The sequence below is a fragment of the Herpailurus yagouaroundi genome, unplaced genomic scaffold, assembly GCF_014898765.1.
Source record: "Herpailurus yagouaroundi ecotype Mexico unplaced genomic scaffold, PumYag 67793, whole genome shotgun sequence".
Lineage (NCBI taxonomy): Eukaryota > Metazoa > Chordata > Mammalia > Carnivora > Felidae > Herpailurus > Herpailurus yagouaroundi.
The window spans coordinates 26,587,190-26,647,379 of NW_024420586.1; the positions used below are offsets into that span (position 1 = coordinate 26,587,190).

General features: G+C 40.4%; 2 protein-coding genes across 2 annotated transcripts in view; one reads left to right on the forward strand and one right to left on the reverse strand.

Annotated features, from left to right (window-relative positions):
* Positions 1-21,393: 21,393 nt before the first annotated feature.
* Positions 21,394-38,708, reverse strand: LOC121025919 (protein Shroom4-like). The gene is made up of 5 exons (XM_040468713.1): positions 37,883-38,708; positions 32,885-33,034; positions 31,832-32,012; positions 26,882-27,151; positions 21,394-25,588 (listed from the first exon to the last, which is right to left on the reverse strand). The coding sequence occupies exons 1-5, from the start codon at positions 38,677-38,679 to the stop codon at positions 25,319-25,321; spliced, it is 1,668 nt and encodes a 555-aa protein (XP_040324647.1). The 5' UTR covers positions 38,680-38,708; the 3' UTR covers positions 21,394-25,318.
* An 18,812-nt stretch (positions 38,709-57,520) lies between these two features.
* The window catches only part of LOC121025948 (protein Shroom4-like), a 16,530-nt gene continuing 13,860 nt past the window's right edge, over positions 57,521-60,190 (forward strand). The window contains exon 1 of the mRNA XM_040468762.1: positions 57,521-57,932. The gene's annotated coding sequence lies outside the window, so the exon portion shown is untranslated. The remainder of the gene's footprint in view (positions 57,933-60,190) is intronic.

Below are 60,190 nucleotides of genomic sequence, written 5' to 3' on the forward strand. Positions count from 1 at the left end.
AATCTAAGTGATCAGCAGGACGCGCGGTGAGCCCAGCGTCCTCCTACACCGCCATCTTCCTACTTCTCCTTTCAAAGAGTTTCAAGATGAAAACTTGATCATAGCAGCTGCCTATGGAATCGCAGCAAATGAGAGTGACCAGCATGTTCTGTGGTACCTGGTGCTCTTTTCTCCCCATTTTTCAAAAACATTGTGGTTGATACAGACTAGGAAAATATAAGACCTATATATGTATAAGTATGTACAAACACACATACACACATTATAATAAAATTTAAGAATATATCAAAGACTTATCAATGCTCCCAGATAGAAAAATAAGATTCTCAGGGCGCCTGGGTGACTCAGTCGGTTAAGCACCTGACTTTGGCTCAGGTCATGATTTCATGGTTTGTGAATTTGAGTCTTGTGTAAGGCTATGTGCTAATAGCTCAGAGCCTGGAGGCTGCTTTGGATTCTGTGTCTCCCTCTCTCTGCCCTTCCTCCGCCCATGCCTCTCTCTCAAAAATAAATAAACATTAAAAGAAAATAAAATTATCTAAAGGAAAGAATTAAATTGATAAGATTTCTTATCAGCAAATTTGAATATAAGATGGCAACTGAGTAATATTTTAAGGACCGGACCTATAATGTTTAGAAGAACTTTGAACTTATAATTTTATTTTCAGCCATTTTTCATTTAAATGTAATAAACTAATAAAAATATTCTGGAACATACGTTGTTTCAGGAAGTTTGGCATACCTTCCACCCACAAAGATCTTCATTGAAGACAAATTTGGAAGAGGTTTTCAAGTGAGAATAGAGAAAAGAGATGCTACAAGAGATATGGAAGTAACATTGATTAAATATCATGGTATAGTTTATTGCTGATATGAAACATTTAAAAATAGTGGACAGAAAAGAAGAAAAAACATACAATGGAATAATCCAGATCCAAATGTTTAAATATTATCAGAATGATAGGGAAGGTGTAATGGGACCTAAAGGACATAGAACATTTTCAAATAGTTATATTATTAACAGGAAAATATAGAAATTGATAAACTTACAGAGTTAAATAAACGTGGATGTTGAGGGAAATCACACTAAGAAAAAATAGAATGTGTAACTTTTTTTATTGTTTTAATTTCATTTTTTATTTTTGAAAATTTACATCCAAATTAGCATATAGTGAAACAATGATTTCAGTAGATTCCTTAATGCCCCTTACCCATTTAGCCCATTCCCCCTCCCACAACCCCTCCGGCAACCCTCAGTTTGTTCTCCATATTTATGAGTCTCTTTTGTCCCCCTCTCTGTTTTTATATTATTTTTGTTTCCCTTCCCTCATGTTCATCTGTTTTGTCTCTTAAAGTCTTCATATGAGTGAAGTCATATGATGTTTGTCTTTCTTTGACTGACTAATTTCACTTAGCATAATACCCTCCAGTTCCATCCATATAGTAGCAAATGGCAGGATTTCATTCTTTTTGATTGCCGAGTAATACTCCATTGTATATATATACCACATCTTCTTTATCCATTCATCCATCGAGGAACATTTGGGCTCTTTCCATACTGTGGCTATTGTTGATAGTGCTACTATAAACATGGGAGTGCATGTATCCCTTCAAAACAGCACACCTATATCCCATGGATAAATGCCTAGTAGTGCAATTGCTGGATCGTAGGGTTGTTCTACTTTTAGTTTTTTGAGGAACCTCCATAGTGTTTTCCAGAGTGGCTGAACCAGCTTGAATTCCCACCAACAATGCAAAAGAGATCCTCTTTCTCCGCATCCTCACCAACATCTGTTGTTGCCTGAGTTGTTAATGTTAGCCATTATGACAGGTGTAAGGTGGTATCTCATTGTGGTTTTGATTTGTATTTCCCTGATGATGAGTGATGTTGAGCATTTGTTCATGTGTCGGTTGGTCATCTGGATGTTTTCCTTGGAGAAGTGTCTATTCATGTCTTCCATTTCTTCACTGGATTATTTGTTTTTTGGGTGTTGAGTTTGATAAGTTCTTTATAGATTTTGGATACTAACCCTTTATCTGATATGTCATTTACCATGACCAAGTGGGATGTATACCTGGTATGCAGGGCTGGTTCAATATCCGCAAAACAACTAACATGATTCATCACATCAATCAAAGAAAGGACAGGAACCATATGATCCTCTTGATAGATACAGAGAAAACATTTGACAAAATACAGCAACGTTTCTTGATAAAAACCCTCAAGAAAGTAGGGATAGAAGGATCATACCTGGAGATCATAAAAGCCATATATGAAAGACCCAACGCTAATATCATCCTCAATGGGGAAAAACTGAGAGCTTTCCCCTAAGGTCAGGAATGAGACAGGGATGTCCACTCTCGCCACTGTTATTCAACATAGTATTGGAAGTCTTAGCCTCTGCAATCAGACAACACAAAGAAATAAAAGGCATCCAAATCAGCCAGGACGAGGTCAAACTTTCACTCTTTGCAGATGACATGATACTCTATATGGAAGAACCAAAAGATTCCACCAAAAAACTTCTAGAACTGATTCATGAATTCAGCAAAGTTGCAGGATATAAAATCAATGCACAGAAATAGGTTGCATTCCTATACACCAACAATGAAGCGACAGAAAGAGAAATCAAGGAATCGATCCCATTTACAGCTGCACAAAAAAACCATAAAATACCTAGGAATAAATCTAACCCAAGAGGTGAAAAATCTATACACTGAAAACTATAGAAAGCTTATGAAAGAAATTGAAGAAGACACAAAAAAATGGAAAAAGATTCCATGCTCCTTGATAGAAAGAACAAATATTGTTAAAATGTCGATACTACCCAAGGCAATCTACATATTCAATGCAATCCCTATCATAGTAACACCATCATTCTTCACAGAGCTAGAACAAACAATCCTAAAATTTGTATGGAACCAGAAAAGACCCTGAATAGCCAAAGCAATATTGAAAAAGAAAACCGAAGCAGGAGGCCTCACAATCCCAGACTTCAAGCTATACTACAAAGTTGTAATCATCAAGACAGTATGGTACTGACACAAGAATGCACACTCAGATCAATGGAACAGAATAGAGAACCCAGAAATGGACCCACAAACATATGACCAACTAATCTTTGACAAAGCAGGAAACAATATCCAATGGAATAAAGACAGTCTCTTCAGCAAGTGGTGCTGGGAAAACTGGACAGTGACATGCAGAAGAATGAACCTGGACCACTTTCTTACACCATACCCAAAAATAAACTCAAAATGGATGAAAGACCTCAATGTAAGACAGGAAGCCATCAAAATCCTCGAGGAGAAAGCAGGCAAAAACCTCTTTGATCTTGGCCAGAGCAACTTCTTACCCAACACGTCTCCAGAGACAAGGAAAACAAAAGCAAAAATGAACTACTGGGACCTCATCAAAAGAAAAAGCCTCTGCACAGCGAAGGAAACAATCAGCAAAACTAAAAGGCAACCGACAGAATTGAAGAAAATAGAATGTGTAACTTTTAAACCAAAGGAAGAAAATTCCATCTATCCTATAGAAAGCAGGAAAGAAGACAAGATAAATGGGTCGAAAAAGATTTCCAATGTGTACTTCCTCTAGGTGTTGAAAATATCCACTGTGTCTTCATGGGTAACAGTGGCTGGAGTGAAATAGAATTGGGACATTCAACAGAACTGAGAAGCTAAGGTGCTGATTCATGACATGTCTGCATGGATCCCACTGCCAGAGATGAGACATTTTATCTTCTCTTGAGACGTCTGTTTTTGGGTTTTCCCATCCTCCACACTCTTTGCCAATTCTTATAATTTATGGGTAATAAAAAAAAAAACAGATTTCCTAGAGGGAGAAGTAAGGAAAGGAGAGTCTTCAGGGGAATACCAGGTCTCTGTTAAGGAATGATCAATAAAGAGGAGCAACAACACTATTTCTATATATATCCATGGGCCGAGCTTGCTTTACTGTGCAATAAGGTTTCAGGGAGAACTGTAAAAAAGTTTTAAAATTGGAAATTCAATAATAGGAAGAGAATTTAATAAGGAATCATGATTAGAATTGGAGGGTAGGAAGAGGATAGGTGATGATGCAGGGAGGTGCTTGCCTTTGGGTGGTGTCTGGGGATTATAAGGGATTATCATAGATGAGATTGGTTGCCCATAAACTCTCCAACATTGGTGTACATTGTTTTGTACCCAGAATGAACTGAATTGTTATATGGTAAACTACCTGATACCAGTACCCCCAGAACCACTACTCCGACTCTCTTACCCTAGCTAACTTGCTATGTTCGAAGCAGCGATAAAGCCCCCTCCAGCCGTATTTCTCATTCCATCTCTTTTCTTCCTCTCCCATTTCCCACTTCTCTCTCACATCCCTATATCACATTACTACCTACTACTTCTTGCATTTAGGTCACTAGACCAGATATACTTATTGTAACCATTGCTCAACTCATAGGACTTAAGCAAAGGTTGCCACCTTGTGGTTGGAAACCAAAATAACCAAGATGGGTCTTGGGTAAAACAGATGTTATTTGAATTTGGGGTCTCATATTTGAGAGTGCGTCAGAATCACCTAGAGGGCTTTGTAAAACACAGTGTTGGACCCAATCCCCATTGATCCTGATTCAGTAAGTCTGGGTTGAAACTCAAAAACTTGCATTTCTAACATGTTCCCAGGGAATGCCGCTGTTGCTGCTTCAAGGAGTACAATTTGAAAACTGCTTTAGACAAACCTCATTCAGGATAGGCAGACCCCAATTTGGCCATCCAAGATTAGTAAAATTAGAGTTTGAACCTAGATATATTTAACTCCAAAATGCATTAAGTTTTTGCTACACTATTATTAGGAAATTCAGGTGGTACTGCTTGGTCAGCAGTCTGTTTTGTATTCTGTGTCTCTGGGAAGGGTAATTATGTAGTAGAGGAAGAAATGGTATCCATTATTCCTGCGTGGATTAGATTTACCATGGTATTATTAACAATTCCCCTACTGTTGGACATTTAGGTTGCTTCCAAATTTGCACAATTATTATTTAAAAATTGTAAAGTGAATTTCTTTGTTAATAAACCCTTCTCTTGCTATTTACTAATCACCTCTGATAGAATAATTTTGATACATTTTTTGGATGTTAACAGTCTCCCTTCTCATGAGGGATGAGGGTAAGTGGGTACAAGGGGAATGTGGGAACTAAGAGTACTATTCCACCGAATGTACTACTATGAGCAAAACTGGACATAGGCTCTTGCTCTTCTGAAGATTAGAGTCTAGCATAAGACTCAAACATTAATCAACTAGTCATACAAATAAATGTAAAATTGCAGCTGTAAAAGTGCTGTGAAGAAAAGGTCAATAGTGTGGTAGGCAGTGTGACAGTGCTTGGAAATTTTGTTCCCAGATTATAATGATAAACTTAAAAATTACTAACATTTTAATAATTTTATTATGATTAATATTTTGATATAATTTCCAATTTATTCTTGTATACCAGAATTTTAATATATAATGAAGATTTTTGGATTTGGCCTTAGCTTTGGCTGAATATTGATTTTGATACCTGTCAAAGCAGCATTTGGCCAAACTGTGGATTAGGTGAACCTCTATCACTGACCTGGCTTGACCATGTCTCTCTGTGATGGACAGATTTTGAGGTGGATCCTTACAATCCCCATCTCCTGGTATTCACACCTCTGTATAATCCCCTTCACTTGAATATGAGCAGGAGCTGTGGCTTGCTTCTAACCAATAGAAGATGACAAAGATGATGGGATGTCACTCCTGTGAATACATTATGTTACGTGAGACTCCATCTTGCTAGCCAACTTATTTTAGAGTCTCTCTCTCTTTTCATTTCTGGTCTGGAGGAAACAACCTGCCATGGTTCCTAAAGCCACAAGAAAAGGAACTCTGACAACTTGAGTGAGCGTGGAAATGGATTCTTCCCTAGTTGAGCCTTTAGATTAGAGCCCAGTTATGATTATGACCTTGATTGCAACCTTACAGAAAACTCACCCAAACTTTGCCTTGACTCTTGACACATAGAAACTGTGAGATAATAAATGAGTGTTGTTTTAACTATTAAGTTGTGGTAGCATTGTAAGCTAATTCACCTTCCTCGCAACACTTCAGTTCCTCTGATACGTATTCCACCTTCCCATTCTTTTATATGCCACTCCTTCTACCTGGGATCTTCCTCCACTTTCTTTACTCCACTTCTGCCTGGATAACTCCTTTGGGTCTTAGCTGAATCATCACTTCCCTTGGAAATCTTTCATTAACCTCCATTTTGTGTATTTTTCTCCGTGAAAAATTTGAGGTGGCAAAGTTGGCTTACAGGTTTTAAGCCATCGTCATGAGATGTGAAAAATTCCCACATAAGTTTTTTTTGAAAGAATAATGAAATTAATAACTAAAAGTTAAATATAGATTTAAAAGTTATTTTGTTTAGTGTTATAAATATTAATATCTCAAGTAAGTCTACAGTTTAGAATATGCTTGGATCTTTGTTTATGAAAATTAAAGACATACTGGCTCAAAATTGATATAGTATTCTTCCTAAAGTTATCTAGTGAGAATTTCTCTCAAAATTTATATTAGCTACCAATATACTTTCTTATTTAACTTTTTAAGGCTTTTAAGTTTCATGGAGATAAAATTAATAGTTCTTATAATACCATTAATTTTTGATGTGTTTTTATTTAGCAATACTAGATACACATTTATCCTTCAACTGATTGATAGAATTAAAACACATATAGCATATGATGATATTTTCTTTCCATGTTACCTCTAGAATGCTTATCTACATTTGATGTGAATACTAAGATATTAACAATAAATCCAAATGACTTCCTTTGTCCATATCATTGTCATTGCTATGCTAAGAATCAACTGGACCACTTTCTTACACCAAACAAAAATTAATTAAAAGTGGATTAAAGACATAAATGTTAGACCTGAAACCATAAAAATCCTAGAAGAGAACACAGGCTGTAACCTCTTTGACATTAATCATATCAAATGTGAGATGATAAATATGTGTTGTTGGAAGGCACTGTTTTTGGTAATTTGTTAGATAGCAATATATACCTAATATGGTAGACATAATATACCCCAACACCAAAGCAGAAGTTTTAAATGTCCTTTCACGGTTTGGTTCTGTATCCCTTGAGCTCTAACTTTCCAACAAGAAAAGAGTGTGCCCAAGAGAGTGGCAATTACTTTAGCTAGGGTCCTTAAATGAAAAGATTCATGAAGCCACCTGATCCCAACCAAGTTCAGCAAAGCTGTATGTAGCAATTAGCCCTCATATAAGATGAACAGGAAATGTTTGTTGTAACAAAATGAAATCTAGGAGTTATTTGTTGCTGCAACAAAAGCTAAGTAATTCAAAGTTGAAGAAGATATTTGGCTATTCAGCCTTTAAATATCAAAGCCACCCTCTTGCACTGTTGGTGGGAATGCAAACTGGTGCAGCCACTCTGGAAAACAGTGTGGACGTTCCTCAAAAAATTAAAAATAGATCTACCTTATGACCCAGCAATAGCACTGTTAGGAATTTACCCAAGGGATACAGGAGTGCTGATGCATAAGGGTACTTGTACCCTAATGTTTACAGCTGCACTTTCAACAATAGCCAAATTATGGAAAGAGCCTAAATGTCCATCAACTGATGAATGGATAAAGAAATTGTGGTATATGCACAATGGAATACTACTTGGCAATGAGAAAGAATGAAATATGACCTTTTGTAGCAAGTGGATGGAACTGGAGAGTGTGATGCTAAGTGAAATAAGCCATACAGAGAAAGACAGATACCATATGTTTTCATTCTTATGTGGATCCTGAGAAACTTAAGAGAAGACCATGGGGGAGGGTAAGGAAAAAAAAGTTAGAGAGGGAGGGAGCCAAACCATAAGAGACTCTAAAGGACTGAGAATAAACTGAAGGTTGATGGGGGATGGGAGGGAGGGGAAAGTGGGTGGTGGGCATTGAGGAGGGCACCTGTTGGGATGAGCACTGGGTGTTGTATGGAAACCAATTTGACAATAAATTTCATCTTAAAAAAATAAATATCAAAGCCAAAGCTGAGGAATGATGTCACTAAGACAATGAAGTAGGAGACTCCAGCCTCTGTCCTTCCACAAAGATCAATAAATTACCTAGCAGTCCATGAACAAAAACAGCTCTGAGAGACCACCTAAGTACACTTAAGAAACGTCAGCAACACAGTGGAACAAAAAACCTGAGAATAACCACACCAAAAGGGAAGAAAGAACGGCTTAATGAAGATACTTGAATTGCCTGACAAAGAATTCAAAAAAAATTTTCTAAGATTCTCAGAGAGCACAAGAGAACATAGGTAAACAATTCAATGAAATCAGGAAGCAATACAAGAACAAAATGTGAAGTACAACAATAAGAGAAAACATAAGGAAGAACCAAACAGAAAATTTGAAGCTGCTAATATAATGACTGAACTGAAGAATTTAATAGAGAGCTTCATCATCAGACTGGAACAATCAGAAGAAAGAATCAATGAGCTTGAAAGCAGATAATTTGAAATTATGCAGTCAGAGGAGCAAAAATAAGAAAGGATGAAAAGGAATGAAAAAAGCCTCTAGGACTTTTGGGACACCATTAAAGGAAATAATCTATGCATCACTGGAGTCTGAGAAGAAGAGAAGAAAAATGTTTATTTAAAGAAATAATTGCTGAGAATTTCCCAAACCCGAAGAAACATTTGGGCATCCAAGTTCATGAAGTTAATGGGTCACCCCATAATTTAAATCTAAATCAATCTTCCCTAAGACATATTATAATAAAATTATCTAAAATTAAATACAGAAAAGATTTTAAAATCAGCAAGAGAAAAAAATCTCATACAAGGGAACCCCCATAAGACTATCTCAGCAGAAACTTTCCAAGCCAGGAGAAAGTGATATGATCTATATAAAATTCTGAAAGAGTGGTGCCTGGGTGGCTCAGTCAGTTAAGAGTCCAACTCTTGATTTCAGTTCAGGTCATGATCTCACAGTTCATGAATTCAAGCCCTGCATTGGGCTCTGCTGACAGTGCAGAGCCTGCTTGGGATACTCCCTCTCCCTCTCTTTCTGCCAATTCTCCACTTGTTCTCTCTCTTTCTCTCTCAAAATAAATAAACATTTGCAAAAATTAAGTGCTGAAAGAAAAAACTGCCAACCAACAGTAATTTAGCCAGCAATGCTGTCCTTCAGAAATGAAGGCAAGATAGACTTTCTCAAAAAACAAAAGCTTACAGAGTTTGTCACCACTAGACAGGCCTTACAGGAAATGCTAAAACTTGAAGACATTGATGAAAGAAATTGAAGGGGATGCAAATAGATGGAATGACATTCCATATTCACAGATCAGTGTAGTTAATATTGTTAAAATATGCATACTATTCAAAGTGATCTATAGGTTCAGTGCAACCCCTATCAAAATTTCAATGGCATTTTTCACATAAAGAGAAAAAAAATCCTAGAATTCATATGGAGCCACAAAAGAGACCAAATAGCCAAAGCAGTCTTGAGAAAGAACAAAGCTAGAGGAGCCATCACACTTCCTAATTTCAAACTATATTACAAAGCGTACTGTATCAAAATAGTATGGTATTGGCATAAAAACAGACACATAGACTAATGAAAAAGAATCAAGAGACCAGAAATAATCCCATGGATATATGATCAACTAATATTTGACAAGGCAGCCCAGAATAATCAATAATCATAAACAGTGCTGGGAAAATTGGATATTCACATGCAGAAAAATTAAATTGGACCCTTATACCATTTACAAAAATCAACTTGAAGTGATTTAAGAACTAAAACATAAGGCCTAAAACCATAAAACTTGTAGAAGAAAACATAGGCAGTCAGCTCTTTGACATCAGTCTTGGCAGTGATATTTTTAGATTTGGCACCAAAACCAAAGGCAACAAAAGCAAAAAATAACAAAGGGGACTGTAGCAAACTAAAATCTTCTGCACAGCACAAGAAATAATCAATACAATGAAAAAGCAGCCTATGAAATGGGAGAGAAAATATTTGCAAACCATATATCTGATAATGGATTAATATTCAAAACATATAAGGAACTCATACCACTCAATAGCCCAAAAGCAAACAATCTGATTAAAAAATGGACAGAGGGCTTGAATATACAGTTCTCCAAAGATAACATACAAATGTCCAGCAAGTACATTTAAAGGTGCTCAACATCACTAATCATGAGGGAAATGCAAATCAAGACCACAGTGAGATATTATCTCACACCTGTTAGAGAGGCTATTATCCAAAAGACAGGAGATAACAAACGTTGGCAAGGATGTGGAGAAAAGGGAACTTTAGTGCATTGTTGGTGGGAATGTAAATTGATGCGGCCATTGTGAAAAGCAGTATGGAGAATCTTCAAAAAATTAAAAATAAAACTACCATATGATCCAGCAATCCTACTTCTAGGTATATATCCAAAGGAAATGAAAACACCATCTTGAAATGATATATGCACCCCCATGTTCACCACAGTATTATTTACAATAGCCAAGACATGGAAACAAACTAATGTCCATTGATGGATACTATGGATACAATGGATAAAGAAAATATGATAGAGTTATATCTGTAGATAAGATATGAATCTTATTAAGCCAAAAGAGAAGAAAAACATTGCCATTTGCAATATAATGGATGGATCTTGAGGATATTATGCTACATGAAGAAAGTCAGAGAAAGACAAATTCTGTACAATCCCACTTATATGTGGGTACAAACATTCTGTTGTAAAATGAATAAGTTACAGATATCCAAGGCAGAGCATGTTGATTTTAGTTGATAGTACTATTTTGTATACTTGAAAGTTACTATGAGAACAGAGCTTTACTGTTTTCAGCATAACAATAGCAACAACAAAATGGTAAATGTGTAAGGTGAAGAATGTGTTAACTTACTTTATTGTGGTAAGCATTTCACAATATATAAATGTATCAAATCATCACATTGTACACCTTAAGCTTACATAATGCTATATGTCCATTATATCTTGATAACTTGGTTGGGGGGGGGATGAAAGCCATAGCTGAACCTATAAAGCAGATTAGGCCAGATAATGAGGCTGACGCTGAAGCGATGCATCCTTAGACATAGGAGCATTAAGAGCCTCATAAGTATTGGAAAGGGTTTTGGAAATTATTAAAATTATTTAAGCATGAAGAGGAGTGACATAGTCATATTTAGGTTTTGGCAAGTTCACCCTGGCTACAGCATGAAGAATAGACACTAGAGGGCAAGAGATGATATAGGAAAAATAGTGAATGCTGTAGTTTAGAAGGTAATAATTGTGGAAAGAGAAGTCAATAGATTTAAGACATATTTAGGAAATAGAATTGATAGCACTTGGTGATGGATTCTATATGGGAGGAGTGTGAGAAAGGAGGATGTCTAGAATCACTCTAAGATGCCTGGCTTTCCTACCTGGCCAGGTAGAGGTATCATTCACTGAAATATAAAGAACACTGGAAGGAATTAGGTTCAGGAGGGAAAGATCACATGTTGCATTTTGGACACATGGGGTTTAAGTGTCATTGAGCCATCCAAATAGCTATAAAGCTTTGGAAACTAAGAGAAGATCTAAACTATAAATATAAATTTGAAAGTCAGCTTTATGTGGGGTGAGACCAGGCACCCGTGGTATCTTAAAAGATATTCCAACATTTAACAATTGCGTCAAGAAGGAGAAGTTAGGGGCGCCTGGGTGGTGCAGTCGGTTAAGCGTCCGACTTCAGCCAGGTCACGATCTCGCAGTCCGTGAGTTCGAGCCCCGCGTCAGGCTCTGGGCTGCTGGCTCGGAGCCTGGAGCCTGTTTCCGATTCTGTGTCTCCCTCTCTCTCTGCCCCTCCCCCGTTCATGCTCTGTCTCTCTCTGTCCCAAAAATAAATAAACGTTGAAAAAAAAAAAAAAAGAAGGAGAAGTTAGCATAAAGTATCTCCAGAATATGAAGCCCACGGCAAAGACGTCATGAATGCATGGCTCTCATAAAATATTACTACCCTATATTTCTGAAATGTTTACAATGAGCTAGGGCCACTGGGCTAAGTGCTAGTGGTGTAGTTTCTGCCCTCAAGAAACACATAGCCTAAAGAGAGAGACAGAAAACATAAACACTTATCTTACCCAAATATCATATGCTGTTATTAGTATAATAAAAAGATATTTCTGAAGGAGGTGAAGACTTAGTTGACACCAAAGCACAAGGTGGAATTACTTAAATGGGGGAAGTTGGGGCATGCATTTTCAGGCAGAAGAACTTATGTCTGTGAAAGCAGAGGGATGAGACTGTGTGGTATTATTTGGAGAACTGGCTGGAGCTAAGGATGAGTATGAGGAGGTGTCAAGAGTCATAGCTGGAGGAGTATACAGGAGATAGATCACAAAGTGTCTTGTATGCAAGGAGTCAGGGCTTTATCCTGTGGGCAGTAAGGCCAATTAGAAGAAGTTAAACTTGGACGCCATTTGGGGGCCAAGTTTGGAGAGGGTTGTTATGTGCACCCTATGCTCAGAGCCTGTAGCCAAGAAGGGTATTACTTCTTCACTTTAATAACCACATAAGCATCCCCTTCATAGAACTGATAAAGGAACACTAGGTCTCAGAGTGAGGGCAGAGATGGTTCTAGGCATGTGTGTTGAGTGCCATTCCAGCAAGGTCCAGAAGACACATGATTTTCTTGATTTTCAGATTTTTTAAGCTATGTTTGGTCAAAACTGGATTTGTTTACAGAAGGTTTTAGTAACTGTCTGATTCTCACAACAGGCTTACTTATTAGCTACCAGGGTCTGGGAAAGTGACCAAAATTGTAGTCTAAATGCATAGCATTACCTAATTTATCCAGTCTCATTATTCTCCTCTATCTGCTTCTCCTTACTCTTACCACTGACTACTTTTCTAAGAGAAAACTAAAGCTTTCCAGTTTGTAAAAAGGCATTTAAATACATAGTAATTTATGAGACTGCTAAACAGGAGCTGTTTAAGCTTAGCCAAAATAGGAGTTTTCTGTCAATTAGAAGTTATCATTTGATGCATCTACTAATGGGTTTGGTCTGCTATTATGCTTTTATTGAACTAAAAAATGTGGACAAATCAGGGTACAAATTGTTATTTTTTAGGCACTTTAACTTATTCACATTTAACCTAATGCATTTTCAAGTTGGAAAGAGTTTTCACTTATGGCCTTTTCTCAAATTATTTCCCCTGCAAAAAAAAATACAACCAACTCAGCACCTGAGGAAGTGAATTCCATTAATTACTCTTGTTTATATAGAAAATCAGTAGCTGGGAGGAAAATGGGAATTCAAAACCATATGGTTTTACTCAGTTAACAGCAGTGAGCAAATCCTGGATAAAGGGCCATATTTAAGAAACTTAAACAGTTGACAAATAGAGCGTGGTCTCTGAAGGTTTATATTGCCCAGTTGGAGAGAAATTTTTGCCATAGCTCTTTAGCCTGTGGCCATGTTTGAACCATGCACAAAATAGGAAAGATTTCCACACGATATAAGTTGGTTGTCATTATCAAGAGTGGAATTCAACCTTTCTGTTTAAGTTATTTTTAAATCCAACTTCTTCAGTGACAAGGGATTGCCATCATTTTGCTACACGTTAAAAAAAATCCCATTACAAATTCCATTTAGTGAGAAAATCAGAATATTTCTGCTGAAAATTAATGTAAAATATTTTAATTATTGCAGTAACAAACTTTAGACTCTTGCTAATAGCTGTGGAATCAAGGAAAAATCTGTTTTGCTGTGATGTACTAGGGTAAAAAATGATTATATATGTGTGTGTATTTTTATATATAAAATATTATGTCATTGTTTAAATCTCTTTCATTAGGACAAAAGCCCCATGAAAGTGGGGCACTTTGCCTATTTTGATTACTTCTGAATACCCTGAGCAAAAAAAAATACCTGAAATATTAGTTGAATAAATGAATGGATGACATTACACACTTACATCCCTTTTGTTTAATTTACAAACAGGAAAAATGCTGTTACATAAAGTCACAGAGCTATTGTAAAGATTACATTAGAATTTTTGTTTAAAAAGTTGTGTATTTAGGGGCACCTGGGTGGTTCAGACGGGTAAGAAGCTGACTCTTGATCTAGGCTCAGGTCGTGGTCTCATGGTTTGTGGGATTGAGCCCCCTGTTGAGCTCTGTGCTGACAGAGTGGAGCCTGCTTGGGATTCTCTGTCCCTCTCTCTCTGCCCCTTACGTGTGTGTGTGTGTGTGTGTGTGTGTGCTCTTTCTCGTTCTCTCTCTCAAAATGAATGAATGAATGAACTTTAAAAATTGTATATTTAGACTTTTCAATAGTGGAAGTAAAGCTATGTGAAAAGTAAGGAATTCAATAACACTTAATTTGACCCCAAATCTAAAGAGGTTTGAGAAAAGTAGAGGATTTCCTTAAACCACCCTCAAATTCAAGCCCAAGTAATATACAGGTGAAATAGTTCTTTCCCTACTGTTCTTGGGACCATAGGTGGTCATCTTGCTGGCAGCTAGTAGATGACATTGTTCTAAAACATTTTCTCTGCAGGCCCCCCAAAATCTTGACTTGGTGCACAGAACGGGTGGGCAATGAGGGGAATCACCATTTACTGAGAACTTACCACATGTCCAGCTTTACTAAGGATCTCATTTGTTTCCTATTTTGGCTTTATAATAATAGTTAATACTCATTGAGTACTTACTCTATGTAGGTACTTTACATGGATTAACTCAATAATTCTTCACACCAACGCAGGGAAGTATTTTTGTCACCTCCAATTGACAGAAAAGGATACCAAAGGCACACAGAAGTTAAATATGCTCTAAGTCACACAACTTGTAATTGGTGGGGCCAGTATTCAAATCCAGGTGGTGTGGATTCCAGAGTGCAGGTTTTAACCTGCCTCCCTAGAGGATAATTATTAGCTTTATTATTACATAGGAGCTAAGGTTTGATAAATCAAGTGACTTCCCAGAGGCACCTGGGTGGCTCAGTCGATTAAGCATCTGACTTCAGCTCAGGTCATGATCTCATGGTGTGTGGGTTTGAGCCCTGTGTTGGGGTCTCTGCTGTCAGTGTAGAGCCTGGAAACTGCTTCACATTCTGTGTCTCCCTCCTTCTCTACCCCTTTCCCATTCACGCCTTCTCTGTCTCTCTGTCTCTCTCTCTCTCAAACATACATAACATTAAAAATAAAATTAAAATAAAGTGACCTCCCAAGGTCATATTAAGAGAGCTATCTGGCTCCAAAGTTGAGGGTGCTTTAGTTTTCCTTATATTATTTTGCTTCAATCTCACCTCAATACATATAATAAATCTAGCAGCTAATGTTTATTGACTACTTTATGGAAGGCATTATTTTAATTGTTTCACATGGATTATCTCATTGAATCTTCATAACAATTTAGGTGGTGCTTTTTTAGTCCCTTTTACAGCAAAGGTTGAGAGGGTCAAGTAATTTATAAAGGTGACATAGTAAGTTGGTGGAGTCAAGATTTAAAACCTAGTTTATTTGCCTAAAGAACTGAAGTCCTTAACCACTCTACCATACTACATGCCTAGAAAGATTGTCCCTATTCCCCAACAGGGCCTGTCCCTATTATTCATGCTGAAGTCAGGAGACAGAGTCGAGACTACTCTTACTCATTATCTTGCTTGGTCGGCCAGATCTGAAAGGGGAATAAAGTTATGATAGGCTCCCTCCCAAAATTCAAAAGATGTGAATATTGTACCCTTTGGACTTAGGCACGAACTACATGCTTACCATCAATTCAGACTTTGTCAAGAGGAATGAGACTGAAAAATAAACAAAAGGGTTTTTTTAAACACCTTTACTGAGAAATCATATATCATACAGCTCAGCAATTTAAAGTATACAAGTCAATGGTTTATGGTTCATTCGCAGAGTTGGGCAATTATGATGGCAATCTAATTTTAGAATATTTTTATCATCGCCAAAAGAAACTCTATGCCCATTAGCAATTGTGGCTGATTCACTCCAGCTCTTGAGCCCTTGGCAACCATTAACCTGCTTTCTGTCTTTATACATTTGCCAATTTTAGACATTTCATATCAGTGGAATCATACAACATATGGTCTTTGGTGACTTACTTCACTTAACATGTTTTCAGGGGTTATCCCTGTTGCAGCATCAGTAACTCATCCCTTTTTATGGCTGAATAACATTCTGCTTTATGGCTAGACAAAAGTTCATCCATTCCTCAGTTGATGGAAATTTAGGTTGTTTCCACTTTTTGGCTCTTATGAGTAGTGACACTTTGAGCATTTGTATACATGTGGGGTTTCTTTAATGCCTGTTTTTTTTCATACTAAGCTTTATCTTTTTTAAAAAGTTTTTATTGTTAATTCCAGTTAGTTAACATACAGTGTTATATTAGTTTCATGTGTACAATATAGTGATTCAACCCTTCCATACATCACCCAGTGCTCATCACAACAAGTGCAATCCTTAATCCCCATCACCTATTTCACCCATCTTCCCACTCATCTCCCCACTGGTAACCATCAGTTTTTTCTAAGTCTGTTTCTTGGTTTGTCTCTCTCTCTTTTTTCCCTTGGCTCATTTGTTTTGTTTCTTAAATTCCACATATGAATGAAGTCACATGGTATTTATCTTTCGCTGATGAATTTATTTTGCTTAGCATTATACTCTCTAGTTCCTTCCATGTCATTTCAAATGGCAAGATTTCATTCTTTTTTATGGATTGTATATACATTGTATATACATATACCTCATCTTCTTTATCCATTCATTAGTCAATGGACATTGGGCTGCTTCCATAATTTGGCTATTGTAGCTAATGCTTCTATAAACATAGGGGTGCATGTATCCCTTTGAATTAGTGTTCTTGTATTCTTTGGGTAAATGCTTGGTAGCGCAATCCAGTGGTTGCTGGATTGTAAGGTAGCTGTATTTTTTTAAATTTGTATTTAAATTCCTGTTAATATACAGGACACTTTGAGCATTTGTGTACATGTGGGTTTTTTTTAATGCCTGTTTTTTTTCATGCTAAGCTTTATCTTTTAAAAAAGTTTTTATTATAATTATAGTTAGTTAACATACATGTTATATTAGTTTCAGATGTACAGTATAGTGGTTCAACAGTTCCATACAACACCCAGTACTCATCACAGCAAGTGAACTCCTTAATCCTCCTCATTTTTCCTACCCCCACCCACTTCCTCTCTGATAACCATCAGCTTGTTCTCTATAGTTAAGAATCTGTTAAGGGGTAACAGGATGGCTCAACTGACCATCTGACTCTTGATTTCAGCTCAGGTCATGATCACAGGGTCGTGGGATCGAGCTCTGCATCAGGCTCTGTGCTGAGCATGGAGCCTGCTTAAGATTCTCTCTCTCTCTCTCTCTCTCTCTCTCTCTCTCTCTTTCTCTCTCCTTCTACCCCTCTCCCCCACTTGTGTTCTCTTTTCCTCTCTAAAATAAAAAAATCTGGTTTTGGTTTGCCTCCTGCTTTTTTCCTCCCTTGGCTCACTTGTTTTGTTTCTTAAATTCCACATATGAGTAAAATCATACTGTATTTTTCTTTCTCTGATGGACTTATTTCTCTTAGCATAATATACTCTAGCTCTATCTTCATCATTGAAAATGGAAAGATTTCATTCTTTTTTATGGCTGAGTAATCCATTTTATATATATATATATAATTATATATAATATGTATATAATCCATTATATATGTATACCATATATATCAAAGTGTGTATATATATATATATATATATATATATCACTTCTTCTTTATCCATTCTTCAATCAATGGATACTTGGGATACTTCAATATCTTGGCATTGTAAATAATGCTGCTATAAACATAGGGATGCATGTATCCCTTTTAATTAGTGTTTTTGTATTTGGGTAAATACCTAGTGGTGCAATTGCTGGATCATAGGGTAGTTGTATTTTTAACTTTTGAGGAATCTCCATACTGTTTTCCAGAGTGGCTGCATCAGTTTGCATTCCCACCAACAGTGCAACTGGGTTCCCCTTTCTCCACATCCTCACCACCACCTCGTTTCTTGTATTGTTGATTTTAGCCATTCTTACAGTTGTGAGGTGATATTTCATTGTGTTTGATTTGTATTTCCCTGATAATCAGTGGTGTTGAGCATATTTTCATGTGTCTGTTGGCCATCTGGATATCTTCTTTGGAAAAATATCTATTTATGTCTTCTTCCCATTTTAATTGGATTATTAATTTTTCTGGATGTTGAATTTTATACATTCTTTATACATTTTGGATACTAGCCCTTTAGTGCATATGTCACTTGGAAATATATTTTCCCATTCTGTAGGTTGCCTTTTAGGGTTTTTTTAAATAGTATTTTTGAGAGAGAGGGAGAGAGAGAGACAGAGAGTGTGTGTGTGTGCAAGTGAGCAAGGGAGAGACAGAGAGAGGGAGAAAGAGAATCCCAAGCAGGCTCTGAGCTGTCAGCTCAGAGCCCAACATGGGTCTTGAACTCACAAACTGTGAGATCATGACCTGAGCAAAAAGCAAGAGTCAGATGCTTAACTGATAGAGCCACCCAGGTGCCCCAACTTTTAGTTTTGTTGATTGTTTCCTTTGCTGTGAAGAAGCTTTTCATTTTTATGTAGACCCAATAGTTTAATTTTGCTTTTGTTTCCCTTGCTCAGGAGACATATCTAGAAAAAAGTTGTGGCTGATGGGGGGTGGGAGGGAGGGGAGGGTGGGTGATGGGTATTGAAGAGGGCATCTTTTGGGATGAGCACTGGGTGTTGTATGGAAACCAATTTGACAATAAATTTCATATATTTAAAAAATAAATAAATAAATAAATAAATCACCAAAAAAAAAAAAAAAAAAAAAGAGAAAAGAAAAAAGTTGCTATCGCTGATGTCAAAGAGATTACTGCATGAGTTGAACACTTGTTTTCAGTTCTGTTGGGTATATGTCTAGGAGAAAAATGCTAAATCACATGGAAACTCTGTATTTAACATTTTAAGGAACTGCCAAATTGTTTTCCAATGTGGCCACAACATTTTACATTCCAACCAGCAATGTAGGACTGTTTCAATTTCTCTGCATCCTCACCAACACTTGTTATTGTCTTTTTGATCATAGTGTGTGAAGTGGTATCTCATTGTTTTGATTTGTATTTCCTCAGTGTTGAGCATCTTTGCCTATGCTTATTGCCCATTTACATTATTCTTTGTAGAAATGTCTATTCTGATTCTTTGCCCATTTTTTGGTTATTTTTATTATTGAGTTGTAACAGTTCTTTATATGTTATAGATAAAAGTCTAATATTAGATATATGATATGTAAATATTTTTCTGATTATATGGATTATATTTTCACTTTATTGATAATATTGTTTGCAGCATAGTTTTTACTTTTAATGTACTCCAATTTATTTATATTTTCTTTTGCCACTTGTGCTTTTGGAGTTCTAAGTAATCATTGGCTAACACAGTATCAAGATGATTTACTCCCATGTTTTCTTTTTAGCATTTTGTAATTCTTTTGTGAATGTAATTCTTTAAATGTTTTATTTATTTGTTTATTTATTTATTTATTTATTTTTGAGAGAGGGAACTCAAGCAGGGGAGAGGCAGAGAGAGAGAGAGGGAGACACAGAATCTGAAGCAGGTTCTAGGCTCTAAGCTGTCAGCACAGAGCCTGACATAGGGCTGAACCCATGAACTTTGAGATCATGACCTTAGTCAAAGTCGGATGCCTAACCGAGTTACCCAGGTACCCCATGTAAATGTAATTCTTACATTTAGGTTTATAATCCCTTTTTAGTTGATTTTTGTGTGTTGTAAGGAAGGAGTTTAATTTCATTTTTTTCTGTGTGGATATCCAGTTGTCCCCCCATCATTTGTTGAAAAACTATTCTTTCTCTATTTTTTATTGTCTTGGAACCATTATCAAAAATTAACTGATCATAAATATAAGGCTTATTTCTGTACTGTCAATGATATTCTATTTATTTACATGTCTACCCTTGTATGTGTACCATACTGTCTTGATTACTGTAGCTTTGTAATAAGTTTTGAAATTGAGAAGTATGAGTTCTCCAAGTTCTTTTTTTTTTAAATTTTTTTTTTCAACGTTTATTTATTTTTGGGACAGAGAGAGACAGAGCATGAACGGGGGAGGGGCAGAGAGAGAGGGAGACACAGAATCCGAAACAGGCTCCAGGCTCTGAGCTGTCAGCCCAGAGCCCGACGCGGGGCTCGAACTCACGGACCGTGAGATCGTGACCTGGCTGAAGTCGGACGCTTAACCGACTGCACCACCCAGGCGCCCCATCCAAGTTCTTTTTAAAGATTGTTTTGACTATTCTGCGTCCCTTGCAATTTCATATGAATTTTAGGTTTGACTTTATGCAATTTATGCAAAAAAGACAGCTAAGATTCTTTCAGATTGAATGTGTAGATCGATTTGGGGAGTATTGTTATCTAAAATAGATTTTAGTCTAAGTACTTTCTGATTTTAATTTTTTTCAACAATATTTTTGTAGTTTTCAGTATAAAATTCCTACATTTGTTTCATTAAATGTATTCCTGTTTTGTTCTTATTGATGCTATTGTAAGTGGAATTGTTTTATTTTTTATAATTAAAGTTTATTCTGAGAGAGAGAAAGAGTGCACATGTGCTTGAGTGCATGAGTGGGGGAGGGGCAGACAGAGAGGAAGAGAGCATCCCAAGCAGGCTCTGTGCTGTCAGCATGAGGCTCCATCTCAGAACCATGAGATCATGACCTGAGACAAAATCAAGACTTGGATGCTCAATGGACTGAGCCACCTACGTGTCCCTATTTTCTTTTTATAATTTTTTAAATGGAATTGTTTTCTTAATTTTGTTTCCAAATTGTTGATTACTAGTGTGTAGAGACACAAGTGGTTTTATGTATCAAACTTGTATCCTCAACGTTGCTAAACTCATTTAGGCAGGTAGTTGGGAGCAGCATGAGAAGATCAAGAATATGCCTGGGAGTAGAAAAGAATGAATTGAATAAATCAGGACTAGAATATTAGGTTGTTACCATGTACTAAGTTTATGATAGGTTAGTGGTTCTCAGCCTTTAATATACATATAAATCCTCTGGGAATCTAGTTAAAATGCAGACTATTAGTGGGCATGGGGTGGAGCTGGGATTCTGCCTTTCTAACCATTTCTCAGTAGACAGCTGGTAACTTTCATTTATTATTTTCAAGCCACAACTATGCAAGGTACATATTATTATTCCCATTTTACAGATAAAAAATGAACTCAAAAGTTGAAAAAATAACCCAGGTTCATATAATAAGTGGCAAAACCAGGATTTGAACACATTTCACTTTAATGCCAAAGCTGGGCTCTTTCCACTCTACCACACTGGATACCTAGGAGATCAGTTGGAATTTAAACAATGTGTAGACTGAGGGAAAATGTAGGCTTTTAAGTGTCAGAGTTGGTTCCTGGAGTGCATTTGGGTCTAAATGAGGTTATTTAGAGAGAGCTGGTCAGTGAGAACCTTGTTTTCCAGGTTGCTAAGAGGAAGGTATAAGACTGGACTATTAGGTAGAAGATAGTAGAACTCAAGATTGGAGGAGGTGTAGAAGGTGTCTCAGCTCTCTGATTAGGCTAGACTCCAGAAGTGCACTCTGTATACTACTGAGGTCTATACTTGAGATTACACTTATTGTTGAGTCTTCCTGAATTCTGAATTATTTTACTGGGGATAATGAATGGTATAGCATCAATGCTATCCCCAATGGGCCAGGGTAAGAGTTTAGGGATGTGGGCAAGACTCTGGTCATACAGTTACATATGAAGGATTATTGATATGTGACCAAATTGTTTTCCAATATTTTTCAGCAGAATATTAGAGAATTTCCATCACTTCAGTCAAAACACGTGAGATAATTTCTTTTTTTTGTCCTTAGCACCTTTTATTGAAGTATAACCCTTGATGACCATCTGGCAGACATATCAATGTCAGCCAAGAAGGGAATGGTGGAGGACACAATTGCAGAAACTATAAGATTCAGAAAAATAATAACATGGCATAGATGACCCCCAACAGTTGTACAACAAACACTGGTTCTTTATAGAAACTGTCCCCTGCCCCACCCCCCTCTAAAGATCTACTAATCTTCCAAGAATACAATAGGCTGTTACAGAAATACTATTGGCATAGACAACTCCTTTGGCAAAGACAGTGGGAGTCACCAAGCTCCAGACAGAAGGGAGTGGCCATATATGTGCCCAGCTTCCTCCATCTGGGACTTGGTACTACTGACAGAGCAGCACCTTCAGGGAGATGGGGGGTTAAAGGTTATGGCTCTAGTGCCCAGGGCAGCTTTTTGACACTTGAGGTTAAATGGAAAACAGAACCTGACTCTGGCCTTGAAAAAAACTTTTCGTCTTTCACCCTCTCAGTTCCTCTGCTTCCAGTCTCTCCCTTTCTAGAGCTTTTAGTGTGTCTGCCTCTTTCTCTCAGGTTCCCCTTGAGCATTTACCACTATACCCTGGCTGGGTCTGCAACTGGTGGGACTCGAGACTCAATTATCTAGGTGGGGGTGGGGGAGTGAGAAGGGACAAGTGATAGTAACTCTTGTACTGACTCCTCTCTCTAGATCAACCTATTACCCACTGGGGCCTATATGAGTATCTGAAGAGAGAGGGCAAAAATTAAGACCAGTAATTGTCTTTGGGGAAATCCCTTGGCCTGCCTTCCAAACTGCTTACCCCTGGCAGGCCTTGCAAGAGGGCTGAGCCCAGGAAATGAGAACATGGGAGAAACACCACATCGCAGCTCTGAAGCACTATGAGGCATGATGGCACTGCTGCCTCAGCAGCGCAGGGCATTAGTTCCCTTTTGGTACTTCACCTGTCTGCCAAGCTTCACTGCTCAGTATAGGTTGGTGGTTATTATATTGTTTTAGAAACCACCCTTCTGTGTGAAAGTGAGCATCCTTGTGTTCTGGTTTCAACTTTAATTTCAGGTGGGATAAGGAACAAAAATAATACAATCAATAGTACTTTTTTGTGTGAGAAATTTAATGTACAAGCAATGTAACACTGACTAGAGAAACCCAGACCACAGTCATCATGCCCAGGCAAGTGACCACTCTTCCCTCGGCCTGTGTTCCCAAAAAGCTATTCTGGCCCCAGAAAATCTTAGAATGATGGACTACATTGGCCTCACCCCCCAATATAGGATGTCTCAACTTACTCATTGTTTATCCTAGAGTCTGCTTGAGAAAAAAAAAAAAAGATGGTAACCATAGCTTCTATTCATAGCACTCCCCCACCTTCCTCAAATGTGGCTTGGGTAAGCCTAGCCCTTTAGGAGCCATCGGCCTTTGTGAATAGGGTAGACTTCCCCAGTTGAGGGGAGAATGGCAGGTTGACATTTTAACAGTGGTTCTGAGAGCAGCAGTGTACTAAGAGCATACCCAGGGCCCCCCTCAGGACACCCTGCTGGCCAAGATTCTTCCATTGTTTTCAAATACAATGAAAGGAAACGGAAGCTAGAGACCACTATTTGTAGCAGCAGCAAAGTTCTTTGGAAAATCTTTTGGTTGAATGAGGCATCCCTGCTGCTACAGTTAACCTCCAAGGATCCTGAGGAACTCAGCAGTAACTAGAAGAGATGCCCAGGTTTGTTGGGCAGAGCTGTGCAATATGAACCGTGGGTGCCAGTGAGCAAGGAATGGGGAATTGAGCTGGATAACAAGCCAGAGTTTGGCCGCAATTCCCTTCCTGCCATCACCCACCTGAGGGATTTTCCAGGACAGAAACTGGCTAGTGGTGTCAGGGAATTGGCAACAACAGCAGCATTAGTTGTTTGTGTGCCTAAGATCCTGGCTGGATCATAATTTGCTCTGGGGGGGCTGGCCCTGGCTGGAGCTTCCAGCTACCATGACTTTCAGTTCCCTGAGTCAGGCCACAGGCTGAGAAAGCAATTGTGAGATAGAGGGATCTCCTCCTGAGTTCACTTATACCCATTTCCTTAGATGGGAGATAGTAGAAAAATGGGTGATGAACTTTTGTCAGTTTTGGATATCTTTGGTTTTGAGAAAAAATAAGTAAAAAACTGAAATCCATTGGGGAATGCTAAGCTTATGGTCATTGCTGACTTTAGTATAGGGCCAGGCCATAGTAAATTAAGTTCAAGGTGAGAACTCCTTTCTTAGACACTTGTAGTGTTTGGTGGGAAGAATTCAAGGCCTTGGCATTCCCTCATCTAGCCATGGTGAATCCAGGCTGATCTGCAGAACATGCTTTCCTTCTAGGATTCCTTTTCCCTTTCCACCTCCCCTCTTTTCACCTTATTAGTTACAAAAGGAAAAAAATAAATCAAAAAATAAAAATAAATAAAATCAAAAGGCCATTTAAAATACAACAAAGAACCCCTCACCCCAATAATGAAATGGGTATCCAGAAGTCAGCTTTGGTAGAGCTTAATGGTCCATAGTGTGAAGCCCTTAGGGTAGGCACCGGTGACCACTGGCAATGAAAAGGCAAGATGGAACAGGAAGTGGTAAGCCAGAAGTATGAGGACAGGAGGAGGGCCACACTAGTTGGAGTAGGCCTCTTCCCCCTCAACCAGATGCTGGGGCCAGTGGGGGTGGAGCCCATTTGTTTAAACCTAGCTTCGGCAGGGCACCTAGGGATTCCCGATCTTTGCTCACATTCTGTTTAGTGTAATTTCTCTTTCTGTGCTTCCCACTGTAAAGCTTAGGTGAGGCCCTTAAACTGGTGGGAAGTGATGCTCTCAAGACAGCCAGATCTCTGTGGGAAATGGCTGGGCTTTGAGCCTTGGGCAGAATGGAGCTGCACAGGCAGCTTCTCTCTGAGCCTTGAGAGGCTGATTGGGGCATGGGTGGGTGGTGAGTGCATGGTGTCTTTGCAGTCCTTGGACCAAGAAGAATGAAGGCACTTTGTTGGTTCTGTGTGTGGTGAGCACTTGCCTGTGCAAACCGTGGGAAGGGGAGTGTGGTTGTATGATCACCCTTTGCTGCAGGCAGCTCCTAGCTCTTGTATCTATTCCCTAGAGTAGAGGCTTGGGGGCCTCATCAGGAACTCCTAGCTGGTTGGGAGCAATGCTAGGTAAGGGGCAGTGAGAGATGTCCAAGGTAGAGGATATGGAACAAACTGCTAACTAAACTGCTATCTACTTTCTAACAAACTGCTAACGAAGACTGAAAGCACTTCCCGTTGTGGCTGGGCAGGGATGGTGTGACAGTCTGCTGGTGGAATTAGAAATTGCTGGGCCCCAGGAGTAGGCTCTCCCTGAGACATTTGAGCTGTTCTTCCCCAAGCTTAATTTTCTCTTCCAGTTCTCGCTGTTCGATGATGAGAGCAGATTTCATCTTCACAAAGTGCTGGTAATCTTGGAGCTGGTCCTGAGGCAGGTAGCGGGAGACCATGCCAAACACCAACTTCTCCCGGCGGTCCACATGCTCCTTCAGCTCCTTGGCATCTGCCAACTGCCCTGTCAGCTGCTGCTTCTTCTCTATCAGCACCAACTGGGGAATCAGATAGACCAATTAAGAGCCATCCCAGTTACTAGTCATCTCCCTAACTCACTGCTCCACAGTGGAGCACAGCAGCTCTCCACTCTGTTAACTGATCAGTCCTATATTTCCTGCCCTGAAGTCCACCTTCAGGCAAAAGCTCTTCTGTGCTATGGCAGGGGGAGGATAAACACAACAGTGATACTGGGCGGGGCTACATGCATTCACCTCTTTCCATCTCTAAGCTGTCTTTAATCCATGGACCACCCCTGGGGTTAGGGTGGGGGAAGGCTCTGACAAAGCCAGCTCAGACCCCTTCCACCTGGAGAATAGGTATCACTATGACAGTGCTTTCAAGATGGTATGTGTCTCTGTGTGGGTGTACATGTGTGAGTGTATGTGTCTGTGTGTGTATGCACATGCCTGAGTGCTTCTTATTGTGGATTCAAATTTGTATCCCAAACCACTTGTATATGGAAAGGTGATGTAGGTTTGGTTCTGGAATGTACACAGTGTGGCCCAACCCATGAAAATGACAGACTCCCAATTTCAACTACTTGGTGAGATCTCTTCCTCTAACTCAGAGAGAAAGTGAGGTAAAATTGCTGCTGCTGCTACTACCACTGCTAGTACTAGTACTAGTACTACTACTACCACCATTATGACCACCAATACCCCCACCACTATTCTACTACTATTACTACCACCATCAGTACCAATACCACTACTACTACTATTACTGCTATCACCACCAATGCCACTACCACCACCACTACTGCTTTATTACCACCATCACTGCCAATACCCACACCACTATTGCTACTACTACTATTACTACCACCATCGGTACAAATACCACTAATACTATTATTACCACTATTGCCATCAATACCACCACCGCCATTACTACTATTACTACCACTATCACTATCAATACCACCACCACCACTACTACTGCTATTACTACTACTACTGGCAACTAGAACTGATTCAGTGTTTACCCTATTCCAGGACCTGTTTTAAGTAATTACTGTGGACTAATTTAATTCTCACAATCCCATGAGTTAGGTAGTGTGTTCACCCCATTTTTTAAGAGACTGAGGTAGAGTACGGTTAAGTAAGCTGCCCATAGTCACATAGCTAATTACTGGTAGAGCCAGAATTGCAAGGCACTTAAAAGCCAGTGCCCCCACTCTTAACATTATCCTTTACTGTCTCCAAGACAAGCCAAACTTGAAAGAGGGGGCCCTGAGAAGAAGCCAATGGCATTTACCTCCATCTATACCCCAGAGACCCCAACTCTACCTTCTCCTGGTTAGCTTCTGAATCAATACTGTTGAGAGCATTCTCCACCCGGGCTAGTCGTCCAGAGAGTGACAGCAACAGGTTGACCACTTTGTCCAGGTCCCCGATAAACAAGCGGTATTTTTCAAACTCATTGGATTTACAGACAGCTTTCAGGTTGGCCTCCACCTCCTCCCCAAGGGCAGAATTGGCACTGATGTCCTCTAGCAGTCCTCGCTGGGCTTCCCGCAGGACCGACAGTTTTCTGCCAATGCTTTCAATAAGCTGTATCTAGGAGAAATAAACAGGAGAAGGCAAAGGATGAGAATGGGGACTGACAGAAACTGATCTGTGCTTGTAACCTCTGTTTTGGGATCCATGGAACAGATGGCAGGCTCTACCCATTACCAGAAACAAAGGAAACCCAAGCAAGTCATGAGCAATTCAAGTTTTTTGAATAGCCACCCTCCCTCTCATCTCTTCATATCTTGCAGGAGTCAGTCACCACCAAACTTCTTGGCATTAGATAAGTGATACCCATGGGCTAATTCTCATTTGCCAGATGTAACTTAATAAACACTTGCTGAGACTATTTTTTAATAGCTTAGTCTTGTTTAATTTATACTTACTGAAATCTGTATTTTCAAAATAAATTTGAACCAGCATATATGTATGTATATATCCCCCTACCCAACATCCCCACCAGCAACCTTCAGTTTGTTCTCTGTAGTTAAGAGTATCTTATGGTTTGCCTCCCTTTCTTTTTATCTTGTTTTTCCTTCCCTTCCCCTATGTTCATCTGTTGTGTTTCTTAAATTCCACATATGAGTGAAATCATATGATATTTATCTTTCTATGATTTATTTCACTTAAAATAATACACTATAGTTCCATCCACATTGTTGCAAATGGCAAGATTTCATCCTTTTTGAACACTGTACACACACACACACACACACACACACATACACACACACACACCACATCTTCTTCATCCATTATCCAGTCAATGGACATTTGTTTGGGTTCTCTCCATAATTTGACTATTGTTGATAGCACTGTTATAAACATTGGGGGTGCGTGTGCCCCTTTGAATCAGCATTTTTGTATTCTTTGGATCAATACCTAGTAGTGCAATTGCTGGGTCATAGGGTAGTTCTATTTTTAACTTTTTGAGGAACCTCCACATTGTTTTTCAGAATGGCTGCACCAGTTTGCATTCCTACCAACAGTGTGAAAAGGATCCTCTTTCTCTGCATCCTCACCAACACCTGTTGTTGCCTGAGTTGTTAATGTTAGCCGTTCTGACAGGTGTGAGGTGGTATCTCATTGGAGTTTTGATTTATATTTCCCTGATGATGAGTGATGTTGAGCATCTTTTCATGTGTCTGTTAGCCACGTGGATGTCTTCTTTGGAAAAGAGACTAATAAACAGGAACTGGAATGCTTGTGAGAGCATAGTTTGGAAAAGTATTGTCAAATATTTGCCTATGGCTTCATTCATTCCCCTTCAATCCACTGAAGTACCTCTGGTGTGTATGACACTGTGCCGGATCTTCCTTCCCTCCCTCCATTTGGCCTCTGAGGCCTTTTGGTTAAGACTGTGAGTTCTGAAGTTCCAATGACTAGCTTGGACTACTAGCTCTGCCAACTTCCTGGCTGTGTGACATGTGTGAATGTCTCACAGTGTTTTACTTTCTTTATCTGCAGAGTGGGTACAAATTGTAGTACCCACTTCGCTGAACTGTAATAAGGACTGAACGACATGATGCATGCAAAGGGCTTAACATGGACTGTTTAATCAAGGCTGGCTGCTATTATTATTATTCAGTCTGGCCCTGCCCTACCATTCCAATCTCAGGGCTCCAAAACTTTCGTGATTAGCTTCTCGTTCTCCTCTGTGTTCACCACACTCACCCTGGTGTTCCTGATTTGCATCATGCAGTTCTACCTGCTCTCAAACTCTTCCTTCACTTTGGCTATTCCCATTCTTTCTTCAGAGCCCAGCTTTGCTCCCACCCTCCCTGCTGGAAGTTTCTGCTTCCCTTAATAATGTCTTTCTTTTCTGAACTCTCCTGCCTTTCAGAAATAGGACCTATAGTGTAATTTGAAGTGGTTCATTCCCTGTTTCATGTGGGTACGTCTGATCCCACTTGATGGTAAGTTTCTTAAGGGAAGCACTGCCTGTGTCTTCTGATTTGTCTTCCCTGTAGGTATAACCAGTTCTGGAACTCCACTCCCAGGAAGATAGTGTGGTAGAGTGGATGCTGCTGCTGCTGCTATTGTTATTATTATTATTACCAGGCACTCTGAGATAATAGATGATTGTCTACTGCAAAGTCCTAACGAGAATTGACCTGCCCCAGCAGATCAAGCATCGCATCATGGTTAAGAGCATGAACTCTAGTGCAAGAACTACTTGGGCTTGAACCCTAGTTCTGCCACAAAGCACTGGTGTGACCTTGAGCAAATTACTCAACCTTTCTGTGACTCAATTTCCCCATCTAATTTTTTTAATGTTTATTCATTTTTTAGAGACAGAGAGAGAGAGGGAGTGAGAAAGAGAGTGACAGAGGGAGAGAGAGAGAGAGCATGAGCAGGGGAATGGCAGAGAGAGAGGGAGACACAGAATCTGAAACAGGCTCCAAGATCTGAGCTGTCAGCATAGAGCCCGACACGGGGCTCAAACTCACAAACCACAAGATCATTACCTAAGTTGGAGTCAGGCTCAACAGACTGAGTCACCCAGGTGCCCCTCAATTTCCCCATCTAAAAAATAGGACAACAATAGCACCTACCTCATAGTATTGTTCTAATACAGGTTACATGCTTACAATAGTATTCTGTATCTTGTATGTATATACTGAAGTCTGCTTCAGTGCTTGTTTTATTATTATTCCTTCCCAGGTACTCTGGGACCATACATAGGTTTGTAGTTTTCTAGCATGTGCTCCTTTCTAGTAAGCTATTTAGACATGTCCAAGGTGACCAAGACCAAGAGAGCCTGATCTGGGTCCAGGGCCTATTATCATATTTCAAAACTGGCCAAAGGTCAGGAGATCACCATGATCTTAAATCTGAAGTGTCATAGGTTTACATTTAGGGGAAATTCTAAAACCTACTATGAATTAGGAATCAATGATAGAAACAAGGCAACACAATTAGATACCAAAGACTCCCAGTTATATACCTACCCTCTGCTCTCCCAAACAAAAGTCAGTGCCAGGGTCAAGAGAGGGGTGGGGGCCAAACAGTCAACTTGGAAAATCACCTACCCACCCCAGCTCTTCAGTTCCCAAGATCTAGAAGGATGCAAGAAAAGAGAACCCTTTGTTTCTTGGCACCTGGGCTTTGCAACCTGAACTTCAACCCTGGAGAAAGTGTACTGGATAGATCTGAGGAGTCATCACAGACCCTGTTTGAGTTGAGTTGCTTTTCTAGGATATTGCAAATAGGTGACCTTCTTCACCTGTCCTCAGAGACAAAAACTGTCCTAGCCGCCCCTCCCCCTTGCCCCCCCCGCCCTCCCCCCCCCCCGATAATCACTTCAAATCATTATCTGCTGTTCTGTCCTTTGCCATTTCTGGTCATTTTTCTCTTTTCCTGGTCAGACTCTTATTAGGTTTGCTCCTAAAGAAAGGTCCTGAGTAAGTCGGGAGCAGCCTTGCCATGCTCAGGGAACACGGAATCCAAGGAGGTAGGCATCTGGATCAATAAAACTTTGATACCACCATGATTTCAATTACTTCCCTGACATTTTGCTTCAGATTTGAAAGTGGTGGGGGGGTCTCTTGCAAATGGCCTTCAGTTTTCCTACAGGTCACATCCTGAATGAAAATTATGGGCAGAGGAGCAATTTATGTTGAGTTCAGTTGTCCACAAAGTGTCAAATTGGGCCTTTGGGGTTGCCATGGAAATCCTATTTGCTTATGAAATAAAATGGGTAAGTACAGGGAGGGCAAAGTGATTCCAGGAATTTGATTAGAAAACCAGCCTAGCATAACACTCTCCAGTTCCATCCATGTGAAATAAGCCATACAGAGAAAGACAGATACCATATGGTTTCACTCTTATGTGGATCCTGAGAAACTTAACAGAAACCCATGGGGGAGGGGAAGGAAAAAAAAAGAGGTTAGAGTGGAAGAGAGCCAAAGCATAAGAGACTCTTAAAAACTGAGAACAAACTGAGGGTTGATGGGGGGTGGGAGGGAGCGGAGGGTGGGTGATGGGTATTGAGGAGGGCACCTTTTGGAATGAGCACTGGGTGTTGTATGGAAACCAATCTGACAATAAACTTCATATGTTGAAAAAAAAAGAAAAAAAGAAAACCAGCCTAGTGATGCTTAGAGAAAGAATGGGTAGGCTTCAGAACAACATAATTTCTGTTGATCATTCTAGTGCTTTTAAGAAATTATTGATTATTCTTGCAAATAAATACTAAAGTTTACCAGGCCATAATTTCTCCTTCTCTTGCTTAGTCAATCTATTCCATCTCCCAGAAAGTTACAGAGAATACAGTCAGTGGCTGGATTGGTTAGAACTCATTGGCAAAAACTCTGATGTGCCACGGGAGGTGAGTTACTTGCAAGGCTGGCTTATTTCAGAGGGAAATGTCATGATAAAGTAGAAAGTGAGACAGTCTTGACTTCAAGTCCTAGATCTACCACTTAGTCTGTAACCCTGGGCAACCTAATCCTCTCAACCAGCAAAAAGGGGATCATTGTCAAATTATTTTAAAGATTCAAGAGACACAGTGATGATGATTATGATTTCTACTACTATTATTACTAGTATTTGCTGGGTCAAAAGGAGACTGGAGAAACATTTCTGAGAAACACAGAGAAGCTATTTGATTTCCATACTGAAAATATGGGAATATACCAAGTTGTTCTGGAGAAGCGTAGAGGACAGGTCAACTTCCAGATACTTAAACTAAATGCTGAAAATCTAAGTCATATAAAAAAATGTCACCTTTTTTTGAGCCAGTTCATGGTCAACTTCTTCCTCTCCCAGGCCAGTCTCTGCCATCTCAGGTTGGTCTTTCAACTTGTTCAACAGCTCTGCCTTGGCCACCGAAATATTGTAATAAGCTGAGTAAGAGGTGGGGATCCCTGGGGCCCCTGGAGGAGGTGAGAAGTGCTGAAACTCTTGTCTGTGGAAACAAAGAATGACCATTTGAGCACTTCTTCTGAGAGGCTCTTGACCTTTCTGCTTCTTGATTTCCCCATTTGTAAAAATGGGACCCTGCTTCACCAATGGAGCTATGAAATAAGGAAATAATGGACCAGGAAGCACTGTTGAAACGTAAACAGGCCACATGAAGATTACCTAGAAGCCAAGTCAAGGCCAACTTTGAGAACTTGGGAGGCTATTTCTATGCCCCTGACTCTCATAGGTAGGGGGACTTCTTTAGAGATGATTTGGTTTGTTCATCACCCCACTAAGATCCAGAAAAACTGGCAGGTCCCCAAAATTCTGGGCTTCTGATCTTCCATGATGCCCATGGGTTTATGGCTCCAGTGTATGAATCCCCAGGGAAGGAGGCGGTGATAGGGATATGGCTGAGACCTTACCTCTTCATCCTCCAAGACTGCTGACCTCCCTCCTACCGATCCCAGATCCCCACCTGCTTCTGCTCTATCTAGTCGGCTTGCTTACAAAAGCACCCTGTGGCTTTCCTGGACACTCTCATCATTTCTTCTTTCCTGATGGTGCCACTCCTGCTTGAAATGGCCCCTCCACTGCAGATCTCCCACAGCAAAGAGGTCACCCATGACCTCAGCAGTGGTCACCATGTTGGAAGCTGGGGTTAAGACCCGTGCCAGGGACTTGTCACGGCCTACCACATATCTCATGAGCTCTTGTGAGACTGCCTGTGAGGCAGGCCTTTGGCCTGGGAAGGGATAGGATCTCTCCACTTCTGGCATATCCCCAGTGGCCCCAGTCTCCTCCATGGTTGCAGAATGAAATGGGGAAAAAATGGGACCAGTGGCACCCAGGGGCTTGACAAGTGGAATGGCAGACCCTGTTGTCTTGGATTCACTGAAGCCCATGGGACTGAGGTGCTGCTTCTCAGAGCTCCAGCCCATGAAAGAGAACTGCTCCTCAGGAAAGAAGTAGCTCTGGCTCCATGCTGGCTTGGGTTTGGACTCTTCTGCCATCAAGGCTTCTGGTCTGGTGTGAGGAAGGAAATAGAAAAGCTTCAATGTCAAGTTTCAGTGATGGAAGGGCAAGTAATTCCACCCATGGTTTATGTGAGAAGGAGGCCAACCCCCCAGTATATTCTTGTTGCCTACCAGCCACCTCTACCCTCCACCTGTCTGTGTCACTGCACCTTTGCTAACCTCTAGTTGTCTGAAAGGAAAAATAGGAGTAACTCATTAGTCATTTTTGCAGCTACTTGCAGCACTTAGATAAAGGTCAAAAATAATGGTTAAAAGGCTCCACAGCTATTTACTGATTCATGCTATGCTGTCTTCTAATTCATCACACAAAAGAAACTTGGGCATGCCAATATTGCTCATCTGAGGTATTCATTTTACATGTAGGTTTTTAAGCTAATAACACTAATAGACAAGCAATACTAGCTAATATTCACATAGTGCTTACCATGCCCTGGAAGCTGTCTTAAGATGTGTTTGTGTGTGTGTGTGTGTGTGTGTGTGTGTGTGTAGATATATCTATAAAATTTAATGCTCATGACAACCATTTTATAGATAAGGAACATGAGAACTGAGAGGGAGAGTGAGTTCACCAACGTCACCAGCCAGTAAATGACAGATCCAGGATTTAGACCTAGGTAAGCTAACTCCAGAATCTATGTTTTTAGCCATAATGCTATATTGCCAAAGGGACAACTTGATATAATATAAAACTTTGCATTTAAGGGCTTTTCTGGCTGGACTATATCTATATTAGCAGACAAGAGAGAACATTCTGGAAGGAATATGAATGTATGAACTTAGGGAATTCTTATAAGAAAAATGTATTTAAGGTATGTGTGAGAGTTCTGACTCAGAAGTTACTAAAAACACAGAATGAAGAGGAAAAAAGATGTGGCTGTATGTCAATTATATCTCAGTAAAACTGGAAATATATATATGTATATATATGTATATGTATTTTGATGAACCTGGGTGGCTCAGTCAGTTAAGCATCTGACTTCGGCTCAGGTCATGATCTCACGGTTCACTCTGCTGACAGCTCAGAGCCTGGAGCCTGTTTCAGATGGTGTGTCTCCCTCTCTCTGCCCCTCCCACACTCATGCTCCATCTTGCTCTCACTCTCAAAAATAAACATTAAAAAATTAAAAAAAAAACACCTGGAAATATTTTTAAAAGGATGTGCTAATTATAGACTGAGTTCACAGCAGACACAGCCCTGCACCATATTACAGTGTATCATATTAGGCACCATATGTCCTAGTGTTCCTTTCCTCATAATCTCCACTAATAGGGCAGGGGGTACAGGATATCTTTGAGAACATATTCTGCAGTTGATAATGAACATTGAAGCAAAAATCAGATTCCTTCTGCAGAGCACTGAGAGGAAATGCATGGAGTTCAGGAAGCAAACTATACCTATACTTGAACCAGTTTTGAGACTTAAGCAACACTTGGAAATTTCACTAACCTGCTCCTACATGTATCATAGTGTTTTCTAACTGAATAGTAGGTGGGTTACAGAGACACTCTGGTCTGACTTGGCTGAAATTAGGATGTCTTTGGGTTTTTTTGCATTTTAGATTCAAAATATGTATCTACTTGTTCTAACACTTCTCCCTTTACAAAGCCTTTTTTTAAAACAAAATTTAATGTTTATTTATTCTTGAGAGAGAAAGAGAGAGAGAGCACACAAGCAGGGGAGGGGCCTAGACAGGGAGACACAGAATCCAAAGCAGGCTACAGCTCTGAGCTGTCAGCATAGACCCCCACACGGGGCTTGAACTCCTCGACCGCGACGTCATGACCTGAGCCAAAGTCGGACGCTTAACTGACTGAGCCACCCAGGCACCCCAAAATCTTTTTAAAAATTTTTAGAATGTTTATTATTTTGAGAGAGAGAGAGAGAGAGGAGAGAGCACAAACGGGGGAGGGGTGGAGACAGAGGGAGACATAGAATCTGAAGCAGGCTCCAGGCTCGAGCTGTCAGCACAGAGCCCAACGTGGGGCTGGAACTCATGGACCTCGGGATCATGACCTGAGCCGAAGTCCGACACTTGACTGAGCCACCCAGGTGCCCCTCCCTTACAAAATCTTAAAGCCACTTCCTTCTGGTTAGAACTCTATGTTCTGCAAGAATCTGGAATAAGATCTCAAGGAGCCCAGAGATCCTATGAGGATGCAATGGGCACAGTGAACCAGACGGCCTGGGTTCTGGCTACCTGTGATCTTCTGCAGGTTCCTTTAGCCACCTGTAATTCCTCATTCTAAAAGATGTAGCACACCAATGATATCTATTTCATAAGTTGGTTGTGAAGATTAAATCAATCAACACATAAAAGTGCTTACTTTAGAAGAATGCTTGGCACATAGTAAGCAGGCCAAAAATATTAGCTATGTTGGGAATAATGCTGTTCCTTAAATCTAAATCATTCAAAGAAGCATCTATAATTGATTTTTTGCAGCCACAAGCTAAAGCTGTGTGCAAACAAATGTTTCTCCTCGCATCCCAAAGTCACCAAAAGAAATAAATCTCTGGAACAAGTTACAAGATCTCTAGTAATAGCAGTTTCTTTCTCTCTGGCCAAGGGGCCAAGGTACATGAAGGAGGCACATGGAGGAAGGACTAGGAGGCTGAAAGGGGCAAGTCTGGAGCCTGGAACTACTACCTCTTGTACACACTGCCCTACAGGGAACAAGAGGGCCTGGTAAAGGCCCGGCCTATTGCAAGAACAAGATCTCTCTGAGAAAGGCTGCCTAGAATGGCAAATTAAGCATAGGTTTTAGAGTCACAAAGATCTAACTTTGGAATCTTTGCTGTGCAATTCTGAGTTAGTCTCTTGTCTTTCTTAGCTTTAGTTTCCTCATCTGTCAAATGGGAGTAATTAATGGCCCGCAGTCATGTAAAATGACTACCAGTGTCTGGCACACAGCAAATGCTTAATACATGTTTGACCCTTCATTTTTTTGTTCTTTCTTCTGAAATGTTAAGTGCCTACTGTGTGCTAGGTCGCCTTCCCTTCTCCCTGCTGTGACCAGTAACAATCATAGTCACTTTCCACAAAATGTTTTCTAATTACAGTAAGAACACTTCTGGCTAGATGGATAGCTTGAGAAGCAGGTGCTAGGGATCTGATAGATTCTCACAGTATCTAGGAGCCAGGCCCTGTAGTGCCTTACTGGTGGCACCTTATGCCAGAAAACTTCTCACTTAGTTCCAGATAGCCCAGATCTCAGTAAAGGATTTGTTTGTCAATAAAAGACATGATAACAAGGTTCTTCTAAATGCTTTATTTATGTTTGAGAGAGTGTACAAGTGGGGGAGGTGCAGAGAGAGAGGGGGACAGAGGATCTGAAGTGCACTCTGCACTGACAGCACAGAGCCCGATGTAGGGCTTGAACTCACGAACCTCAAGATCATGACCCGAGCTGAAGTCAGATGCTCAACTGACTGAGCCACCCAGGTGCCCCAACAAGGTACTTCTTTTTTTTTTAACGTTTTTATTTATTTTTGAAGGAGAGAGAGACAGAGCCTGAGCCAGGGAGGAGCAGAGAGAGAGAGAGACATAGAATTTGAAGCAGGCTCCAGGCTCTGAGCTGCCAGCACAGAGCCCAATGCAGGGCTCTAACTCACGAACCGTGAGGTCATGACCTGAGCCGAAGTCGGACGCTCAACCGACTGAGCCACCCAGGCGCCCCCCAACAAGGTACTTCTAATACCAACAAATCTCAGGCAAGTTCCTTCTATAAAGGGATTTAAAGAAAGCACTTCTGGGATAGATACCAGGCCCCCTCACCCCCCACCCCCATCAGAGCATTGCCTGAGCTCTCAGAAGGATGACTGGCAGAACTGAGGCCCAAGCTCCTCTGCTTCCGAACCAAGCGGACAACCAGGTGCTACAGGGCATGCAGATGAGCACTGGCACAGGGAAGCCAACACCAGCAGTCCTGGGGCTAGACTACACTCCTGCTTTGGTCTCCCTGCCCAGGCAGCTCACCCAATCAACTACCACCTATTGCCCACTGAGGCAACTGCAAAGAGGCGGGGGGACAAGGGTGGGGGGAATAGAGAATGTGGAAGAGGAAAAGAGTGCCCTTACCTATTATAAGGAATAAGCAGGGCATAAAGGGCCCAACTCCAGGTATACCTTTGCTGCTGGGGGTCAGGGAAGAGCTTAGAAGCCCAGGCAGGGCCTAGAATGGAGGTAGGTCAGGTTGTGAGCTGGCCCCTTATTCTAGAGAGCAAGCAAAAGAAAAGGCAGAAAAGGGCCTGAGCCAGGCTTTTGGGAAATGCCATAAGGGAACAAGGGTTTATGCCTTCTGGCTCAGGGGCACCTGGGTGGCTCAGTTGGTTGAACATCTGACTTTTGATTTCGGTTCAGGTAATGATCTCTCGGTTTGTGAGTTCGAACCCCACATTGAGCTCTGTGCTGACAGTGCAGAGGTTGCTTGGGATCCTCTCTCTCCTTCTCTCTCTGCCCCTCCCTTGCTTTCTCTCTCAAAAATAAATAAACTAAAAAAAAAAAAAAGTAATGTCTTCTGGCTCACAAGCCTGAAACTGATGCATACCTTAAAGACAAACTGAGGAATAATAGTGTATTTTGATAGTGATATTTAAGAACACCAGCAGCTACTATTTACTGAGCACCTACTATGAGCTACACGTGGGGCTCTTGGCTTTATACACATTATCTTCATATTTACAACTGTGTAGAATAGGTATAACCATGCCCATTTTCCTGGTGAGAAAAATGAAGCTGGGAACAGTTTAATTCATTGATCAAAGGTCACACAGCCGGGAGGTGATATTGCAAACTCATGGTGCAGCCTCTTTGGGGAACTTTCTTTCATAAGCACTTACTTGGGGGAATCAGTGGTCTCCTTCTCTGATGTTCTCCAAAGGCCACCAATACCATAATAGCAAGGGGGCTGAGCCTTCTCAGGTTGAGAGCCCAAGTGTCCCCTTATTGGAGTCAGGAAATTGCTGGAATGGAGACCAAAGGACTCTTGCTCTGCTGAGAGGCTTTCTGAGCCCTGCCTTGAATCCTCCAGGTGGCCAAAGCCCGGGGGTTGTGGCTGCTCCAGGACCTCTTCAGGATTGAGGGCACTGGTACCAGTGGTTTCTGAACTGAAATACTGGGGTGGCAGCTCCTCCTCCTCCTCCCCCTCCTCTTCCTCCTCTGCCCCTTCCTCCTCTTCCTCCTCTTCTTCCTCCTCTTCCTCCTCCTCCTTCTGCTGCTGTTGCTGCTGCTGCTTCTGCTGCTGCTGGGCTGCACGGAAAAGCCTGTATTTCTCCCAGTTGGGAGGAGGAGGGCGAGGAGGAGGAAAGGCCTTCTTCCTGGCTCCCAGAGGATCCGGCTGGGTCTCAACCTTGGTAAAGAGCTCTCTCCTATGCTGCCGCCAGGCCAGGGAGCTCTGGGGCTCCAAGCTTATATGGCTTTCAGAGAAGGCACGGTTGCGCAGTGGGTGGGGCATGGAGGCCATGGAGCTCCCCTCCTCATAAACAGAAGTTTCCTCTGTTTTTTTTGAAGAGTGCTTGAAGTCTTCAAGGAGGTCAAGAGAAGAGACTGCTCGGTAGCTTGACAAGCCCAGTGCTGGGTTCTCAAGGCAAGGATTGAACGGAGTTGCCCACGAAAAGCTAGCCTTGGAATGAGCCATTTCTCTGCAAAACAGCAAGATGAGGATTGTGTAAAACAAGCAAGTTGCAGGTGGCCCCCTATTTTGGATAAAATCATTTATGTAAAATTTACAATGGCCAAAAACAGATGCAAATATTCATAGTAGATGCAATAATAAGAATAGTAATACTAACACATAATATTGATAGCTAACACTTATTGAGTGTGTACTAAATGCCAGGTACTGTTTTAAGTGCTTTCCCAGTGTTTACTTAGTTAATACTCACAATAACCCTAGGAGGTAGCTATTAGTATCATCCTAATTTTACAGCCAGGAAAACTGAGGCATGGGCAGTTTAAGTAACTTGCTCAGGGTTGTAAAGCTAGTAAGTGGTAGAGCTGGGATTTGAACCTGGACAGTCTAACTCCAAAGTTTGGATACATGCACTACACCCATTCTGTAGCACTCAGATTGAATGTGCTGTGTACTGGGGCTTACAAATCTGGTTATCCTGTTATATTGTTTTTGTTTGCTTTGTTTTTAGTCACAAAAATTTTAAATATTTAGAAACATACAGAGGTTGCTATAATAAATATTCATGTTCCCACCTACTGCCCAGGATTAGCACATTTTATTAAAATTTTTTTTTACATTTATTTATTTTTTTTATTTTTATTTTTTTTTTAATTTTTTTTTCAACGTTTATTTATTTTTGGGACAGAGAGAGACAGAGCATGAATGGGGGAGGGGCAGAGAGAGAGGGAGACACAGAATCGGAAACAGGCTCCAGGCTCTGAGCCATCAGCCCAGAGCCTGACGCGGGGCTCAAACTCACGGACCGCGAGATCGTGACCTGGCTGAAGTCGGACGCTTAACTGACTGCGCCACCCAGGCACCCCTACATTTATTTATTTTTAAGAAACAGAGTGAGACAAAGCGTGAGCAGGGGAGGGGCAGAGAGAGAAGGAGACACAGAATCTGAAGCAGGCTCCAGGCTTTGAGCAAGAGGTCAGCACAGAGCCTGATGCGAGGCTTGAACCCACAAACCATGAGATCATGACCTGAGCCGAAGTTGGACGCTCCCAGTCCAGGCTGAGCCACCCAGGCACCCCGGATTAGCACATTTTAATACCATGCCATCTATACTTTATGATTTTTTAAAGAGATGCTAATAGCCTTTGTTTCACTCCCCACTTCTATTCCCCTGCTGCCTCTCCAGATGCAAGCTATATCATGAATATGACATGTTTTCTGTCCAAGCTTTTATATTAGCACCAAAAAATATCAAGCAGGAAATTTACAAATGCTTGCTACTTGGGGTTTAAAATAGATCCTCCTAATGCAATTCTCCTCAGAATTCTCAACAGGAATTTTTTTTTTATATGAAATTTATTGTCAAATTGGTTTCCATACAACACCCAGTGCTCATCCCAAAAGGTGCCCTCCTCAATACCCATCACCCACCCTCTCCTCCCTCCCACCCCCCATCAACCCTTAGTTTGTTCTCAGTTCTCAACAGTCTCTTATGCTTTGGCTCTCTCCCACTCTAACCTCTTTTTTTTTTTTCCCTTCCCCTCCCCCATGGGTTCCTCAACAGGAATTTTTAACAACAGCATTTTTTATTAACCTGCAAAATAAAGTAAGATATAATATTAAAAAGTATTTTGCTACAGAAGAATTGAGGATAAGGGATTAAGCATGTTATAAAGCAATTATAATTAAAACAGTGTGTTACTGATTAATATAACAGAATGAAAACTCCAGAAACATATCAAGCTATCTATAAAAACATCATCTATAATTCACCTTCTATAACAAGGAGATAAAAAATGATATTAAAAAATGTTTTGAGATAACTGCAGAGCAGTGACATTTAGAGCTGTACCTTCTATTATATACCAAAATAAATTGCAGCTTCACGAGTTAAGGGTGTGTGTGTGTGTGTGTGTGTGTGTATTTTAATAGATATATGTGTATACATGTATATATAGTATATGTTTATAAGAAAAAAACACTATGAGAAAATTAAAAAGACTATCACTTGTGAGGCAAAATGAGATTCTTATAAGCAATAGAAAAAATATTTAAAGAAAGAAGTACAGGTTTATTTAAATATATACAAAAATATGCATAAAAAGGCAAACTTCTGTCTAATAAAGAATGACCAGGGTCAAAGGACATCTCTTTAGGCTCAGAGTATAAAGAGTTAAGCCCTCTATACCAGAAGATCTGGGCTTCCTGCTGTAGCCTGTGAGCAATCAGCATCATGCTAAGTAAGTACTGCTTAGTGACAGGAAATTCCAGCAGTTTAATTAAATCATCAGACAGAATACCCATTCAATAGTCATGTTGAAAACCGAGAATATTTCTTTAAGAAATAATAATATACATAATGATAGCCAAGCTCAGATACAATGAAGAACAAAATCTCTTTCACTTAGCTCATCTCCAGTCCCCATCCTGGCTAGCTCATCACTCACATGGATCAGAAATTCACATCCATAATCTCATTTGGGCGTTTGGCCACCTATAGTTCCTTAGGATTATAACAACTCCTTGTGTGCAAACTGTTCCACCTGGCATTTCCTCCATCAGGAAACAAACAAACATGATGGTTACTGTAAAGTAAAAGGATGACAAATTCTATAAGCAGAGGCCTTTCCTGACCACCTTATCTAAAATAGAGATGACTTATCCTTAATTATCCTTTTTCTATTTTGTTCTTTCTCAGTACATACATCCCCACCTAATATTATATCACATATCTAATTTTACTTGTTTATTTTGTGCTCTACTAACTAAAATGTAAGCTCCATGAGAGCAGAGATCTTGTGTGTCTAATTTATCTAGTACCTAGTGCCTGGTACACAGTGGGTATTTAATAAATATTTGCTTAACAAACAAATTAATGAACAGAAATACCATATTATTCAGTAATTCCACTACTGGGTATTTGGCCAAAGAAAATGAAAACACTAGTTTGAAAAGATATACATACCTCTATACATTCACTGCAGCATTATTTACAATAGCCAAGATATAGAAGCAAGCCAAGTGTCATCAATAGATGAATGGATAAAGAAAACAGATAAATGGATAAAGAAGATGAATGGATAAAAAAGATGGTATGTGTATACACACACACACACACACACACACACACAGAGGAATTATACACAGCCATAAAAAAGGATGAGATCTTGCCATTTGCAACAAGATGGACCTAGAGGGTATTACACTAAGTAAACTAAATCATATAGAGAAAGATAAATATCATATGATTTTCTTCATATGTGGAATCTAAAAAACAAAGCAAACAAACAAAAAGCAGGAATGGACCCATAAATATAGAAAACAACCTGATGGTTGCCAGAAGGGTGCAGGTGAGGGTGGGGGTGAGCTTCATGGGCAAAACTGGTAAAGGGAAGTGGGAGATACAGGCTTCCAGTTACCTTTGTGAGCATAGCATAATGTATCGACTTCTCAAATCACCATGTTGTACACCTGAAGCCAATGTAACATTGTGTATCTACTATAATTCAATAAAAAAATAAATGAATTCATGCCAAAAATGAAAAAAAACAACAGCCATGATATTCATAGCAGAAAAAAGTTGAATTAAAGGCAAAAATCAACAAATAAGACAAAGAAGGGTGCTATAAATTAGTGGTTAGAATGCATGATTAAGATCTAACTACTCTGAATCTTTATGTATCAAATAACATAGCATCACAATTCAGAAAGCAAAATCCATAGGAAATGCAAAGGCAGAAAAAAGGAGAAATAAACTATGAGACTGTTTCAGCTGATGACAGACATGACAGTCAAAACAAAGATAATGGGAACATTTCAACTTCTCCATTCTCAAGGGTCCATTGAACCTTTTTAAAATTGACTACATATTAAGCCAAAAGGTGAAATAAGTACAAACTACAGCACCTACTCATAACACAACAACACTAGAAATTAGTAACAAAAATGAGAAAATTTTCTATGTATTTCTAGTACATAGAAAATAAAAGGAAAAAAATATTCTCCCTTCTAGTCAAAGAAGAGCTCTAATCTGAAATTGTAGAATACCTAGAAAATAACAACAAGAAAAATATCAGAAACTAGAGAATATGACCAATTAAAGCAGTAGTCAAAGGAAAATCTGAAGCCTTTGATGCTTACATTAATAAATACGAATAAATTAAAATCACTGAATTAAGCATTGAGCAAAAGAAGTCAAGAAAAGAGCCACAAAAATCAACCCAAACAAAGCAGAAAGAGAACTGATGGCAGAAATTAACATACTTGGAAATAAATGATAGAATTAATAATTAAAGCCAAAAGCTACTTCTTCAAAATAAAACATAAAACAATAAAAAAGATAAACCACTTGCCAATCTAATTAAAACCCTAAACACACAAAATTAGAAATGGAGAAATAACCACAGTTACAGAGTAAATGAAAAGAGTAGGAGAATAATTTGCTCTACTCTATGAAAAGAAATTTGAAAACTTAGAATGGTTTTCTAGGAAAACAAAAATTACCAAAACCGATTGCCAAAGAATGGGGGTATCTAAACCCACCTGTTAACCATTGGAAAAAATGTTGATAAATTTGACAAAAAAGCACACTCACATGGTCTTGCATTAATTCTATCAACCTTCAAGGAACAGACAACCTCAATACTATTTATACTTCCTAGAGTCTAGAATCTATTGAGGGAGAAGAAAAGAATCCTGTGTAATGTCAATACCCAAACTCAACAACTAGAACATACATAATGAAAAACTGGAAACCATTTTCACCTAAGAATATGAATGCAAAATTCTCACCATTTTTTCTATTTAAAAACGTAAATATTAGGACATTAGTACATATCAGGAATTTATTTATAAACTACCAACATATATTGAAAGTGCATGCTCAAAAAATTCTTTCTGAAAAGGGTGCATGATCCAGAAAGTTGGAAAACACCAGTCTGGAATAGTTGTTCCTAATCAGCGTGGCTCCTGATTGAAATTACCTGGAGAGGTTGTTTAAAATGCAAATTCACAGCCCCCCCCCCCCCCAATTTGGACTAAGTACCTCTGTGGTGGCGCATAGGAACCTGCCTTTTTAACAACTGCCCCAAGGGATTCTAATACAAGTGGTTCAGGGACCACACTGTGGAAACAAAGGTCCAGGGTGAAAAGGATGGGAGTGCCGTGGTCTGGGGTGGAGGTTTGGGGGCAGAGTTATTTGTTACAGTTAGGTTGGTTTCCAATCTATACAGCCTGACTTCCATCTCCCACCACACACATTCCCACATCCTTTCCCTGCCTCTCTCCCCCTTCTCCACCTTCATCTCCAATCTAGATCTTATGAAATGCAGGTGGTGGCAGCCACATCTCCATGATAGTACTCAAATTTACCACTCTTTCCTTTTCCCTCGCAAGGGCACAGGAAAGGCAATAGAGCAGAGTGGAAAGAACAGTGTCAGAAAGACTTGGGTCTGAGTTCCAGTAAAAATTTAAAATCTGGCTCCATAACACAAAAGCTGCATGACCTTGAGCACAGTAATTTATCTCAGTTTCAGTAAAATATTTATCTTGCAAAGCTGTTGTCAGGATTAACTATATAAAAAGGACCTAGAAATGATGCTGGGCACATGGAAAGATTATTAATAATAACAGAACTATGTTTATTGTTAGAACAAAGTCCCTAACTCAGGGCCACAGCATATCGTTGTGCAAGTTGTGCAGTGTACTACCTTCACTGCCGTGTGTTTCAGCCTTTTTCCTCATTCTCATCAAAGGAATTGGACTGCAAGGTCCCCTGGTTAATGTTTAGCCCTGCTCAGTAGCCAAGAAACCAGGAGATCTTGGGTCTCAGCTCAGCCACATGTCTGCTAGCCAGGAGGCCCTCACCAACCAAGGATTTTAACCCGAGGCTCATTCACTCACTGTTCTCATCTACTAAAAATGGACATATAATAAAAGGCAAGTTGAGGCTTAAGAGCAGTGTGAAAATCAAAAGGATTAGATATTCTAAGTTATCTTGTTTGGGCACCAATTGCTTATGTCAGCCTTACAGAATTTACCTATAGGTAGCCAACCCCAGAATCAGTCGGAAGAAACATACAGTGCCCTTCTAGACATTTGGTGTCCCAATTCTTGGCACTGTAACCTTATCTGGAGGCACTGGGCTCTGGCAAGGCAACTTGGAAATTTCTATTCTCTGCATCAATACTGATTTTAAAGGCACTCCCCTCTCCCTACTTACAGGGCCAGCATGAGCTTTGCAGAGTCACTTCTGACAGGGAAGCAGAAGTGGGAATGACTCCACAAAGGAAAAGAACCTTCAATGGGATCAGCTGGGTCAATGAGCACATATTCTGTGCAAGGTGACCAGATCAAAGGGGAGCAAAACCGATATGGCCCCTCCCTTCCAGGCACTACAGATGAAGCAGACTGATGAACAGAAGGCTGCCATTGAAGTGTGTCAGGCTCAAAGAAGGATACTGGCCCCTAGAGGTCCTATTTTCAGCAGGCTCGAGGTGTCTATATGCACAGATATCTACATCTGTGGCTTTGGGACCAAGTGGAGTGGAGTGAAGGATAAGGAGTTTCATGAAGGGAAAAAGAACTAGAGTTTCTTTCAAGTGTGTCTTAGGCACTGTTTCAGGCACTTTCATGTATGTATTTCTATTAGTCTTCCCATCAACCCATCAAAGTTGGTGCCATTATTGCCAGTTGGCAGATGAGAATCCCGAGGCTTAGAAGGAGTATATCATTTTCCCAGCTAGTAAGAAACAGTAGTGTCCAGACTGAAAATTGCCTTATCTGACTCCAAGGGACAATCCCATCGAATCAAGGACTCCTAAGGTGAGGCAAAATGTACTTGCACAGCAGTCATTTCCAGATGTCCATGGAGACATTAGCTCTTTCCATGGCATCATGAAAGCTAAGTGTAAGAAAGGGCTTTGTTGACACCAGCAAGGAGACTACATCTCAAAAACAAAATCAAGTTGCCTGCCAAGACCTGGGCTGTTCTTCTCTTTTCCTCTTGGCACAGGTTACCTTTTCTTCTGATGAATAGATTTGCTTGTTTTGTTAAAATCTTTCTTTTTTTTTTTTTTTTGAGCCTAATAATGACTGAAAATGAAACCCAGTATTTGCCGAGACTGAAAAATCTCCCCTGCCTCTTCCTCAGCTCTTCTGAAGTTTTCTTGTTTGGAAATTTTACTTTTAAACCCACCACAATAGCTTGGCATTCCGGGATCTCGGCAGCAAGGGCACACAGGTCAGCCCCTCTCCCCTTTCCCTTTCCTCAGCAGCCAAAAGATAAGGTTGCTCCAAGAGAAACAGCCACTCCCAGGTTATTGCTGAAGGAAATATTTGCAGGATCCAGGAAGTGAGACACAAGGAGGCTTGCACAGGGAGGGGAGAAGGGCCAAAGAGTTTGTTGTTGTCACCCTTCTCTGCCTCTGGCATCACAGAACTTAAAGTAAAGAACAACTCATCTGGCAATGACAAATGCAAGTAGCAAGACTCGTCCTGAACCTTCTACAGCCCCCCAGGAGGCTGTTGTAAAGTGTCCTTTGAAGACATCAGAGAAGTCATTGTATTATTGGGACTGTCCTGGGTAAAGACTAGCTCCCTTTCTCCAATGGCCCCAACTTAGAATTTTGAAGAGGTCTTCCCATTACTCCTTTGGATTTTACATAGTGTCATGGACATGGTGGCAAGGGATGATAACAATCGGTCTTGTTTACTGAGAGTCCATCATGCATCGGGCACAGGGCTGGACAGCAGACAGACCTGATTTCATTTAACTCTCAAGACATCTTCTGGCATAGGTTTTCTTTTGTCCATGTTAGAAATGAGGCTCAGAGAAGTTAAAAAACTGGGTGAACACAAAGGGAATAGGGGCCAGGAGAAGTAACAGCTGAGGTCTGACTCCGATGCCCACGCTTTTGCTAATAAAACATGCTGCCTCGCCAGGGTTCTGATAACCTTCTCAAGAGATTTAATAAAAGGCATTTTAGGAGTAAATAAAACACTGTCAAGGGACCTGGATGGTCTGATATCCACGAGAACAATTCCGCTGAGGATCAGGCTGGCCAAGGCAATCAAGGTTCTATTCTCTGATATGCAGAGGTTCTGAAACTTGGGCATGCATCAGAGCCACCTAGAGGGCTTATTCAAACACAGACTGCTGGGTTCTATCCCCAGAATGTCTGATTTAGTAAGTCTGGGGAAGGGTGGAGAATTTTTGTTTCTAACAATTTCCCAGATGATGATGGTACTGCTGGTCTGGGACCACACTTTGAGATCTGCTCTAATCATCATTACCTACCAGGTTCCCAACACATCAGGTTATCTTAAGAGGTATAAAGCCATTTGGAAAAAAAAACCTTCTCAAAACTAAATTCATTCAAGTAACTATATATATATATATATATATATATATATATATATACCATCCATGTGACAACTGGGCTGAAGATTTACAAAATAAAATAATGGGAATACTGGAGGTCCAAAAAGTTCTGGGAATCCTGATGTTATTCAAGGAAATTTGGTGCCCAACCATGGTTAAGCAATGGATGGGTCAGGGAAAGAGAGGGAGTGTTGTCTATTTGAGTCCTCATGTATACCAGATGTTAATGTACTGAATTTTAAAGAATACAATGGGAAAGTTATAAAGAACATGATTCTATCTTGTTTAAAAGTTTAAAAAGCATTTTTGGGGCACCTGGGTGGCTCAGTCAGTTAAGCATCCAACTTCAGCTCAGATCATGATCTCGCGGTTCGTGAGTTCAAGCCCCACGTCAGGCTCTGTGCTGACAGCTCAGAGCCTGGAGTCTGCTTCAGAATCTATGTCTCCCTCTGTCTCTGCCCTTCCCCTGCTCATGCTCTCGTGCTCTCTCTCTGTCTTTCTTTATTTCTCTCTCTCTCAAAAATAAACATTTAAAAAAATAAAAAAGACATTCTTGTTCAATTATTAATGAGAATTATTATTATGGAGTAGTTCTCTGTGATGCATGTATTTAACATTTAAGAGTAACCCTAAAAATTCAGGAAATGTAGTAACTGGTCATTTTGCAAAGGATATGAATTTGACTTCAAGGCATTGCAATACTGGCTTATAGGACAAGTCACCAAAGAAAGGAGAGAGCCTAGTCAACAACTTGGCATTTCAATGTGGCTTGGTGGGTTTCTATTTGCCATTGAGGTACACAGGTGCAGTAACTGTGGCAGAGAGAAAATGTGCTTCTTTTGAATAATGGCACTGAAATGCAAATTATCTGCAAGCTAGTACTGGACACAGAAGTGATGGAAAGTTCTTAAGAAAGTGATGCTGGGGCGCCTGGGTGGCGCAGTCGGTTAAGCGTCCGACTTTAGCCAGGTCACGATCTCGCGGTCCGTGGGTTCGTGCCCCGCGTCGGGCTCTGGGCTGATGGCTCAGAGCCTGGAGCCTGTTTCCGATTCTGTGTCTCCCTCTCTCTCTGCCCCTCCCCCGTTCATGCTCTGTCTCTCTCTGTCCCAAAAATAAATAAACGTTGAAAAAAAAATAAAAAAAAAAAAAAAGAAAGTGATGCTTCTCAGCTAGAAAATACAATGTTTATTTGTGGGGTTGGGGAGGTTCTATGTTGGGGTGGTAGTGACAGATTTGGAAATTCGCAAAGGTCTGGTGATGTACACCCTCAGAAACATCAAAGCTCTTACAGATTTAAATAAGCAGAAGTGTTCGTTGATGGAGAATTCTATCAAACTGAATTCTAGGTAACAGTGAGATCAAATGTGTTTAGTAAGTAATATTGTCTATCTGTCATTACTATGTGGATCTTTCCAAAGTCTTTGATCTTTAACTTCCCAGGCCTAAATCAAACCAACCAGTTCTCTTCTTGAGATTTTCTTTTTCATTATAAAAATCCAACAATTTGACATATACCCAAAAAACACCATGCACATTCAATTCCAGCTACTTACACTTTACCAGTTGCCTTTCTGAATTTTCTTTGTGTATGGCTACTATCAGATTCAACATGTGATTTAGGATTTAGCCCTTTTTTGGTTAATATTATTACAAATACTCATTTCTGTGCAAGACCCAATATTTGTACACCTGCCATTGTTAATGGCTATATTCTGTTCCATGATGATAATATATTAGCATGGTAAATGGTTTCCCCGATTATAAATAGCACTACTATGAATATATTTAAACAAATCATTTTTTCCTTTTTAGGTTATTCCCTTGGGGGTCTGCTGGGCCAAAGAGTATGAACAAATAGCTTTATAACTTCTGTCACATATTTCTAGATTGCCCTCCAGAAAAACTGAATCAACTTATACTGCTCCCAGAAACAGTTTCCCCACAGCCTTGTCAAGATAGTGTTTTGTGATTTCTATTGATCATTTCCATTAATTGTTGATAGTTTAATAAGCAAGTTGTGATATGTGGAAGTTGTTTTTGTTTGCATGTCTTTAATTGCTAGTGAGCTTGTACTTTTCCATGCAGTTATTTTACTGCCTTTATTTTCTCATGTGTAAAGTCCCTGCCCAGTTTCCTTGCTCTTTTATGAAACTGAATCTGAAAGCTGACTTTCTATATCTATATCCATTCTTTATATTTTTTGGACAGTCAACTGTTATCAGTGATGCTGGCCCCAGATATTTTTCTCATTCTGTTGTTCAGCTTTCTATTACATTTTGTTGTACAAAGGTCTCCCCCCCGCCAACTTTCATATATTTAAAATCATCCATCTTGTCTCTAATGGTATCCTCCATTTAACAGACACAGATTTATCTTCTATCCAAGCTGGAATAAATATGCAATTTCACTGTCTGATTTTTTGAATTTACTACAGAGTAAAGTGTGTACTAGTTATCTAAGTTAATCATTCTTGGGTGCCTGGGTGGCTCAGTCGGTTAAGCATCCGACTTTGGCTCAGGTCATGATCTCATGGTCCATGAGTTTGAGTCCCTCGGTGGGCTCTGTGCTGACAGCTCAGAGCCTGGAGCCTGCTTCAAATTGTGTGTCTCCCTCTCTCTCTGCCCCTCTCCCACTCGCGCTCTGTCTCTGTCTCTCAAAAATAAAATAAACGTTAAAAAATTAATTATTCTCCATAATGATACCTACAATTCCAACATTAAAGAAAGAATGATTGCTTTCTCCAGTTCAGGGATGTTTCCAGTGCTCTATATTCTTAGAATAGCTTGAATCTATTCCTAGAATCTTTATAAAAAAAAACATTTCACTGTTTTCCTGTTTTCAACCCACTATCATATGGTTTTGATAATTGTCACTTTATGACAGGCTTTAAAATCTGATAGGGTAGGTCTACCATCATTTCCTTTTTAAATAAATGTATTCTTTGGCATTACTGCCTACTTGTTCTTCCAGATAAATTTCACTATGAATTTGGCAAGTTCTATAAAGTCCCACAGTGACTCTAATCAGTAGTGCATTACATCTATATATTAACTTAGGGAGTGTTATAATCATTGCTATATTTAGTCTTCCCAAATTGAAGCAGAGTACAGCTATGCATTTATTCAGGTCTTTATTTCTTCCATTAGAGTTTTATAATTTTCCTTGGATAAGTTTTGTGTGTCCAGGATTAAATTAATACCCAGATATTTAAATTCCCTTTGTCACGCTTTTGACAAATCCTTCCATGCCTCGGAAGACTGCATTCTTCTTAGATGCAAAGCCTTCCTGAAAAGTGTACTCTTCCTAATACAATGAGATTCAACTCTGAATTATCCATTTTCTTTCACTCAGCAAATAGTAAATGTGTACTAGATATTCTATACTCTGCTCATGGTGTGGTTTGATAAAAGGAAGGAAGAAAGCCCTAGGCTGAGAACTGAAACAACTGGGTAGTAGTCCAGTTTTGTCACGTACTTGCTTTATAATCCCAGAAGCAAAGGGCTTTGGAGTCAGATGCCTGTTTGACCTTGGGAAAAGGACTTTAATCTATCTGTAAGTTCCCTTGTCTGTAAAATTGGGTCAACAAATGGTAACTATCTTGTAGGGTCATGATAAATAATGAATAATGAAAGGGAAATGCTTATAACAGTGCCTGACACATAAGAAACACTTAATAAACGTTAGCTATTATACCTTTTGTTGTCGTTGCTAATAATAGTATAATATTACCTTTCCTGAGTCTCAGCTTCCTTCAGTGAAATGGGAAAAAATAAGGCTTAACTGCATAGGGTTGTTGTGAGGATTAACTGTAAATGTGGCCATGTGTATAAAAACACTCTACACACTTTAAAGCTCTGTGCCAAGTGGTAAAATGGAAAGGATCACAGGAAGCAATTGTAGGTACAGAAAACCAAAAGAGATAATCTGGAAAATACTTTCTTTTGGCTTTTAAATACATAGCTTATGTATATAGCTTTTTCTCCCAGCAGAGCTACTCACCGCCGGTTTTCCCTCCTGCTAATATTATAATGCATTTGCACTCTCTGCACACAAACCAAATAACAGTGGAGGGATACAACCAAGAGTGTAACTACCTGGAATTAAAATTCATTGCAGGCTTCCAAACAAAGACAGTGGCTCAAGAATTACATTTGATTTTCCCACCTACACCCATCATTCCAATTGAGACAGAAACGACATAAGAAATGTTAAAAATTTGTGTTGTGGTGGTTGGAGGGGAAGGTGAGCTGAAACTCCATCAAGATTTCTCTTCTTAAATGTCATCCCTGCCCTTGACCTTCTCATCTTCCCTGAGGTCATAAACTGTCATCCATCTTAAGAATCCATACTCTTTTTCCTTCCATTGACCTCTCTCTTCTGGTTTTAAATTTAAACGAGTCTCCCAGATCCTAACCAAACCTTCACTTAAACCAATGGTTCTCATCAGTAGCTGGAATCAGAATCACTTGCAGGGCTGTTAAAACACAGACTGTGGGCCCCATCCCAGTTTCTGATTCAGTAGGTCTGAGTGGGGCCTTGGAATTTTCATCCCTAACAAATTCAGAGGAGATACTGAGGGTGTTGGTCCTAGGAACACATTCTGAGAACCACCAACTTAAAACTCATTGCTCTAATTACCACCCCATTTATCCCCTTCCTTTCCCTGGCCAACTTTTTCTTTTAGAGCATTTTGAAGTGTTCAAATTCTTCCTTTAAAATGTTTTTCAAATCACATGGTCACCCTAACACATATTCATTGTATTAAAATTAATGAAAGGAAACTGAAACCTTCCTACAGTGCTAGTGGAAATGGGAAATGGTACAGCCACTTTGAAAAACAGGCTGTTCCTTGGAAAGTTAATAGAATTACCATATGGCCCCCAAATTCCACTCTTAAGTATGAGAGAACTGAAAACATGTCCACACAGAAACTTGTACATGAATGGTCATGGCAGCATTATTCACAACAGCTAAAAAGTGAAAATAACACAAATGTCCACTAAATAGATAAGTGGATATACATAAAAAGTGGTATATCCATACAGTGGACTATTATCTGGCAAAGAAAAGGCATGAAATACTGACACAGGCTACAACACAATGAACCATTATAGCACACGAAGTGAAAGAAGCCAGACACAAAAGCCTTCATATTGTATCATTCCATCTACTGGAAGTGTACAGTATAGGCAAATCCACGGGAACAGAAAGTAGATTTGTGGTTGCTTGAGGTTGATGGTGGGAATGGGGAGTGACTATAAATGGGCACAGGGAATCTTTGTAGGGATATGGATAGGTCTTAAAATTGGATTGTGGTGATGATTGCATAGCATCATAAATTTACCAAAGCTCACTGAATTCTACACTTAAAATAGGTGAATTTATGATGTGTAAAGTTGATGTGTAAGGTTCTATACATTTTTCTTCTATGAATACCCCTCACAGACCATCATGCCATCTACTTGCTATGCCCACTGCTTTACTAAGTTTGCTTTCTTGAAGGTCACTTGCGATTCCCAATTGTCAGAGCCAGTAGCGATTCTCTCTGTATCTTCTGTGATGGTGCACTGGCCAACCTCTTCTGCCACACCAGCTGCTTGCCCATTCAGTTTCCTTTACTGGTTCTTCTTCCTCATCCTACTCCCTGCCTGGATGATTGACAAACCTCCTGCAAAGAATCCACCTGTCTTCCTCACTAATTTCAAGTTCAACATATCTCAACTCAAGCTTATCTTCTGCACCAAGCTAGCTCCCCTCTCTCACCTGTCCCAGCTACTTCAATAACTTTCTCCAGGTCACCTGGGGCTCAGAGTGTTGTTGTTTTGCCCAGAGTTATTTTTGACTTATTTCCTTTCTTTCCCAAATTCCAGTCACCAGTTCTCTCTACTCTTCCCTCAAAACGTGTCACTTATTTGTAAGCAAATCATTTGAACAGACAATTCACTTGAGAAACAATGCAAATATTAAATAAACACACGAAAACATTTCAAACTAGAATAATCAAAGTAAGCCAATTAAAATTATAATAGGTGCCATTTATGCCCATTGCATTAGAAACATTTTCCACAGATGGCAAGATTTGGGGGAAACTGGTATCCTTATATATTGCTAATGGCAGTGTAAAATGTCTCCTGGGAAAACAATTTGGTGAAATCTATCAAGAACAAGAAGAATGTTCACATTGCTTCAACTAGTAATCACAACTCTAGATAATTATTTTAATGAGATAATTCACAATGAGAAAAAGGTTATAGCTACTCCAAATTTTTCTGCAGCATTACTTTATAATAGCAAGAAATTTGAAACAACCTAATTATCCAACAATTTGGGAATGATTAAGCAAATTACAGCACATTAAGCTGGTTAAATATGCAGCCATTAAAATTTATAACGATTGAGGAGGCCTGTATAGTAACATGAAAAATTGTTTGCCAAGTAATGCTTAGTGGGGAAAAAAAAGAAGCCGGACACACAAAAATCGCATCTACATAGTTTTTATATAACTATGCCAAAAAAATCTCCATACCTATAGATAAGAGCTGGTAGGGAAATAAAAACAATCAGGGTGTTTGGGTGGTAGGAATAAGGCTACTTTTTCTTCTGTTTTTAATTTTCTGTAATTTTGTTTCACAATAAACATCTCCGCACACACCCCCTCCAATATATCACACATATTTTTCTATCTCTTCTGCTTCATTCCTACTGCACCTCCACCTTCCCAATCCAAGGCCCTCCTCTTTCATGCATGGATCACTTACCCTAATTTTTCTTCCTTCAACCTATCTAGGCTACAAATGCAGTAAGGTTGCCTCAGTACCACATTTATCACATCATTTACCTGATCGATAACCTGCAGTATCTTTTGTATTTGTGATACTATATAGTTTTCAAGGCCTACCTATCTTGGTCCAATATTTCACTCTTCACCCCTTTCCTCTACTGTTACTGATGCTGCAGGTTATCGATCAGGTAAAGTTATCATTCTCTAATTGGAGAGCCCAAAGGTACCTCCTGACACATACAACAGCATTTGAGGGAGTCTTTATTTCCACTGCAACATTCCCTTTCTTATTCACTGCCCTTGGTTTCCTTTTAGCCAGGGATGGATCCTGAGATGGAGGTTGGAGAGGTGGATCCAGCATATTTACATGAAAGAGCTTGACCTGACTGTTCAGAGAGGTTAGGGAAGGTTGGAGGAGGTAGGGAATGTGGGGAGACAGAAGCATACCAAAGACCCTCCTATGTAAAATACCCACATTTCAGATGACTGAAACTTTGACTTTCCCAGACAAGAAAGCCACTGTTGTAAAAGTTGTCTTTAAAATTATATATACACATACACACACACACACACACACACACACACACACACACACACATTCTCCCTTGGTTTGGTCTGTAATAAGAAAGGGTCCCTGGATCACCAGGCCGCAAGGTCCCCCACTAGCAGTGGGGTGTGAGTGGACCTTAGTAGCTCTGTATCCTTCCATGGTGATCAAGCAGCTTTTCCCCTATTTTGTCAGATAAACAAGCCATGCATTGTTCTGTCCACCGGTCTGTACGCAGGCTTCCCTTCCTGCAGAGCTGGCCAGAAAAAGCTTGGACTCCTTCATGTGGGGCAAGTGGAATGTACTGTTCAGGGGGAGGCTGGAAGAACCACAGAAAGTAAACAAAACTAGTCAAGGACACTCTTTTGTGCTTCTCCTTATCTAAACACTTTCAAAAGAGGAAAGAGCCTGCAATAGCTTCTATCCCAGACCTCGGATTAAGCACAATCCCAAGCAACACAGGCCATGTTTTCCTTCTTGCCCTGGGTTGGGGCAAAGCCATGGTTCTCTTTCTCTGTGTGCCTCTAAGTATTGCTTAATGGGTCTGCTGGGAGCCAGAATCAGAGATGGGTAATGCTGTCAGAAGATACTGGGGCAAGAGCCCACTAAGGCACCCCATCCAGAATTTTTGCATCTCCCTCTCCTCATCTCTCACAAGTGTTTACCAGAGGACTCTTCTGGGAGCTAGCTTCTGGCTTATCTGCCACTTTCACCTTCATGTGCCCATCCTCATCTTGCATCCATGCCAAGTTCTTATTTTCTGAGTGCTTGGGAAAGAAGCAGTCATCTTTACCTTCCCCCCTTCCCCCAAATATAGGAGGTTATACTTGATAATGTAATCTGGAACTCAGCATTGATAAGTGAGAGGATTCCCCTTTTACCCTCACCCCAACCCCCAGCCTCTTTTCCAAATCCCAAATTAGCCACACTGTTAAGTGTTCCTATTTTATCTACCTTTGCCCAAGAATTTTTCAGGTATATTCCACCTGTGCCCACCTGCCTATCATATCACCTCATTTGGTAATTCTGCATCTCCTCCACCTGCCCCACCTGTACCTCAGGAAGTCCCATGAACATGCTTGCTCCTCTACTCATAATTTTCTCAGCCTCACCTGGCTACAGACAGGACCCAACTCCTATCAAACTCATTGTTCTTTATTTTTTTAGGATGTGGGGATCAGCAGATCTCATCAGGAAAGCACTGTTTTGCACTGGGTTGCTGAGTGAAAGGAGGAAGGTACTTGATAACCAGAAGATTAGGGAAGGCTGGGCACCCAGGCCTGAGGAATGACATGAGAAGAAACTGTTTATCCTCATGCTTTTTCAGACCAAGAATCATTCTTTAGTATACTGTTAATGGTACTGTATTCCCCAGTGTATTGTCAAAGGATGGTGATCACACCAGCAGCATCAGCATTACTGTAGAGCTTGTTAGAAAGTTAGATCTGGAGCCTGCTCTAGACCTGCTAAATCAGAATCTGCATTTTAGCAAGATCACAGGCGATTAATATGCCCATCAAAGTTTGAGAAGCTCATCTCTAGAGTATAGGTTTGGCTTTTGAACCTTCTTTTCTTCCTTTAAATGTTTTAATTAAGTTTTTATTTAATCCAAGGGTAGTTAACATACATCCTTATGTGAGCTTCAGATGTACAATGTAGTGATTCAACACTTCCATATGTCTTCCGGTGCTCATCCCAACAAGTGCATTCCTTAATCCTCATCTCCTGTTTAAACCATCCCCCCACCCACCTCCCCTCTGGTAACCATCTGTTTTGAACCTTCTTTAAATTAGTCCTTTCTCATTAATCTTCATTTGGAATGAAGAAGTCATTTTTCATGCTATTAACAGTACTTTGCCCATTGCTATTTTGTGTAGAAGATAATATTAACAGAAGGTACCATTTGTTGAATGCCTGCAGATGAGAAAATGAAGGCTCTGTGACATACCCAAGACCAAACAAGTAGTGAATGGTAAAGCTGAGACTATAAGCCATATTATACACCCATAAAATCCCCAAACTTTGCCCATACAGTACTAACTACCAAAGGAGGGCCTATGGGGTTACTTGGATGGCACCTGTCTTTTAGGGAGTAGACAAAAAGTCAACCCAGACTTCACTAGGTGGTACAGAGGAAAGAGAAGGGAAGGGGCCTCCAGGCATGATTTCCCCAGAGAGAAATGGCCTGAGCATACTTCTTGTCCTGAGGGAGCTCACATAAGCCTTCTTGGGCCAGAAATTGCTGGAATTAGGACCAGATGCCAAGGGAACCTGGAGTGGGGATCAGGAGTATTACAAAAGGAAACCCCCAACCCTAAATCCCTGAGAGAAATTAAACCCTGATGCCTGATTTTGGGCTTGGGATATACAACAAAATCATGTGGGGCCACTCTGGTTTCTGGCTATCACATAGGTCAGTGAGGACATCACTTGAAGCCCCAGCCTGGGGCCTAGGACTATTACATCATAATATGCTATAGCTGGAAGGGTTGTTTGTGACAATGGAGTCCAATGTTTTATTTTGCAGAGAGGAAACAGAAGCTCAGAGAATGGGAGTAAGTTGTCAGAGTTCAGAGAATTCATGGCAGGGCCAGGGATGCTGACTCCAAGCACCACCATCTCAGTTGCAAAATGAAGTTTTCTTTGGATCTTCCCAGGTGCCCATAGGAAGTACAGACCCTGTAAATATGACTGAGACTGGTTTGTAAGTCTGTATAGCTCAGCAGGACATTCACCTTGGAAAATCTCTAGGTCACTATCCCCCAGCTATGTAAAATAAGCTGTAGTACTTACTACTTGCTCTTCAGGACCTGGAGTCTGCTAGGCTTGGCTGCTCCAGGCTTTCCTTTTCTGGGGCCCAGAGGACCCACGGAGATGGCTGGGTGGGGTCAGCTCAGTTCAGGAAGCACAGGAATTCTTTTAAGTGTATGTGTCTGGGGTATTTTTCTCTCTTACTTACGTGTATTTTTAAAAATTCTTTTTAGACACTAGCTTTATCTTTCCCAAACATCATTTCCTTGCTCCTTTCCTGAGTTCTAGCAGTGGCTGGGGGCCCAGTTTCCTTATTGGCCCCTGAGCTGTGGAAGGGGGTGGGCCAGGGCTCAGAGGAGGCTGGAGTAGGGAACAGGGGGACTGTTTATGCTTCTGGAACTGCCTTTCATCCTTCCCTTTGCCACCAGGGTACTGGCTGGTTTCTGGAGCAGCGTCTTCACTCCTGTCCTGCTCTTGACACTGGCTTTCCTTCCTCTGGCTGTGGCTGCATCTGGGTCCAACGGTTGATGGCCATACCTTGCCTTCAATGCCACTCCTCTCTGTTCTTGGAATTGGGACCTGACTGTGCCTGAGCCCTTTGCATCGCACTCAGCAGCTTGGGCTGATGGCCCCTCATCTCAGGAAGTCTTAACAGGAAGGCAGATGGGTCTCACCTAAGGGAAGATCCAGCCTGCAGAAAGAAGCACTAGGAGCTGGCTGGACAGGTTGTTGAGCACCTGAGCTGGCTGGATACCCAGTTTTTCTCCTAAGCCATCTCCCCACCAGGAGCAACTTCCATGGTAGGTGCTGCTGGTAGCCATGGCTGCTGCCTCTCTTCCCCCTTCTGCTTTCTTTCTTCAGTATCCCTTTATCTTTGCTTTCTAAGAAAGGAACTTTGGAGTAATGAATGGTAAGGTATGTGTTCATGACAGTACCTGAGCCAGTCTTGGGAGAAAGGGCAGGCACTGATGCCATTCCTTCCATGGCTAGGCCTGGAGCTGCATGTTTGGTGGTTGGCATTTTCTCAACTCTCTGCTTCTTTCTCTTCATCACTCTTCCCCACTGCCCGAAGAAGGTATGGTTTAAACTCAAGGACCACCAAGACTTTCCCTTTCTGACTGCTTCTTGTAGAAACAGCTAGGAGAAGCCTCAGATATACAAGCTTGTTGAGTCAAGTCCCTCTTTGGGGAGGAGGAGTCCTGTGGTATCCTAGAAAGGGCTGGAGGTTCTGAGCCTCATCCTCATTATGTGTGCTCTTGGCAAAGCAATTTATCTGCGTTTCTGTTTCCTCATCTGTAAACTGAGGATAATAATAGCTCTTACTGATAAGGTTGGAGTGAGGACTGAATCAACTAATATATACAAAGTGCTTAGTGCCCGGCACATCTAAGTGGTCAATTAATGGTCCCTGTTCTGTTTTTGTAAAGTTCATGGTATGTCAGGTACTACACTGAGTGGTTTCACACACAGGGTTGCATTTAATCCAGGCTATAATTCGTGAGTAAGGGGTTCTCTTCATAGTTTTACAGACAAAGAACCTACAACTCAGAGAAGTGACTTGCCCAAGGTAACACAGCCAGGAGTGGAATGTCAGTGTAGACTGTCTCCAAGTCTAGGGATGTTTAGTAATAATACTAGACTGAGTATTAGACCCTATTGATAGTTTCCTCTCCTTTTCCAAACTAGGGCTAGAAGTCTCCAGCTCTGGCTACAGCTCCTCTGCTAGGATTTTCCTTCCCATAACTTGTGGTTTTCTCTCAGTGGTCCCAAATCCCTATTGCCTTGCTTCTGTCTCTTTGGGATTGTTTCCAACTCCTGGAGAGACCCTAGATAGTAGATGCCTTTGTTAGCTACATTTCAAATTGTGGCTGAGGAGTGGTGTAGCCAAACCTTGATAGCAGATAGACAAATCTGGTGGGAGTACTTTTGAGCAATCCAGAAGGACAAGTCTGAGCTGATAACCTTTATTATAGTACGTGCTATTTATTGACCACTTGTTATGTATCAGGCTCTGTCTCAGATGCTTTGAAAATATTATCCCTAATCCTCACCATAACCTAGCCAGGTAAGGATTATTGTTCCCTTTTTCAGATAAGAAAACCAAAGCTCAGATGGGTTAAGTGCCTTGCGTACAGTCACACATCCAAATTGGTAGAGTTAGGACATGAACCGAGATCCACCTCACTCATGTTTGTTTCCTTCCTTACTGGCCTGATACAGTTGGTGGGATGAGACTGTCATACATGAAATTATGATGTGCAATATAAAACATAATATTATTATAAGATAAATTGTGAGGACTAGATTACTAAGGGCAAGCACCCTGGAGGACATGGTACTTGAGCAGCACCTTAAAGAATAGGTGGGATGCAGACTGACAAAATTAGAGGGGGATTCCAGCTGAAGAGAATAGTCAGAGTAATAACTAAGATAGGCTGAGGGCTTACCAGACCTTGTTCTAAGCATTCGACATACATTGTCTCATGTGATCTTTACAACCCCACGAATTAGCTATTTTATCCCCATTTTAGAGCTCTGAGAAGTGAAGTCACCTGTGCAAAGTAATAGTCTCATAAGTGGGAGAGCTGGGATTCAAACCAAGGTGGTCCATCTACAGAGCCTGTGCTAGATTCTATTGGAGAACCAATGGCAAAAGTGCAAAGTTGCCTACAGGACATGACTGGAGCACAGATATGGGAGATTGGGCCAGGTGGGTAAAGATAGCTCATAGACAGCTTTGAACATCTCACCCGGTTTATATTTGATGCAGGACAGGGGAAGAAACATGGAGCCAGGGAAGATTCTTGAATAGGTGAGTGCCACAATTCAATTGGTGTTTGATGTGATATGACCCAAAAGCAATTACTGGAGATGGAACAATGAGAGACTGGCTGGCAGACTGACATGGTATTTTGGACATTATAGTGTTAAGGGCCTGGACTAGAACAGAAGGTGTTGGTGGTGGGTTCTGTGGAGAAGTGTAATTATGTAGAATAGAATCAATGAAAATGGAGAGAGAGAGAGAGAGAGAGAGAGAGAGAGAGAGAGAGAGAGAGAG

What these genes read in the sequence shown, in the direction of transcription:
- LOC121025919 (XM_040468713.1), bottom strand. Translation starts at nt 38,679, where the DNA reads ATGGCTCATTCCAAGGCTAGCTTTTCGTGGGCAACTCCGTTCAATCCT. An exon ending in GAGACCACTGATTCCCCCAA is followed by an intron (nt 33,035 to 37,882) that starts GTAAGTGCTTAT and finishes TCCTCACACCAG; the next exon opens with ACCAGAAGCCTTGATGGCAG. An exon ending in CAGAAGCTAACCAGGAGAAG is followed by an intron (nt 25,589 to 26,881) that starts GTAGAGTTGGGG and finishes CTGATTCCCCAG; the next exon opens with TTGGTGCTGATAGAGAAGAA.